Consider the following 69,536-nt stretch of genomic DNA (forward strand, 5'->3'; position numbering starts at 1 on the left):
GGTAGGGTGGGAGACAGAATACAGCTTCCATCTCCCATTCAGGCAGTCCAGGGAGCTCCTGCCCTCACCGGCCCAGCTTCCCCTCTCTTTTGCCTTTCTTTTACTGGCTCCAATCTCTCCAGTGCTGGCTCTGTAAACTGGCTGTTAAAGGGAAAGAGCTAGACCTGCTGGCAAGAAGAGGTCCTTGCTTCCCAGCTGTATGGCGCTGAGCTTGGGGATGAACAAAAGTCATAGGTATAGTAGAGGTAGTGTGAGGCCAGGGGCTCTGAACCAGATGATGTGAAGGTGTGACAGAGTTAGGAGAGCTAGGAGGCACAATGTATGGAGGGGAGGGATCTGTGTGGAAGCCAAGGAAGTACTACAAGGGAAAGCAATGGGCAGTTGACAGTGTAGAGGTCATGAGGACTATCCGTTGGTGCTATGGGTTGCAGTGAGAAGGGCTTAGGGGGGCACCCACCTCTGGTCCCGGTTCCGCGGAGGCGAGGGGGCTCGCAGCTGAGATTGCCCGCGCTGCTGCCGTTGAGGAGGGGGACACCCGGGGGGCACAAGGAGGACTCCGGCCCCGGCACGGGTCCTTGAATAGTGCGGTTCAGCTTGAGCAGCTCCATTGTCCCCGTGAAGACCCACTCAGCTCCTCCAAGTGGGCTACAGCCCCGGTTCCACCTGCTCCCGGAGCTCTGGTGGCTCAGGCTCCCGCCCACCACATCGCCCGCCCCTCTTGGTTCCCGCCCCCTGCCCTGTCTCCTACCCTTCCACTCCTCTACAAGCCTGGCCTTGGCTCCAGCCGGTCCCAGGCTCTAGCCGGCTTTTGTCCCACCAGGTGACACTTGGCGCGCCTCCCCCGCTTCAGAGTTCCGCGCGCGCTCCTGGGTGACTGCTCTCCAGGCTCGCCCCCGCGCTAGGTTCTCCCGTTTTCTCTTAGAGATGTCTTTCCTGCCTACCTCTCATACCACCGCCTCTAGTACTGAAAACGTGTGTGTGTGTGTGTGTGTGTGTGTGTGTGTGTGTGTGTGTGTGTGTGTGTGGTGAGTACCCAATGACGACAGGAGTGAGTAGCTGTTTCTGTGGGGTCCAGCGTCTTTCTTTGGTGGTTTAGAAGATGTTGAAGTGGCGGTGGTGATACGGTTTCTGTCCCCGGCTACCCCGGCTAAGTGCAAGTGCCTTAACCCTCCAGGAGCCGCAGTTACTTTGCTCTGCCGCAGTGGCCGCAGTGATCACCACAGTATCACCTCACTACCTTAGCTCTCTGCAGCTCTTTTATAAGGGCTGGGGTAGTCTTAGCTTCTGCCTCGGCACACCTCACCTCCTATTGGAACCCCAAACCTAGGCTTCTGCTCCAGGACCTCCAAGAGGATTCGAGAGGGCTGTAGTTGCTCACAACCGAGACTGTACACGGAAAAAGGCTGCCTCGCGTTAGCGTGGCGACCGGGAATGAATGTGAGAACCGCACTAAATGAACCGAATTGAGTTGTAGTAGGGTTCTAGCCCTGGTCCCGACCCAGGCGAAAGATGGGGAGCAGGCAGCTTGGTCATCTCCCTCGTCTCTAGGCAGCGTCCATCTCCACTCAAAACGCTGGCGCTCCCTGTTTGCCCTCAGCACAGGTGCAGCACCGGTGTAGGGTGCTGGGTTCCCACGAGAGGGGGCCGGAAAAGGACTGGGTCACTGGGGTGTAGTGGAGGGGACAAAGCAGAAGGAGCATGTGGAGTGCAAGACTGAAGTGGACTCCAGCCGTGTTTCTTTCATTCTCTTCCATTCCCAAGAAATCCCAGTATGAGATGTAATATCTTTTGGGCTCCCAATGTGGCTGTCAGAAGTCGGGGCGGGCATCAGTGGAAGAGGGAATTAGAGTTGGGTGAAGTCTGGGGTGAAGTGGGGGGTTGAGGGTTAGTATCCTTTGCCTGTTTTGGAAAGGACCTGATCAGGCAGTGCTGAGTTCCTAAGGGCTGAAGCACTGGGGGAAGACATAAGCCTGGGATGTCATCACCCACTCCATCCTGCTCCACTGTCCAGCTTGCTCTTCTGAGAGCCCAGCATCAGAGGAACTTGATGCACTGTTTGTTCAGCTCCAGCACAGGTGGTATCTCTGATAATCCGATGAACTTTTCCCACATTGGATGACGGTAGCATTGAGGAACAAAGGGACAAAGGAAGTGCAGGGGGAGAGAAAGATGGAAATAGACGTAGATTGCATTCACTTATCCAACAAAGGATGTATCTAGCTATCAGTTATGGGATTGTGCACCATTTTCCCACGCAGCCAATCAGTCCCTGAAGAGCTCCCACTATAGTGGGGATTTAACCAAATAAGCCAGAGATTGCAATATACAACCCTACGCACAAACATTAAGATGCAAAAAATTGAAAATTTAGGAATTAGGGCTAGAGAGCTGGTTCAGCTATTAAGAGCATTTGTTACTTTTACAGAGGACCTGGGCTTGGTTCCCAGCACACATTTGGTGATTCTCAACTCCAGTTCCAACAGATCCACTGTTCTCTTCTGGACTTTGTGGGCACCAGGCACTCGTGTGGCATACATAAATATGTGTAGACAAAACACACATACACATAAAATAAAAATAAAAGGAAAACCTACGACTCATTCTTACTCCTCTATGCTCTTCAACCCCTGAAATGGAACTTGTGACTCAAAGTACAGATTCCTCAAAAATAAAGGATTCATTGCCTAGAAGACAATGCTCAAGTATCCGTCTCCTGCAGAAGTTGTCACAGCAGCGTACCAACTCCTTCAGCATCACCAACTCTTCCTGGGGTGTCATGCATCCAGTGACTGATCAGCACAGAAGGAATGACCCTATTTTCCTCATGCCACTGAAGGTCAACCTCTTCACAGCACCCCAGCTCCCCTTTTGAGGCTGGCTACGGGTTCTGTCAGGTCTGGATTACTGCTCAGCCTCTCCCATTGCTCAGTCCTATTTTCAAGCTCTCTTGCACAGGTGTGGACTTCAAGAGTACTTCTTAGTAAACATCCTTCATAGTAATCTCTGTTTTACAGTCTGCTTCCTGGAGCATAGAGCTACATCGCACCCACATTCAGTCAGTCACAAAGTCCTGCTGATTTTAACTACTGAACAAATCTGCTTATTATCAACAGTCTCTTGTGCTACAATCCCAGGCTCCTAGGACAACTACCACACTTTTGTGGTGCCTCTTTTTATCCAATCCTCTACCTTATGACCAGAGTTCTATGTTCAGAATACCATTTGAGTTATGCCAACTTACTGATCTTTGCTTTTAAAAGAGAGGAAATCAGATCGATGAAGCCTGCCTGGCCTGGTTTCTGCTGTGGCTCAGTAGTTTTCACTCCCTCTGCTGAACATACAATGGCCTTCCTTAAGTGCCCCTCCACCTTTTTCTATGCATTTCCTAGTCATACGGATTTTGCGTATGCTTTCTGGAAGGTCCCATTTTCCATTTCTATCTGATATCATGTAGAGAAGCATTCTGAAAAGATGTTTTCCTGACTCTCTTGGAGAGTGATCTCTAATCATGTTCATCCTTGTGTAATTACCTCTAGAGTCTATTTGGAACAGTGAGTACAGTGAGGTATTAGCTACATGACTACATTATGTGAGAACAGAGATTTTGCAGGTGGAATCAATGTCACTAGTCAGTTGCTCTCAAACACAGAAATTATCCAGACAGTCCTACTCAAATCATACAGGTCCTTTAGCAGCCAAGAGTTTTCCATGGCTGGACACACAGCAGCAGAAATCAGATACTTGAAGAAGGAAGTGAACATTGAAATAGGGTCCCAGGTATCACTGGCTGTCCTGGAACTCACTGTGTAGCTGAGGATGACTTTGAACTCCTGATCTTCCTGCCTTCATTTCCTCAGTGTTGGAATTTCAGGACTGCACCACTGTCCTATTTTTTTTGGTTTTGTGTTTCATTTTGTTTTTGTTTTGTCAACTTAACCATAAGCTAGAGTTATCTGGGAAGAGGAACTTTATTGAGAATGTTCTTCCATCAGATTGCCTGTAGGCAAATCTATCAGGTATTTTCTTGCTTAATGATTAATATGGGAGGGCTCAGCCTACTATGTTACCACCCTTGGGGAGGTAGTCCATGGAAGTATAAGAAAGCAGGTTATGAAAACCATGGGGGATCAAGCCAGTAAGCAGCATTCTTCTATGGCTTCCACTTTAGTTCTGTGTCCAGATTCTTGCCTTGAGTTTCTGTCCTGACTTTCTTTGATGATGGACTGTGATGTGGAAGTGTAGGCCAAATAAACTCATTCCTCCCCGAGATGCTTTTTATCATGGTGTTTTAGCACAGCAATAGAAACCTAAGACATCTACCATTTTTAACTCAGTACATTACTAATTTTTTGTCTTTTTTAATTTAAATAAGAAACAAGCTTGCTTCACATGTCAATCTCAGCTCCCTCTCCCTCCTCTTATCCCTCATTCCCCCACAACCTCCCAATCCCCCATCCAATCCTCACTTGGCTCCCCAGGGAGGGTGAGGCCCTCCATGGGGGATCTCAGAGTCTGTCATTTCATCCATGGCAGGGCCTAGGCCCTCCCCGATGTGTCCCAGCTAAGAGATCATCCCTCAGTGTGGGATGGGCACCCAAAGTACATTTGCATGCCAGGGATAAATACTGATCTACTACCCAAGGCCCCATAGATTGCTAAGGCCGCTTCACTGACACACAAATTTAAGGGGTCTGGATCAGTCCGATGCTGGCCTCTCAGCCATCAGTTTGGGGTCCAAGAGCTCCCCCTTTTGAGGTCAGCTGTCTCTGTGGGTTTCACCAGCCTGGTCTTGACTTCTTTGCTCATCACTCCTCCCTCTCTGCCACTGGGTTCCAGGAGTTCAGTTCATTGTTTAGCTGTTGGTGTCTGCCTCTGTTTCCATCAGCCACTGGATAAAGGTTCTAGGATGGCATATAAGGTAGTTGTCAAATTCATTATCAGGGATGGGCATGTAAGGTAGCCTCTCCACTATTGTTTAGTTTGCCAGTTGGTGTCATCCTTGTAGATCTCTGGAAATCTCACTAGTGCCAGATCTCTCCTCAAACCTATAATGACTCACTCTATTATGGTATCTCTCATCCTGCTCTCCTCTATTCTTCCCCTGACTCAACCTTACTGTTTCCCCATGTCCTCCTCTCCCCTCCTTTTCTCCTCTCTCTTTTCCCCAGCTCCGACTCCCCTCTCCCCATGCTCCCAATACACTCAAGAGATCTTGCCCCATTCCCCTTCTCTGGGGTACCGTGCATATCTGTCTCTCTTAGGTTACTCCCTGTTTCCGAGACTCTCTGGCAGTGGGATTGTAGGCTGGCACTCCCCTGATCAATGTCTAATATCCATATATGAGTGAGTACATACAATGTTTCACTTTTTGTGACTGGGTTACCTCACTCAGGATGGTTTCTTCTGGTGCTGTTAAGTTGCCTGCAAATTTCAAGATTCCATTGTTTTTTCCCAGTGAGTAGTACTCCATTGTGTAAATGTACTATATTTTCTCTATTTACTCTTTAGTTGAGAGACATCTAGGTTGTTTCCTGGTTCTGGCTGTTACAAATAATGCTGCTATGAACATAGTGGAACAGACGTCCTTGTTGGATAAATGTGAATATTTGGGTATATGCCTAAGTATGGAATTGCTGGGGCTTCTGGTAGACTGATTCACATTTTCCTGAGGAATCTCCATACTGATTTCCAAAGCGGCTGTACAAGTTGGCACTCCCATCAGCAGTGTAGGAGTGTTCTCCTTTCTCCACATCCTCTCCAGCATAAACTGTCATTGGTGTTTTTGATTTTAGCCATTCTGACAGGAGTAAGATGGTATCTCAGAGTTGTTTTGATTTGCATTTCCCTGATGGCTAAGGATGTTGAGCACTTTCTTAAATGCCTCTCAGCCATTTTAGACTCCTCTTTTGAGAATTCTCTATTTAGTTCTGTAGCTCAAGTTTTAATGGGATCTTTGGTGTTTTGGAGACTTGCTTCTTGAGTTCTTTGTAAATTTTGGAGATCAGCCCTCTGTCAGATGTAGGGTTTGTGAATATCTTTTTCCATTCTGTGGGCTGCCTTTTTGTCTTGTTGACTGTGTCCTTTGCCTTACAGAAGCTTCTGAGTTTCAGGAGGTCCCATTTATTAATTGTCGATCTCAGTGTTTGGTGTTATGTTCAGGAAGTGGTCTCCTGTACCAATTCGTTCAAGGGTACCACCCACTTTCTCTTCTAAGAGGTTCAGTGTGGCTGGATTTATGTTGAGGTCTTTGATCCATTTGAACTTAAGTTTTGTGCATACTGATAGATATGGATCTATCTGCAGTCTTCTACATGCCAGCATCCAGTTATGCCAGCTTTCTTTTTTCCATTGTATAATTTTAGCTTCTTTGTCAAAGATCGGGTGTGCGTATGTGTGTGGGTTAATATTGGGTGTTCACATCTATTCCATTGGTCTACTTGTCTATTTTTGTGCCAATACCAAGATGTTTTCAGAACTATAGCTCTATAATAGAGCTTGAAGTCAGGGATGGTGATGCCTCTGGACGTTGCTTTGTTGAACAGGGTTGTTTTGGCTATTCTGGGTCTTTTGTTTTTCCATATACAGTTGAGAATTGTTCTTTCAAGGTCTGTGAAGAATTGGGATTTTGATGGGGATTGCATTGAATCTGTAGATTGCTTTTGGCAAGATTGGCATTTTTACTTCATTGATCCTACCTATCCATGAGCATGGGAGATCTTTCCATTTTCTGGTGTCTTCTTTAATTTCATTCTTTAGAGACTCAAAGTTCTTGTGATACAGGTCTTTCACTTGTTTGGTTAGAGTTACCCCAACATATTTTATGTTGTTTGTGGCAATTGTAAAGAGTGATGGTTCTCTGATTTCTTTCTCAGCCCTTTTATCTTCTGTATATAGTAGGGCTACTGATTTTTTTGAGTTAATCTTGTATCCTGCCACTTTGCTGAAGGTGTTTATAAGCTGTAGGAGTTCCCTGGTAGAGTTTTTTTGGGTCACTTATGTAAACTATCATATCATCCGCATAGTGAATGTTTGACCTCTTCCTTTCTAATTTGTATCCCCTTTATCTACTTTTGTTGTCTTATTGCTCCAGCTAGAACTTCAAGTACAATACTGAAGAGGTATGGAGAAAGGGGACAGCCTTGTCTTGTTCCTGATTTTAGAGGAATCTTGTTGAGTGTCTGTCCATTTAGTTTGATGTTGGCTGTTGGTTTGCTGTGTATATCTTTTATTTAAGGTAAGTTCCTGTTATCCCAGATCTCTCCAAGACCTTTATCGTAAATGGGTGTTGGATTTTGTCGAAGGCTTTTTCAGCATCTAGTGAGATGATCATGTGATTTTTGTTTCTCAGCTTGTTTATATGGTGGATTACATTGATGGATTTTTACACGTTGAACCATCCCTGCATCCCTGGGATGAAACCTATTTGAGCGTGGTGGATGATTTTTCTGATGTGTTATTGGATTTGATTTGCCAGCCTTTTATTGGGTACTTTTGCATCAATGTTCATGAGGGATAGTGGAAGTTCTCTTTCTTAGTTGTGTCTTTGTGTGGCTTGGTTATCAAGGTTATTGAAGCCTTGTAAAAAGAGTTTGGAAATGACCCTTCTGTTTTTGTTGCTTTGAATACTTTGAGGAGAATTGGTATAAGCTGTTATTTGAATTTCTGGTAGAATTCTGCATTGAGGCCATCTGGCCCTGGGCTTTTTTTTTGGTCTTTTCATGGCGTCCCATGTTTCCTGGATATTTTATGTTAGGGATTTGTTGGACTTAAGATTTTCTTTGGTTGGTGAATCTATTTGTCCTAGTGTATCTTCAACCCCTGAGATTCTCTCTTCCATCTCTTGTATTCTGTTGGTTATGCTTGTATCTGTAGTTCCTGACTGTTTGCCCAGCCTTTCTATTTTCAGCATTCCTTCAGACTGTGTTTTTTTTTTTTTTGTCTGTATTTCAGCTTTTAATCCTTGCACTGTTTGAATTGTTTCTTGCAATTTTTTTTTTTTTTTGGTTTTTACGAGACAGGGTTTCTCTGTATTGTTTTGGAGGCTATCGGTCCAGCCCGACCTCGAACTCACAGAGATCTGCCTGCCTCTGCCTCCCGAGTGCTGGGAATAAAGGCGCGTGCCACCACCGCCCGGCCGTTTCTTGCAATTTTTGCTTTATCTTTTTCTTCATTTCTTGCATTTTTGGTTTGTTTTTTCTTCTGCCTCTTTAAGGGATTTCTCATCTCTGCTTTGAGGGCCTCTATCATTTTCACGAAGTTGTTTTTAAGGTCATTCTCTTCTGCTTCATTTGCATTGGAATGTTTGAGTCTTACTGGTGTAGAGTCTCTAGACTCTGATGTTGTCATATTTATTTTTCTGTTGCTGAGTGTTTTTTTATATTGTCTCCTTTCCATCCTTTCTTCCTGTGGGTGCAGAAAGAGTCTCTTCCTCTCCTGGTGGGTATGGGACCAGGGTTCCCTTCTGGTGGGTGCAAGCAAGTCCAATATTCTGGTACCTCTCCTCTTCCTGGTCCCGTGGGTGGAGAGATGGACTAGGATGCTGGGGTGTATTGATTCCCACTCTGGGATGGGAACCTCAGTGGCAGTCCCCAGGCACAGGAACTACATTAATAATTTTAAATACATATTTTAAAATTTGTACTTATGTTCATTGTGTGTCTCTATGTGTATATGCCACATGTATGTGGATACCTGTGGAGGCTAGAAGAAGGTGTTGTGTTCCTGAGCTGGAGTTACAGGCAGATGTGAGTGTAGCTGCTGAGAAGTGAACTCTGGTGGTCTAGAAAAGCAACAAGCACTCTTAACCACTGAGCCATCTCTCCAACCCTTCAACAAACTATTGATAGCATAAAGAGAGGGAACCTTGGGAAGAAACAACAACCACTGTTAGAAACTAGAGAATGGAGGAGGACACAGAGCAAGGAACTGAAACCTATTTCTAGTTGAGTGCAGTTACCCTATGGCAGCCAGAAATACCAGAGACTTTAAATCCTTCCTGGAATCTCTGCAAGAGAATTCAATGCAAATGACAGTTTGTGACACCCTGGACAGAGAATTCAGCCACATTGGGAAGACTTCAGGCCAACAGCTCTGTGAGCTAATAAATGAATAGCTTTAAGCCTCTAAAGTCATTATAATCTGTTGCAGCTGGTGTAGAAAAGCGATACACCTTCCAGTTAAGGAGGTGGTAAGTGGAGATCCTTGTAAGCCAAACCTGAAAGATATGAGGCATTGGAAAGAATGCAGTGATGGCTAATGTCAAAGCAATTCGGGGGGTGAGACCAATTCAGATGGGACAGGATAATGACTTAAAATTATATCATAGAGGTAGGATATAAGATGGATCTAAAAATTGTCCATGAAATAGGGAGGCAGCATTTAGAGTGTTTGCAGGCAGAGGGTGTGAGAAGGGAATTAGAAAAAAGTCTCAAAGACTTCTAGTAACTGAATAAAAACTGATAAAAGAAACTGTGTTTCAGGACATGTTACTTTTGGTGAATTCTTTTCCTCTCACAAAGAACTATAAATTTAGGCAATATATAATTTTTAAATTTATAATTATTTTAGGATTTTAAATTAGCATACATAGTATCAGGTTTCATTTTGACATTTAAAAATTATTTTTGTTAATTTCCCTACCAGCCTCTTTTCTCCACATCCCCTGACCCTTCCCTCCCCTTCCAAACTTTTCATAACCGCCTTTATGATTTCATGTCATAGTGCCCTATTGCTCTCCACCGCTTCCTCAGCTCTTCTTCTTCTCCCGTCATGGCCTGTGTGCACACATATCCACTTAGATCCACACATATAATAAACATGGCATGCTAGGATCTGCATATGACAGTGATATATCTATATATCTATATGTATTTATCTATATTGTCTTTCTGAGCTACCTGGCTTAATGCAGTATTTTCCAACATTATTAACTTTAGTACAAATTTCATTTGTGTTTACCTCTAGCATTCCATTGTGTATAGGCACTACAATTTCATTATTCATCCACCTGTTGATGCATATATAGTAAGAATCCACTGTCTTGCACACTCAGTAAACATGAGTGTGCCAGAATCTTTGTGGTGGGGCATGGAATCACTTTGGTGTATGCTCTGGAGTAGTATAGCTGAGTTTCATGGCAGCTCCATTGTTTTTCTTTTAAACTGTATTTTATTAATCATAATTATTGTGCGTGCACATGTGTTTATGATGCGCATGTGCGGGGGAAGTGTTTATGGCATGGCACAAAGGTAGAAATCTGTGGACAACTTTGTAGATTAGGCTTCCTCCTTCTCACCTTTATGTGGGTTATCTGGGGATAGAATGCTAGATCATCAGGCTTGAGAGAGAGAGAGAGAGAGAGAGAGGGAGAGAGAGAGAAAGTGTGTGTGCACGCGCGCACGCGCACCCAGAGTTGATGTTGGAAATCCTCTTTGGTTGATCTTTAACCTTCTTTGAGCAGGGTCTCTCAGTCAAACCCAGAACTCACAGATATATCTAGTTTCAGTAGCCAGATTTCTGTGGAACTCACTTCATAGGCTGGAATTGCAGCCGGCTGCCATACCCAGTACCTGGCATTCAAGTGCCTCTAGGGATCTGAACTTTAGCCCTCTTGATTGCCAGTAATCACTGTAACTGCTGAGCCATCTCCCCAGCCCCAGTAATCTTTTATTTGAGATGCCTCCATACCCAATGTGGCTGAATTCCATAGTCTGTCATTTCATGCAGGGCAGGGCCTAGACCCTCCCCCAAGAGTCCAGGGTGAGAGTGCATCTCACATTGTTGGATGGGAGTCCAAAGTCCATTTGTATACCTGGGATAAATACTGATCTATCACCCAAGGCTCAATAGATTACCTAGGCCTCCTCACTGACACCCACATTCAGGGGGTCTTGATGAGTCCCATGCCGGATTCCCAGGCATCAGCCTGGGATTCAAGAGTTAACCGTTGTCAGGTCAGCTGTTTCTGGGGGTTAAACCAGCCCAGTCTTAATCCCATCCCGTTAAGTGTGGTTTTATGGCTAGTTTAGTAGCTATGCCTGAAGGACAGGCAAAGCAAGGCTTTCAGATGTGGGTGTTGAAGGGGAGGAGCAGACCCCTCCCTTCGTACAGGCTGATGGTAGCTGGAGGGCAAGCCACCAATGATGATGTGTGGAGGCTATGTGGGAGAGGTGTGAGGTGACAGAGAGGAAGAAGCCTGGATGTTCTTTACTCTGAAATGATTCTTTCCATCTTCAGTTCTGCATAAAAAAACCTCCACACTCTCAAGTTTCTTCAATTTTTCCCCCTATTGCCATAGCAACGTAATTGGAATCTTAACTAATACAGTAGATTTGTGGTTTTGGTGTTCTCTGGAGCTACTGATGCGAGTGCGTGCGAGTCTATGTGTGTGTGTGTGTGTGTGTGTGTGTGTGTGTGTGTGTGTTTTGGAGATGTGTGCACACATGCTACAGCTTGTGTGTGGAGGTAAGAGGAGAATTTCAGGTGTCTGCCCTTGTCTTCCAACTTGTCAGAGACAATGTCTCTTCCATGATGTTCTCCAGTGTGTATACCAGGCCAGCTGGCCCCAAAGTTTCTAAGGATTTTCCCTATATCCACCTTCCGTCTGGAGTAGGAACACTGGAATTGCAGACATGTGCTGTTGGACTCAGTTTTGTGTGAGGTCTTAGGATTTGAACTCAGGTCCTCATGTCTATATAGCAAATATTTTACCCACTGAGCCATCACCCTACCCAGAATAGGTAAAAAAGAAAACACAAAACCAACAAAACCTAAATGTAAAAGGAAGTGGAGAGCAGAGCGATGGAGTAAGTCTGTAGGACAGTAGGGAGGGCTCCCTGGAGATTAGAGTTGCTGTTGTTATTTTTCAGCAGTAGAGTTTAATTTTCTTCTGTGGTTTAGCTGAGGATGTTGATAGCTCAGTTCATCAATGGTAGGAATTTACCAGGTGAGTAGGACAGAGAAACACAGGGACAAGAGCAACATACTGGGACATGGAATCTAAGTTGGGTACAAGGAAGGAACTATGAGGGATATGACAAAGCCTAAAGCTCATGGCTCTCCTCAGTGATGAAGGGAGGTGGAGAGCACAGTTAAATGTGCAACTTCAAGGAGAGGGATGTCTATTGAAAGAGGAAACAGCATTGGTGAGTGTGGGCCCTAACCTGTGAAACATGGGCTGTAAGAGGGTGAGATGTGTTGGGGGGGGTAAGGAAGATTAAATATGATGCGTTGGGGGTAAGGAAGATTAAATATGACACATTCATAAGGAAGGAGATCAGATATCTGTCTATCTCCCTTACCTCCTCCTCCCTGTCTCTGCATTAACAGGAATGAGCAGTCATATGGGGACACAATGAGAAGGCAAATGTTTTCAGACCCAGAAATGACCATCAAAGAAAGCTGAATCTGTTGATACCTAGACCCAAGACTTGCAGCTTGAGAACTGTAAACAAGCTTATTTCTGTTATTAAGCAGCCCAGTCTTTAGTATTTTGTTATGGCATGCCCATTCTCTAATGGTTTCTCAGGCCTTTTCCCACACTTCTTTTTATAAATCATTGTGAGTCTCTCTCTCTCTCTCTCTCTCTCTCTCTCTCTCTCTCTCTCTCTCTCTCTCTCTCTCTCTCTCCTCTCTCTCCTCTCTCTCTCTCTCTCAATAAGGCAAATCAAAACAAACAACAAACAACAAACAAAAAAAAGAAAAGCCAAACCAAACCAACCAGACAAACAGAAGCACCCAAAAAAACCATGGAGTTCATTTTGTTGACTAAGGATTCCTGAGTATGATCACTCAGCATATTGACAGTACTTCCTGGCCTTGGAGTGTGGTTGATACACCCACTCCATTGAAGAAAATGGATTTTCTCTCTCCCAGCAGGTATCAATTGTCAACAGTTTCTTGGTTAGGATTGTGACTTTGTGTCCACTTCTCCTTGTCCTGGTCTTGTACATGCTGTCCCAGACTTGGTGTGTTCTAGTGTGCATCAGCTCTGTTGTGTTTGAAAGAGGCTGTTTCCTTTTGCTCATCTACCACCTCTGGCTTTTACAATCTTTCCATTTCCTCTTCTTTGTTGGTAACCTTTTATCCCCCCAAACATAATATTTTTATTGATTATTTGGGAATTTCATACATGTACCCTGACCATACTTGATTCCCATTCCCCACAAAAAGAAAAAAAATTACACCAAGTCCAATTTGTATTGTCCATATATACTCATTGGAGCATGGTCAAACTCTTTGACCCCACCCCCACCCCAGACCCCAGCAAAAAAAGAATTAGTAGAGAGAGGAAGCCATTGAAGAGAATCCTTAAGAATGGTAATAAAGATGCTGAAGTGTAGTTCCTCATAGTGGATGGTAGTTTCTTTAGCATAGCATGTTGGTCCTCTTCTCTGCACCATGCTTATCTCCTCTTCCATCTAGCTGCTGCTGGAAAATGGGAGGTGATGGCCAGGAAATACTGTGAATATGATGATATAGTGAAAGTTGTTTAGTTAATTAATTCAGCAGTGTTGAAGATTAAACCTAGGCCTTGCTTATGATGGACAAACACTCTACCACTGAGCTACATTCTCAGCCAATGAAGTGGTATAAAAAGGAAAGTAAAACTAATAGCTATGGTGGAGAAGAGGGATTTCCATGGGTGACAGAGCAAGAGAGTGAAAACATGCTAAGAGGAGAGATTTTCATTACTCTAAATGAGGAAATTTTATCTAGCCCAAGAGCCTTCCAGGGTTTGGAGAAAAGGTCATGCAGGGTCAGGAAACAAGGAGGGTTTAGATAAGAACAAAAAAGGAACTGCAAAGTCAGTATGAACATTCATAGACAAGAGACCTGGACCCTCATTCTAGAATCGGTCAGAAACCCACATGCTCAAGAAGCATGTGGAACCATGTGATGTTCTGAACAGATCCAGGTTCTGGATGAGAAAAGCTGTTGTAAGTCAAGTCTTTACCAGCCAAAGTTGTATTTGGCTTTTGTTGGGGGTCTTGGAGCTTCTAGGCCACTAAGTTTGACTCCTGTGGTTAGAACAATTCATATTTCCCAGGCATGCTCTGACCCAGTGATGCTGGTATGATCCTTCTTCAATACTCAGTATCACAACTGTGGTGGGTGAGGGGATACCCACTGAGTAAATGCTCAGAAAAGCAGCCAAAGAGAGAAGAACACCCAATGCCCAGCCAAATAATTTGTGCTACTGCAAGATACTTTCTGCTCTAAGCAGCTGACCGGTCCACAACATACTAGTAATCTATTTGGGAAGCCCACCATTCACACACACAGTAGTATTAGGGTCATGTAATAAGCCCTAACACGAGAGAGAGAGAGAGAGAGAGAGAGAGAGAGAGAGAGAGAGGGAGGGAGGGAGGGAGGGAGGGAGGGAGGGAGGGAGGGAGGGAGGGAGGGAGGGAGGGAGGGAGGGGGAGAGAGAGTGTGTTGGGGTCCACCTAGGAGATAATTGCATCTCAGTCCCTGGGCTTTCCAGTTTCCCCCTTTCCACAGTTCATAATCCTTTTCTCTGGGTCTGATCAGGTTGCCTTCTCTCTCGTCTACACCTTTCAAGGCTTTATCTGCCTTTCTATGATACTCGGATATGCTTCTGTGTTGAGCTCCTTCCTACGCACTCCCTGCCCACACAGGAGGCTCTTCTCTTGGCATAATTAAACAATGAGGAAAATGGCTGGGAAGGCAGCCAGCTGGAGTCAGAACAGGCAATAATGTTGGGCAGAGGAAAGAAATCATGGGCAGTCCTGGCCTTCTAGGTCCCCGAACTCATGCTGGGGGAGAGGAGAGCCACATGCTCAGGTGCCCTTGGCTTGATGATCACACTTGGTGTCAGACTAGGCCTTTAAAGCTGGTCAATGAAGGCCAGAGATCTACCAGGTCAAGGTCTCACTTGAGGGCTAATAGAGTCAAAGGAAAGCCACTCAGAGAGGTCCAAGAATGTCCCCAAATTAGTAGCTTCTGGCATTCCTGTGGAACCTGCTGGTGAAGGGAGAAGTCTGAGAGCCACAGGTTGAGATTCTGAAACTGGGAAGGTACTTGTTAATTTGTTAATCTTGTAGAGAATCTGGGTTCAGCCCCCAGCTCTCATAGGGCGGCTCACAGACACCTGTAATTCCATTTCTAGGGCATTTAAAGTTCTTGTCTCAATTCTAAGGGTACCAGGCACATACATACATACATACATACATACATACATACATACATACACACACACATACATATAAAATAAAATAACAAATCTAAAAAACTTTAAAAGTCTGAACAAGTGTTTCTACTGACCAGTCAAGACCACAGTTCCCTCCAATATTATCCTTGCCCCTCAAATTCCATTTCTCCCTAGCTGTTTCCCCTAGTTTTTGAAAGTAATGTAATTCTGAAGCCTGGAAGAGGGTTGTAAGGGGAGGAAGAACCTGGCACCCTCTGCTGTCTAGATCTGGTACTGCCAGAAGATCCCAGAGGTTACAGAAGCTAGACAGCTCAGAATAATCACAGGTTGGCAAAATCACAGGTAGAGGAACAAGAGTAATTGTGATAGATGATGTTCATTATGGGAAAAATCTTTATCTGCCAGGCACTGGTGGGAATTTTGCATTCATAAATTAATTCACATTTTATGTCTCTAGCATTTGCTTTCAATAGCTTGGAAAGATTTTGTAGAACAGGCTGAGGGGTTCCCATCTAGTAAGCGCTACTTCAGAAGCAAACCTCAAGTCTGACTGGCTACAATTATGTGCTCTGTCCTACCAGCTATATTTCAGTCCAGTTTAACAGGTTCCCTGACTTGAGCCATGATGTTGATCCCAGCTTGACAACCCATCTCTGATTCCAAACTCAAGCCAAACGCCCCTGAGTCCCAAGCAAGAATCCACCCACTTTGTCTCCTGTTCTTAGAGCTTGCATTAGCTCTTACCTAAGGGTGGATGGCTCGTCTCCATACGAATCTGATTCCTTCCAAGCTTGAGAAGTTATTTTCATATGTCTTTCAGGGCTAGCAGCCAAACACAAAGAAATAAAGAAAATAGAAAGAAAGAGGGCGGGAGAGAGAGAGAGGAGGGGTTAGCATGGGCTGATATTTTTCTGCAGGAGAATAGCTAACTGGAAAAACAGGAGGGGTGAACACCTTTGATTTCAGTCAGGCTAAGGTATCTTGCAGTCATGACTCTTGAAGAGAAGACGATGAGACCCCAGCAGGAAAGTCCTTGACATATTATGACACTTTGGTGCAAATCTAGCAGCACACATGATGTAGGTGTGTCGATGGTGGCCCTCTGTCTCACGACTCCAGTGTAGCAGGCAGCTTCTGCCTTTGTGACTGCATCCTTGAGATCATACTTCATCACCCTGGGCAGCCTTGTCCATGGCTCACGGCTTTGCTTTGCAGGAATGACTTGGTCTCCCCTGGTTACCACAGTCCTGATTAGAAGCACTGTTCTTTGCAAAGAAAGGAGCTTGGATTGCTTTAGTCCCAAGCTGAGGTTATCTCCTTCCTTTACAAACAAATAAAAAAGACAAACCTAGGTTTCCTTTCATCTGATTTGGGAGCTCAGTGATTTGGGGTGTGCTATTTAGCCCCATAGTCTCAGTTTCTTTATTTAAACATGGAGATAATAATGATATCCTTCTTGTATGGTTGGAAGGATGAACTGAGGCAATGCATGTGGCCCAGGACCTGTCATGAAGTAATCCTCAACAAATTAAATCTAGTATTTTCAGTTGCTTTATGGGCTCCAGTTTCCTGATCTGGAAAGAATGAGGATAACAATAAACTTCCTAGCATTGTTACAAGAACCAAAGAGTAAAACATATGTATAGCACTCACTAATGTCTCAAGAGTATGAAAAATACTGTACATTCCTTAGTTTTACAAATTTTATTAAGGTGTCTAATCATCTAACTTTTGGAGGATTTGACCTCAGTTGTATTTTATGGATTCCTGTCTGTTTTCTCGTCCCTAACTTAGGGTCTTGCAAATGTCTTTGGCCATCTGGGCAGAGTCTATCTACTTCTGGCAGAGCTGACTGGGATGTGCTTGGTTCAAGCTTACACACTTTTAGGGAGTGCACTCTGAGGTTCCAGTGCCTCATGACACTGTGGTCATGTTCTAGTTTCCAAAAGACTCAACTCTGAGTTCTTCCTGTTCTATGTCGTCTGTGAAAGTGGGATCCAAGGTGCTTCCTTCCAAGAGTGTAAAAATAGGCAGAAATTTGGCCATTATTACTTTTGTCTTCTGAATACGGCAAAGGGAGCTTTGCAGCTATAATTAAAATTAATAGTCGGCTAACCTTGAAACAGAGAAATTATTCTGTATTATTCAGGCTGACTTGGCCTAGTCTGGGGCCCCAGGACGAAGAGGCTGTTGTGGAATATTTAACTATGTAAAGATGTTTTACATTTGTTTATGCTGTGGAATATTACTTTAACTGTGTAAAGATGTGTTACAATTGTTTATGCTGCATTTGTTTAATTATGCAAAGATGTGTTACATTTGTTTACTTATATAAAGATGTATTGCTGTTTCACCTTGCCTGCCTAAGTGAGGTACCTGATTGGTTTAATAAAATGGTGAAAAGCCAATAGCTAAGCAAAACAGGGATAGGCTGGGCTGGTGGGCAGGAAGAATAAGTTAAGAGGAAACAATAAGGCTTGAGAAGAAGTGGGTAGAAGAGAATGAGGGAGAAAGAGAAAGACAGGCCCATGACCAGAAGCCAGGCAGCCTCCAGCCAGCCAGACATGGAATAGAGAGAAAGAAAGAAGGAAAGAAAGAAAGGTAAAAAGTCCTGAGGTAAAACATAGATAAAGAGAAACAGATTAAAATAAGAGCTAAGATAAGGCCAAGCATTCATAATTAATAACAAATCTCAGTGTTGTGATTTGGGAGCTGCTTGGTGGCTCAAAAGAAAAAGCCTGGTACCAGAGCCTTTTCTTTGTTTGGTCCTAGAAGTGGGATGTTTGGGGAAAAAAGGTGGGGAGAGGTGCTTAAAGGAGGCATGCATCAGAAAACCAAAGAGCTGAGTCCTACAGTCAAGAGGGACAAACCCTCCCACTAGCTGGGATGAATCTGGAAGCAGTCTTCCCTGCAGCTAAGAGCCCAGCCCAGCTGACAGTCGGGCAGAGCCTAGATCTGAGTCACACACTGCGAGGCAAGAAGTGGTGCTGTTTTAGGCCGTGAAGTTTATGGTAAGATGCTGCAGCAAGGGAAAAAAAAACTAACAGAATCTTGAATTCCTGTTCATTTAATTAGTCCTAAGGAATATTCCACCCTCAGGTCCAGAAGTTTTGCTTCTTCTGACGCCTAAGCCTGTGTAGACAGATAGGAACGTTTGCTTCCAGTTCCTAAGAGAGCCGGCTTTCATAAACAATATGGGGCAGAGGTTGCTGATGATTTCTGATTTGGACGCTACAATTAAAAGAGCTTTGCATTCAGTGGATGCAAACATATCAGTTATTTCCTATGATGGAGGGGAGGGATGAAACGTGCTGTACCCCAAAGACTATTTCAATAATATTTCTCGCCATATACAGAAATATCTTGCTTGCTCCTTTTTACACACTGAGGTTTTTCATACTAAAAGAAGCGACTTTTATTTTGTGTTATTACAAGAACTTAAATTTGTGTTCTCACCCACCTCTACCCAGCACAACCCCAAACTGTGAAAGCACTGGCTTCAACACAGTGATGGCAACTTCTCCACCACTTAAAGGACTCTTATGGTGACATCACACCCCTCAACCTAGAAGAATGGAGGCAGAAGAGGCTGCATATTTGGCCTTGAAACTTTACTGCCCTGCATCCAGCAGGTTGAAGCTGGTCCGTTATCACTGTGCTTGTGTTGCTACAGATGAGGATTCTATGGAGTGGTAAGAGTCACCCATTCTAACAGAGACTCCAATGGTGTCAAGTGTGTCCATCACACTGTACTAACAATAAGCTTATTTTCACTTCCCTAAGTTTCATCACGTATGTGATGAAACAATTTGCAACCTACTCACCCATTCTAATTCAATGTGATTGAGGGCAGAGAGGGTAGAGAAGGCCCCTGAGGAACTGGCACTTTTCTTCTTCCAGCATTGGGCTTCTATGTTTAGACTCTCCTCACTTTTTTTTTATCAAATGTATATGTGTGCATGTGCACCTACTATGTACCAGGCAGTTTGGGCTGTGGCAACATAAAGATGAATGAGATAAACCCAGTGCCAACCTTATGAACCTTACATTTTATTAATAAATCACAAAATAATTACACATCTTAAAATGTTTTAAAGTGCAATAGCCCTCTTAATCTCTCCTGATAATGACACTCACCATTCACTTATATCCCTAAGTTACACATCAGGTTCGTTTTACATCACTACCTGGCACAGCTCAGACCTGAATTCTGGCCATGGCCTGACACAGCTGAAGTGGTGACCTAGAGGGAATGTAGTTCAGACATTATATCTGACTTCTTTCCCTGTAGCGCCAACACTCTCCTTGTCCTAAACCAGCAAGCCTCCTTTAAATGTACCAAGGTCACCCCAACACTCCCGGTGCAATCAACATTCTCTGTGATTGTGGGTTAAGTGAGTGTTAAGTCATAGTTATGCTTATGAGAACGTGTGTGCAGAAGACAGAAACATTTTATGTGGAACTCAGTTTTGGGCCAGCGTGCATGCGTGCCTGGGTGCGTATGTTCTGATGAGTTTGGGGCAAATGTATGCTATAACCCACATCTCTACCTAGGCTTCTATAGACCAGTTTATCTAAGTTTCTGTGCCTAGCAAATAGGATGACAGTTCTGCAGGCAAACTTTCCTACCATTCTGAATTCACTTGGAGCTGGGAGTCCTGGGGTCAGGATGATGTCATTCTATGCTTGGGCCAGCCTTTCCCTCACCATCTTTGGAAGTTCCTTCCCCAGGCTCAGCCTCATCATCAGCCTCAGCTACGTCCTCTGGCTTTGGCCACTCTCGAGTCTGCCACTCCAGTCTTTCGATGCGGTAAGCGATCTTCAGTGCGCTGGACTCCAGCTCAGCTAGTAGGCGAGCAAACTTTGTCTGTAGATCATCCAGCTGCTGGTCGAGGCCTTTTAGCCTAGACTCTGTGGCCTCCTGGAGGGCGATCTCAGCCGCCTCAGCATTCACATCCAATTTATTCATTTTGAGCAGGATCTCACGGCCCTTCTCCTCCATGACCGCCTGAGCCTGTGGATACTCACTCAGCACCTCTCGCAGATCCTCCTTGCTGAGGCAGAACAGGTCCGAATAACCTAGGCTTTTGATGTTGGCTGTTCGTCGGTTTCCCGACATGTTCCCTGTGGTCCAAGGGCAGAGAGATGTGGGGAGGGAAGGGAAGGTGGCATTTCACTCCAGAACCAGGACATAAACTCCATACCAGTGGTTCTGACCCTCTTTTTCTGCTTTATTCTTTCACATAGTAATGTGCTGTGACCAAGCCCTGTGCTTATCATTAACCTGCCTTGATAGATATTTAATTGGCGAGTTGTATAACAACACAGCTAGCGCAGTAACTTTCAGCTGGTCTGTTGGCACTTCCTGCAGAGCCCAAGGAACACAACTGCTTTGTTTTCTGAGATTCCACCCCACCCACTGACCTTGGCTCAACTCCTCCTGAGGGAACAGATAATCCATATCCTGTTTCTCGCCTTAGTCCTGTAGCAACTCAGACAAAGGCCAGATCTTAATCTATGTGTTCCAAAGTACCATCTTGTCTTAGGGTTCTGCCATTCCCATTCCTCTGACCAGTCCTGTCGCTAGAACTTCCCCTTGGGGACTCACCTTTGATGTTGATGATACTGATCTCCCCAAAGTAGAGCCCTGCACCAAGCACAGCATACTGTGTGACACCGTCATCTGCCACCACAGCCAGCTGGCCCTCACGGATGATGTACATCTCTCGGCCAATGTCCCCTTTGCGGCATACATATTCTCCTGGTGAATAGGTCTGGGGCTGTAGCTTCAGCACCAGCTCTTCCAGCAGGCTGGCTTCACAGTTCTGGAAGATCTGGACTCGGCTCAGGGTAGACAGGTGTACCGACACAGCAACTTCTGCCCGCAGTCGCTCAGGCAAGTGCTGCAAGATGGCTACCTCATTGGTCATCTTCTTGTTGATCTGCAGATGCTGGTACCTGGGAGAAAGGCAGTAAGTACCATTTCCTTGCCAGAACCCCATGTGTCTGCCTCCACCCACTCCATCAGGACTCAGCTCAGCCAAGAACCCAACCACACTGAGCTCTCATACGAGCAGTGGGAGAACCTCACAGTTTTCTGGTCCCCCTTCTTGGTTACAGACATGATCTTTTCTACTTCTTCCAAGGTGTGGAGGCACCTACCAGTGCTTCACCTCCTGTCAGGCCCCACCCCAGCCGCAGTGTCTGATAGCACGTCTACATTGAGCTGCTTCAGTCAGCAAGCTCCCACCCTCTCAGGTAGGCTTTGTGGTGGCTCCCTGACATTGAGACATTTCCTTTTATTCAGAACATAGTTTGCATTATTGTGATATAGCCAACCATCTGTTGTCCATCTCCTGGCTGGATAGTTCCTTTCTCCACCCACTCCTTTCTGTCTCCCAAATCCTTCCAGGCAGGGGCAGCTCTGGTCTCTGTGTCACTCTTGTACACACCCGCTCTTTTCCCCAGTCCAGATTCCCACAGTGGAAGACACCACTTTCTAAGTCCTGTCCAGCAGACCTACCAGTGAATGCTGTCTTCTAAATGCCTGGTATAGTCAGTAGGTAATAAGAACAGAATCACTGGGCTCAGGTCCCAACATATACCTCCCCCTGGCTAGGTCAGCAACCAGCACTCTCACCAGTCAATAACTCTCCGCTCCAACCTCCGGTTGACATGCTGCAGCTTCATGTACTTCTTTACCAGAGCGTGGTCTGGGTAGAAGGCTGCATCTGCAGTGTTCATGTTGTAAATGACAGAGCTCATGCTACCCATGATGGTGGCAAAACCCATGACAGCCAGCAGGAAGTCACCCACCATGAAGAGGTACTCTTCCTCCCGGGCTGGCAGCGGTGTGTCGCCCACAGTGGTCAGGATCAGAGTGGAGAAATAGAAGCTGTAGAGATACTGGCGCCGCAAGCGCTCGAAGCCAGGCTGAGCGGGATCTGGGTATACCCATGCATCCCGTCCGAAGCCCAGGTATCTGGACAGGGCAAAGTATAAGCAGCTGTTCCAATGAATGACAACGAAGATGTAGAGCATCAGCTTGGCGATACGGAAGGCATTTGGGTAAGCTGTGCGGGTCTCTGTGCGGTCAAAGGCCTCAAAGAGGCGGGGTACCCGGAGAAAGCGGTTTAGCCTGAGTGTGGGCACGTGGGGACCCAGCCGCACATAGGCTGCATCTGTGGGGACCAGGGAAGCCAGGTCCAGCAGGAAGCTCCAGGTGCGGACGTAGCGGCTGGCGATCATGCCTTTGTCTACCACCAGGATGCCCTGCTCTAGGAATCCTAGAAAGAAAGGAGGTGGGCTAGGGTCAACTGTGGACAGGTCGGGACTGGCCAGGTATGTCAGGCCAGACAATGAGGACAAGATGGAGGCAGGCATAATAACCCTCTCCACGGTTTCTGGGGTGAGCACTGTGGCATTGCCAAGCACAGACACACATGACAGTGCAGTCCTAGAGGTAGCTGCTTTCTTTTCTTTTCTTCCTTTCCTTTTTAAAATAAATTTTATTTAAATTAGAAAGATCTTATTTTACATATCAATCCCAGTTCCCTCTCCCTCCCATCCTCCCATGCCCCCTACCGACCCCCATATCCCATCCCCCATTCACTCCCCAGGGAGGGTGAGGCCTCCCATAAAGGATCATGAAAATCTGTCAAGTCATTTGAGGCAGGGCCTAGGCCCTCCCTGTGTTTCTAGGCTAAGAGAATATCCTTCCATGGGAAATGGGCTCCAGTAATCTGTTCCTACATCCTGGTTCCACTGCCAGAGGCCCCACAGACTGCCCAGTGCTCCTAGCTGACACCCACATTCAGGGGGCCTGGTTTGTTCTTTGTTGGTTCCCCAGCTGTCAGGCTGGGGTCCGTGAGTTCCCACTTTCTCAGGTCAGCTGTTTCTGTCGGTTTTCCCAGCAGGGTCTTGACCCCTTTGTTGGTCACTCCTCTCTCTGAAGCTAGAGTCCAGGTGTTTGGCTCAGTGAGGTAGCTGCTTTTTTTTTAAACATGTCTTTAAAGAAATGTGAGGAAAAGGTGAGCCCCAGAAACTCACTGACCTGTGTGGAAGTGCACCCCGATGTCTAGTAGGTATAGCAGGTCACTGATGTAGTCCAGCACAAACCAGGCCACCAGGTAACTATGCTGCAAGTCAGGAAAGCAGGCTCTGCAGGGCAGGGACAGAAGGGACTGACTTGAAGCTACCAACTGTGTGTAAGGGGCCTGCTAGCACAGGTCCCTCAGTACTCTTCCTGGAGCCCTTCCAGTGACGATGCCTCTCCTTCAGGTCCTGTCCTCCCTGCCAACCCTTCTCCTCGGCTTAAGTCCCCTCTCATTTAGCACTACTGCCAAACCTGCATACAACGATGATGAGGTTATACATGACTGGGAAGACCATCGTGTTCAGCCACCAGTAGTAATAATCCCCAGATGGGTCTAGGACAGGCAGCCCCTTCCTGTAGGGAAGAAGAGACTCCTCTTATTTATCCATCGGACTTTCAATGCTCGGGTTGTGACCAGGGCACCAAGAAGGTGGAGGCCCCAGGGACAGGTGATTACATCCCCCACAAAGGACCAGCCTGCTCACCTGGCTTTGGATGAGGCTGGGGGGCTAGACTCTGTTGTCTTCACTTTGCTGTCCTGGCTCATGGTTCAGTGGCTTGGTCCTAAGCCTGTAGAATAGCCAGTGCTTCTCCAACTAGAGTGGCTTGAGAATGTGGGGCCTAGTGCCTGGCTTCCTAGAAGAGGCTGCCCCGGGGCTCCAGCTGCGTATTCTCTGGCTTTGAAGCTCTTAGCAACAGGCCTAGGGCTGGCAGGCATGGAGTGGGTGGAGGCAAGGTAGCTCCAGCACCCTCCCTGCCCTGTCTCCCAGGGCTGAGGCTGGTTTACACCTGCCCAGCTAAACACCTTTAATGAGGTCCCTGGGGATGGTTGGAGGGGGATGCTTTGGAAGGAAGCTTCGCTCTCATTGCCGTCTCTTTTCCCCTTCCCCTTAAGTCCATGGTATCAAGTTCAGGAGATTCGGCCAGCCCTCATTGTAGGTTTGAATTCTGTTTTATCTTACGCACAGTCACCATTTGGGCCTAGTTATTTATTTAACAACCATGTGCCAAGTGGCTTGTTTGTGTCAGGTGGTAGACTAGTCTGTAGGGACAAAGGGGTGCCTCTCACATCAGAGGTGGTTTCATTAGCTACATCTTTATCTACATACATATCATCTAATCTGGGGTCTGTGTGTGTCATCTTATGCTACTTTGTCCTCATTAATGCTGGGAAGAGACACCATGACCATGACAGCTCTTATAAAGGAAAGCATTTATTTAGGGCTTTCTCAGTTTCAGAGACTTGGCCCATTTATCATCATGGCGGGGAGCATGGGAGCAGACATGGCAGGCGTGGTGCTGGAGAAGCAGGTGAGAGCTATACTCTGATTCATAGGCAGAGGGGGAGGGTGGCATGGGCTGCTGAAACCTCAAAGCCCACCCCCAGTGACACACTTGCTTCAACAAGGCCACACCTCCTAATCTTTTTAATCTTTTCAAATAGCACCACTCCCTGGTGACTAAACATTCAAATATATGAACCTATGGGGGTCATTCTTATTCAAGCGGCCACAGTCACTTTCAGTCTCCCGTATCTGTACCCTTTTCTATATTAACACTTTTATTAATTTATTTTCTACATTTCAATCCCCGTTCCCCCTCCCTCCTCTCCTCCTACTCTCCCCAGTTCCCCCCGCCCCACCTCTCATCTGCTCCTCAGAGAGGGTAAGGCCTCCACTAGGAAGTCTACTAAGTCTGTCCCATCATCTGGTTGAGGCAGGACCAAGGCAGCTCCCCACCCCCACCCCGATGTGCCTAGGCTGAGTAAGATATCTCTCCATGTAGAATGGGCTCCGCTAAGTCAGTTTGTGCATTAGAGTTAGGTCTTGGACCCACTGCCAGTGGCCTCAAATTGTCCCAGTTACACCACTGTCAACTGATAAGAGTACAGGAAGAGTGATGTTATGTGACATCTGAGGCTAGACCATTAATAACTATATTGCTACTTTCTGGGTTTCTTGGGATGCTTGTTGTGTGATAACTCCCTCTTAGGATCCTTGCTCTTTCCGAGAAACTCTGGAAATCTGAACTGAGTTTAGCTTTTCAGTTTTCCCAACCCAGGCATAATACATATGACTGAAGAAGCCTTTAGATCAGTAGTTCTCAACTGGTGGGTCGAGACCTCTTTGGAGGTCATGTGTCAGATATCCTGCATATCAGATATTTGCATTACAGTAGAAAAACTTACAACTGGAGGTAATCCTTTAGATTGAATACTTTAAAAATTTGAACCAATTCTAGGCTTACAGAAAAGTCGCAAAAATAGTTTTAAACTCCTTCCCAGGTTCCTCTGTCATCCATCACTTTATGTTAACTATAGAATAATGATTACAATCAAGTAACGGCTGATATTAATACTTCCAACAGACTTTGTTGGAATCTATTTCTATATCTTAGTGTTCCTCACTCTTGCTTTAGCCAGCATCCCTCCGGGAAGCCATTCTCAGCTCCTTCATCCTCTAAGCGCAGAAATCATGCTAAGTTCTGATTCTAGATGCTTTTCCTTTTACAGCCCTAATACTATCTTGTAACTGTTTGGGACAGGTTCTAATGGATCAGGATTCCAGGCTGTCATGCAGGAACTTATTTCACATTCTACCGGGTCATGGCAGCTTTGGGAGAGCCAGGAAGAGGCGGTCCCCGCGGGTAGGAAGGTAGAATCCAAGCAGCATACACAAGTCAGTCTGGCAAAAATAAACTACCTTCGTGGCAGTCAGCCTAGTCTCAGATCGCTTTGACCTGCCCACAGACTGGCTCTTGGCGTAGCCTTCAGAGGAAGCCACGCCCACTTGACGCTAAAGTACCGCCCAGGACCCGTGGTCCCGCACCTTCGCCCTAGTTCCGGACCTCCAGCCGTGTGCCAGGTTGTCCGAGCCTCCCAGGCCTCTCCCTCTCCAGGAGCAGCCTTTTCTCCCCTATTTCGAATTTTCCTCTTCAGGCCCCGCCCCTGCCCGCAGGCCTCCGCCTCTTCTCAGGTCGGTCCCTATGAAACGCCGGAATCCTCAGAAGGGCGGAGTCTGAGGCGGGAAGGGGCGGGGCCTGGGGCGTGTAGAAGCGCTCCTTCCTTGGAATGCGGCCTGCGGCCCCGCCCCTGCGCTCGGCCGTTGCCGGGAAACGAGCGTCGACGCTCTAGCTGTGGCCTGTCCGGGCCAATGAGCTGGCACGCCGCTGCCCAGCCGTGCGTCGCTGGGCGGTTGCGTGAGGTGCGCGGGGGCGCGGGCTGCGTGTGGCGCGGGGCGGGGCGCGGCTGGTGCGCCTGAGGAGCGATGGCGGCGGCCTGAACTCACCTAGCCCGGCAGCCGACAGGCCCGGGCAGGGCGGCGTGGTGCAAGCGAAAGCGACGCGTAGGCCGCGGCGCGCGCAGAGGCGCAAGGTGCCGAGGGGATTCGGGATGACGGCAGCACCGGCTTTGGGAAATTGCTGGCGTGAGAGGACAGGATGAGGGGTTGGCAGGTGGTGAGGGGCAGCGAGCCTCTGAGGTCGGGGGGCACGGGGACAGCCTGGGTGCTGTGGACCAGGAAGAAGCCGGGTAGAGGATATCCTGCGATGCTTTCTCAAGGGCCAAGTTGAAGGAACTCATGACCACCGTTTGCAAAGGGTGTGGGTTCTCAGTGCTTCGAAAGGTGAGGGACGTCCTGGGACAAGAGTTGAGGGAGGGGGTTAGGCCTGTGCGAGGATGAGGAGCATTAAAGGCCAAGGCGGGAACTTGCGGGGGACGGCTGTGCCTTGATGAAGGAACTGAAGGCAGAGCAAAGGAGGAAAGAGGGGCTGAGGGCTGTGAAGCTTGGATGGGAGACGAGGTTGCTTGTGGGGCCTCCTTGAATGTCCTGTCCTGTCCAGAGACAGCAGTGGATTTAGAGCAAGCAAGGACAGTACCGGTGCATGTGTTATGCACTCGGCTGCCCTGCTCCCATGGATATTTTAGAAAGGAAAAAAAAATCGAAGCAACAACAGCAACAAAAACCCAGCATCAGGAGAAATAATAATAATGATAATGAAAATGCTTGAGGTTTAGTCGTTCACAGAATAATAACTGAACCACGGTTTCCTCTGGTTCTGCTTTTGTAAGGCAGACTTTAAGATGAGACCCTCATGAAGTTTTTTTTGGAGGGGTGGAGAGGTAGAGCTGCTTGTATTTTCTTCTCTGCCTGCTTCTGTTCACCCTTACTCCATTCCTCACCACCTGTGGTTGTCATCTGTATTGGACTATCAGTTGCTAATGCTGCTTTTCATGGAAGTCACATGGCTTGTCACATGCAGCACTGTATGTAGGTTTACTCTCCTCAGGAGTTTGAAAAGCAAAAACAAACTCATTGCTTTGTGGAGGTAAATCTTTGTACAGTAAAGTGCTCATACTTTTAAATTTACATGTTTTGGCATAAGTGCACATTTGTGAAACCGAGATGTCAAACACTTTTACCACTCTGAAAACTTTATTCTTTTACAGTGTATTCCTCCCTCTACACCCTATAATTGAGTTCATTTTATTTGCACTTTACAAGCCCATCTCCCTACCAACCCACAGACATGAATTTTGGAAAGCTGGACTCAATGATCACTGGCCATTTTCAACTAACTGAATCTTCTTCTCTACTGACAGTCTTGCTAGGTAGCTGAGGTAGCTTGAGCCTTCTTAATCATCCCAATGTTTGGTATTTTCTATGAAGTTCAGCCCTTGAGAATTAGAGGCAGCTTCAGTCCACACACTGTTCCAGAATATCAGCCTGAGAGGTAGTTACTTTATTCTGTGATGTAGATATATTTTCTTCTCCCTGGAGGCCAAAGAGGCCTCCTTCATAATGATAAAACCTTTGGCAGCCTGCCTAGATAATCAGGACTTTATAGGACCTACAAGTGTAACAGGCTGTAGAGTAGTAGTCCCTAAACACTGAACCATGGATCCAATCCATGGTAGTGTTCATGCATATAAGATAGGAAGAAAGAACTAAAGATAAAGTTATAGCCTGGGTGGTGTAGTTCAGTGGGAGAGTACCCTGCTGTGTTCAAGTCTCCCAACACTGCTAAAAAAGAGGGGGATGGGATTAACTTATTTCAAAATTATTGTTTTTACTCTTTTGCTGTTAAGGTACTCTTTGCTTTTTCACTGAAGAAACAAGTAATGGTAAAGTAGATGATAAGTTTAAAGAAAGTAAAAAAAAATAAAAAGTGACCACCCTATTTTTAATTACAAAATATATTACTGGTTCATGAAATCCTGACACTTGGAGTGATAGTGGTGTGTGTGTGTGTGTGTGTTGTTTTAGGTTGAAGAAGCATGTACTAATATAGTTATTTTATGTAACTTCAGATATCGGAATAGAATTTGTATTTTCATATTAAATAATAATTCACTATAAAATCAAAATTTCATGCTTTACATAGCAACTTCAAAATTTGCCGAAATTATATTGATACCTTGTGAAGTAGGTAAAGGAAGGAATTTTAGAGATGAGGAATCAGATTCAGAAGGTAGAGGTCACACAGGAATACAGTGACAAAACAACTCAAAATTTGGCATTTTCATAGTGCTAGTCTCTTGAGAAAGGAAGATTTGTAATAGAAAGTGAACGTGATGTGGGCAAAAGGCACATTATGTATTAGAAAAGTTGTGATGAAATAGAGGACCACGTACTGGCAAGAAATATGTCTTTATGATTTGTAATTGTTCTACTTGCAAAAGTGATTAAGGAGGCTGAGAGTGTCATAGGGATGAAGGCTTTAATATTATGTCAGTGACATGGGACAGGTATGAATGATATCTGGTGCATGTAATGAAAACCCCGCCCTCCCTCCCTTCCTTCCCTTTTTCTTTTTAGAGACAGGGTCTTACTGTGTAGCCTTGGCTGGCCTGAAACTCAGAGATCTGCCTACATCAGCCTTCCAAGTGCTGGGATAAAAGTGTTCACTACCGTGGCTGGCATATTAGAGCATTCTTAGGATTGTACTAGAGAAGGCACAGAATCCAGAAAGCTTTTTGTTCCCTATACCAAACTCTTTGTTGCCACAGTAACACATTAATTAAAATGGATTTTGACTTCTGACATAGAGGAATGGGAGGCCTGAGAGGATGAAACATGGATGAGGATGCTGTAGTGATAGAAACTTTTTATGGTATGTGTGTAATCATTTTCCTCATCTTTCATGTGTCAAGTACTCTAAAGGCTAGGAAAACAAATTCATTTAATAAATTCTTGTTGGGAATATAGTTCCATAAAGTAACAATAGGATAAGTTGTTGAAGTTGCGTAGAACTTGCATAGAGTTCTCATTCTGGTTAAGAGGGAAAAGACAGTTTTAGCTTACAGTGAGAATGTAAAAATATAAAAAAATACATCACAGTGATGTGATTACTTTTCTGTATCTGTCTCAGTCTCTTCCTGTGTTCTAATTATACATGTCTAGGTATGCATATATCTCCACAGGTATCTCTGAATTAACATGCCTGTAACAGAACTTTAGTGTTTTTGCCCTGACCTGTGTTTGCACTCATGTGCCTTGTATTGATCCAGAGGTTTACTTTGGTGTCATCATCTATTCTTTCTGTTCTGTCACCTCCTAAATTTAGTTAGTCACTAAGATCTCCTCTTTTATCTCTATTGCATCTTCACCAACTTTAGCCTGGTTCCCCAACTCCAGCTCCTTAGCTCTTACCTAATTTTTTTTTTAAAGCCAATTCCTTTAAAAGTTGATCTTTTCTTGCCCATTCCTAGAATGATCTTTCTAAAAATACAAATGTTAAGCATGGAACTACACTGCTTAAAAACTTTGGCTCTTTGCAGCATGTAGGACAACATCCAAATTTCTTAATACGGCCTCAGCTCACCTCCTCATGCCTTGTCTGTTGCCACTTCCTTCTTGTGTCTAGCTTGAATAAATTGCTCATAGTTCTCTAACAAACATGTTGCTTTTAGCCATGATATCTTTGTAAAAGTTGCTTCCTCTTCTAGGAACATCTTTTCTTCTCAGCTCAGTGAACCTTTTTACTCTTTAGGATCAATTTCACCCAGTCTTTGACATCCTCTTTGTCACTCTCAAACAACAGGGGTAGAGATAACCATGTGTGATATTGAGGAGTCACTGTTGTAAAAGCAGTTCCTGTGTGCTAGAAGTTCACTTCATGCTTTATGAGGATCCACTCAGATGAAGAGATGCTTGTAAGAGGCTGAGGTGATATGGGGGAGGTAGGCCATATCTTGTTGCCCATTTGTCTGGGACATGGAAAAGCAGGGGCGGTATGTGTGAGTTGAGCTCCAGAAAGATAGACTATTAGGTGCCCCCACCCCGCTGTATTTCTACAGGTTTAATCAGGTCTTTCTACTTCCAGTGCTTGGCCTTAATGCCAATAATCAATCTTGCTTAGGAAGAGGTTTGTTCTTGGAAGATCATTTGGTCTCCTTGCCTGGTAAAGTCCCTTCCTGCCTCTTATTCTTTGCCTCTCCCAGGGCAAAGGTTCTTAATGGAGGTTGAAGCTCTTCCTGTCCCTGATGTTTTGAGGTTGACACCTTTTGCTGTGTAGCCTATAGGCCTATAATACTGTGTTGTGTTTTGGACCCTGAGGTGAGTGGCTGACCCTGTGTGTAGATAGATTGGAGAAATCAACTGCTTCTTCCTTCTCACTTTGTGGTTGAGCCTGTAGATAAATCAGGAGAGAGAAAGAGAGAGAGAGAGAGAGAGAGAGAGAGAGAGAGAGAGAGAGAGAGAGAGAGAGAGACAGAGAGAGAGAGAGAGAGAGAGAGAGAGAGAGATACAGTCAGTTTTTGGACTTCACTGTGGGACAAATGGTATCATAACTATATGCCAATTCTGCCCTCTTTGTCTTGAATTTGTCTGGAGTTTAAGGAGGTGGCAAGAATACCAAGGAATAGCCTTTGGTAATTTTTCGATATTTGAACAAGCCTAGATTAAGTGTTCAGTTTTGCTTTCTGAGGTGCAGATTCCAAGTGGTTATTTTTCAGAGACCACAGGAGGTAGTGAGAAAAGGCCTGGGGGTCAGTCTTAACATCTGTAGGTGCTTTGTGGTAGTTAAGCAGGTGAGCAAGAGTGGGTGCCCCAGATATGTTGCAAGATAAGAGGGGATTGTTAGTCTTTCAGAACAGGGTTTTGTTTTGGGCACAGTAAAGGCTTATTTTCCTCAGCTTACTGAGGCTTGAGTGTGAGGGACACACATTAGAGCAGGTTAGATCTATCTCTCATCTCAGAGTTGTGAGCACCCTGGTCAAACAGGATCAGAAAGGAAAAGAGCAACGAAACAGTTTACAAAATATCTGCTTTATGCCCAGAGTGCTGTTCTCTAACTTAATTCTTAAAAAGAATACTTACTTTGCTAGGAATTTTTTGACAAGGAAATAGACTCAGATTTGTGATTTATTGAAGATCATATAACTGGAAGATGGTGCACTGAGATTTAGACTTGTTTGAGGAATTTTAGAGCTCATGTCTTACCTACTATTTGTGTTACTCTTTTCTGAGCATAAGGTTCTATTTGTTTTCAGTCCTCAAATGAGATATGTTGTAGAGAGTACTCTGTAAACAGTGATATTCTTGAATCAGTCAAGCTCCATTGGCAGGTGGCAGATGGCTCAGGCTGGGATTCACAAGAGTTTCATTAATAATGGGACTATATTTACAAAGGTATAGGCAGTGATTAAAGAAACCAATACAGGCTGATACAGTATTGAAAGGTTAATAGTAGTTAAGAGGGGAGACTTTTTATTGTTTATCTGTGGGCTCCACATGTTAGCCTATTTCCTCTTGGGACATCAAATCTTTGGGACTATGGGTAAGTACTTTTTCCAGTGTATCCTTTCTGGCCATAACCACTAGTGTGTGGGCTTGTTTGATGGTTTATAGGAAGCTGTCTTTGAAAGAGTGAACATCCTTTCTGTGGCCTTTCTACTTTCTCACTTCTCCTTTCCCCCTACTGTTAGTGTCCGGAATGAGGAGCAGGCTGGGGGATGAGGTAGCTGCTTCCCTCACTTCCTTGTTTTTGCTTTTGTATTACCTGAGGTGGCACTCATCCTGTACTATGGTTTTCCTTCCTTCCTTCCTTCTCAAAAAGATGGTATATCTCTTTCTTTCCCAGGTATCAACTATTTTTTTCAGGTGACCCCCCCAAAAAAGCCTTGATGCTTCTCACCTAAAACCCAAACAAAAGCAGCCCCCCATTTTTTTGACACAAGCTCTTATTCTGTACACAGGTTGGCCTGGAACTGTGATTTTCCTGCTTCAGCTTCTTAGGTACTGGAGTATAGGCCTGCCTGGGCCAGCATTCAGTTGAGAACCACATAAACTCTTGATTTCCACCTCCCCCAGTTTTTTAAACATAAGTTGCCCTATTTTTGTTCTTCTCTGTGTCACTGAAATTTGTTAAAATACATTTTATATTTTTCTGATTCTCAATCATTCTTTAACTATTTTTCTAAGATTATATTTAAAAAAAACCTCAGTAAAACCAGTGGACTGTTTTCTGTCTTATTCTACTTGTTCTTTTTATGGGATTATTGGCACTCTCCCTCCAATCTCTTGAAACAACCATTCTTGGTTTCTGTATCATTATATTTTCAACTTCTCCTTTAATTTCTGACTACTTCTATTGTTTTTATTGGGTGTGTGTGTTTGTGTGTGTGTGTCTGTGTGTTTAGGGGGGTGCACATTGTCTCTCTATGCACATCTAGCTGATCTGAACCTCTCCATGTAAGTCTGGCTTTGAACTCATATACTTCTGCCTCATGAGTGTTGGGATTAAAGGCATATATCACCATGCCTGGCATTTTGTCTTGTTTTTCTCTTTTCTGTTTTTGAGAAATTATCTTGTTCTATACCTCAGGTTGGTCTCAAACTAGCAATCTTCCTGCCTCAGCTTCTCAAGTGCTGGGATTATAGGTATGCACCATTACTTCTGACTAAATCTTTGTTACCAAATTCTCTTTGTGTCTTAGGGTTTCTGTTGCTGTGAAGAGACACCATGACACGGCAACCTATATAAAGGAAAACATGTAATTGGGGCTGACTTACAGGTTCAGAGGCATGACTTGTATAAAGGCATGGTACTGAAGAAGGAAGAGTTCTACATCTGGATCCGCCAGCAGCAGGGAGAGGGAGAGAGACAGAGAGAGAGAGAGAGACAGACAGAGAGAGAGACAGACAGACAGAGAGAGAGGGAGAGAGAGAGAGACAGAGAGAGAGAGAGAGAGACAGAGACAGAGACAGAGACAGAGAGAGAGAAAACGAACAAACTTGGCTTGAGCATTTGAAACCTCAAGACCCCCCCGCCCCCTTACCCACCATGACACACTTCTTCCATAAGTCCACACCTCATAGTAGTGCTGTTCCCTATGAACCCGTGGGAGCTATTTTCATTTGTACCACCACACTTTGCTTTCCTAAGTCCTGGTGTTCCTTAAGATTTAGCCCTTAGCTTTTTTAAAAATTATTATTCACAGCTTCCTTGATTCTCTGTAGACTGACAACTTCTAAATTTCTATCTGTAGTTTAATTTCACTATGTAGTAAGTGTTCATATATACATTGGCTAATATAATTATATTGAGACAACATTTAGTTTCACAAACATTTTTAAATGGTTTGTTGGCACTGGGATTTCAAAGAATGAATGATAGGGCTCCCTGCAGAAATAGAAGAAACACAGTATAAATAATTTGCAAAGACATTACAGATGTGAATACTTGTTGCACAGGACATGTTGAGATAGAGGTGAATCTAAGATTGAGCTTTTTATTGCATTTTTGCTACCTTAGTTTATGGTATTACTTTTTAAAAAGACATCATTGAAACAACTTCTTATGACTTGTCCATTGATAACTGTCCCTGTCTGCGCTATCATAATGCTATTGAGGTATTTTTAAAGGTAAATCTGGTCTTATCATGTCTTTGTTAAAACTTTTTGTCTCTGGGATGTCAATAGGTAAAACTCAAATTCCTACAGCATGACATTCAGTGGTGCTTGTAACCTTCACTCTTACTTTTCAACTCTGTACCATGCCTCTACTCCCTCAGTAGTGATTAAGCCACACCGAACCTGCAGTCTCTTTTTAGATTTATCATGCTTTTTTTCTCCCCCCAGGGCTGTACTTTTGGTTAGACTTTATTTTTTTGAGATTTGTTTTAACTTCTAGCTTAGGCTATCCTACAACTCATGATCTTCCTGTCTCAGCCTCCCAAGTGCTGGGATTATAAGTATGAGCCATTTTGCCTGACTTTACTGTTTTTGCTATGAAGAAAGCTCCTCATGTAATTAGCATCTCATCATTAAAGAGCTAAGTCAGATACTGTCTCTGTGTAGCACTCTTAGAGTACCCCAGGCAGAGTTAGTTGCTTTTCTTCACTCTTCTATTACATTTTTGTAAGTATTTCTATATATTTTACCCACCCCACCCTATTTTTTATGTTACCTGTATTTCCAGTGCTTACTTAGCACAGTGCCCAGTACTTTATCAGTACCGTTATACCTTGAGTTAATCAGCTGAGTATACTTTCCCTCATCTTTAGGACTGGCTTTCCCTTTATATAAGATCACATCTACAAAAGGTGTTTCTCTGTGGCTTTGGAGGTTGTCCTGGAACTAGCTCTTGTAGACCAGGCTAGTCTCGAACTCACAGAGATCCGCCTGCCTCTGCCTCCCGAGTGCTGGGATTAAAGGCGTGCACCACCAATGCCTGGCTGATTTCTGGGTTCTTTAAGCCCCAGATCTAAGTCTGAAGAGGAATCATGGCTCAACCACATAGTTCCTGTGTAGAGTTTTGCTTGTTAGAGACCGTACTGATGAGGAGGTGTTAGGTGCAATGGAAGAGGAGCTGTGAGCCAATAGATAGCACGTGTCGTTTATTTGTCCATAGATTGACCAGGTTTTTACTTAAGCATTCAACAGATAGATACTATTCTAGCCAATGGGGATAGAAAAGTAATTAAGATAGGTAGGTCCTGCCCTCAAAGAACTGATTTCTTCATGGAGAAGATAGGTGGATAGAGTAATCTATTAAGAAGGGATTAAGAAACTAGAAAGGGAAGGTAGGAAGATAAAATATTTAGATGAAATTGTTAAGTAGGGAGGGCTTCCCTGAGATGGCATTTAAATAGAACTGTGAGAGCAAGGGGAAGAGCTGGAGAACATTCTGGGCTCAGGTGATAGAAAATAAGACCTATGACTGAGTGAGGAAGAGACTGACTGAGAGTTTATAGAGATTACATTGTATAGGCTTCTGTAGGTTAAGGCAAATAATTAGGACTATTACTATCGTGATAGGAAGTCACTGGGGACTGTCCAACAGAGGAAAGATGTAATAAAATCTAGGTTTAAAAGTAACATGGTTGCTGAATGGAGAATAAACTCTCAGGAGGGCAGTTTGGGCTAGGCATAGTGGCTTTCCTCTACTCACAGCATTGGCAAAGGTGAGGCAGTGAGGCAAGAGGATGAGGAATTTGAGACCAGCCTGCTCAATGTATCGGTGCCTGTCCCAAAGCTAAATTAGAAGCTATTGTAATAGACATGCTTTTACTTTTGTACTTTTTTTATCCGTGTTTTTTCTTTTTGAGATAAAATCTTAACTATATAGCCTCAGCTTGTCTTGAACTTTATGTAGCCCATGCTGACTTTGAACTCAGAATCCTCTGAAATGATAAGATTTGCTGATGAATTATATATTGGAAGGAAAAGGATAAACAAGGACAATGCCCAGGCTTTTGATCTAAGCATATGGGTGAATGTTGTGAAATTTAATAATAAAAAAAATTGAGGAAGCTACAGGATTGTGGTAGAAATTATACATTCTATTTTGGGCATGTATGTTTCATGTGCTGACTGTATGAACCTGAATTCCTTTTGTTGTCTTTTGTTTGTTGTTCTGTTTGTTTTGAGACAGGGTTTCTCTGTGTAGCTCTTGCTGTTTTGGAACTTGTTCTGTAGACCAGGCTGGTCTCGTACTCACAGAGATCTGCCTGCTTCTGCTTTCCCATGTGCTGGAATTAAAGGTGTATGCCACCACCACCCAGTGCTGGCTATATGGAATATTTAGTGGAATGCTTAGTTATTGTTTCTGGGAAGTTGAGAGATGTGGACTTCTGTTTATCCTTTCACCTTCTCCCTTTGGATTAGATTTGCAACTCTGGACTGGGCAGTGAAATCTGGGCTTGCTACTCCAGTTTGGTGTAATCTGTGGCTCCATGGCCGGCTACTGGCTCCTACAGACCGGATGAAGCAGATTGGAGACAGAAGTGGAGAAAGCCTCCTGCTGGTACAGTCTCAAAGTGTAGTCCACTGGCTGCTGGCCCTGTCCAGCCTGCCTCATGGAGAAGATGAACTGGCTGAGCAGGCTGGCCTCCCGGGTCCCTGGGCACCGTGCACCTCAAGGGGCCAGTCTGCAGACCCCTGTCATGGCTGACCCTGAGACATGCCTCATGGTCTTCAAGAATCACTGGTCCCAGGTAGGAGACTCTATGACAAAATACCTAGTCTGTTACTCACCTAGAAGTCTTAACCTTCAGAGTTCTGTGTTCTTATCACCGTTTAGTTACCTTATCATCTTAGATTTTTCCTCTTCTGTCCTTTGCCTCAGGTGGTGAGAATCCTGGAGCGGCAAGGCCCTCGGGCAGCTGCTGGAGGTGCAGATGATCTCAGTGCTGTTCGAAACCACACGTACCAAATGCTAACATTGCTGGCAGAGGATCGAGCAGTCCCTTCGGCCCCTGCAGGCCCTGGGCCCCTGCTAGATTTTGCTCTGCGTGAGGATCTGCTGAGCCGAGTGTTGACATGGCAGCTGCAGTGGGATGAGTTTGGGGATGGGGTCGAGGAACGGCGGGCTGAGCAACTGAAACTATTTGAGATGTTGGTGAGCGAAGCTCGCCAGCCTTTATTGCGGCATGGACCAGTTCGTGAAGCTCTGCTTGCCCTGTTGGATGCCTGTGGTCGCCCTGTTCCCAGTAGCCCAGCACTGGATGAAGGCCTGGTGCTACTTCTCAGCCAACTGTGTGTGTGTGTTGCTCGGGAGCCTGCATTGCTTGAGTTCTTCTTGCAGCCACCTCCTGAGCCTGGAGCTGCTCCACGTCTTCTCCTCTTTTCTCGCCTTGTCCCTTTTGTCCATCGAGAAGGCACCCTGGGCCAGCAGGCTCGTGATGCTCTACTTCTGCTCATGGCCCTCTCAGATGGGAGCCCCACTGTGGGCCGCTACATCGCAGATCACTCTTACTTCTGCCCGGTTAGCAAACCCTAGGATGGGGAGTAGGGTGTGGCATGTAGACCTTGGATAGCATCTTCCTATCCAGGAGATGTGGAAAGGCCAGGTGTCAGGGAGGGCTCTTTACTTGAGACTCGAAAGCAACTCCTTGGGGTTGGAATTGGGGATGAAGCATGATAACTAGATAGGGCAGGTGTTGTAGGTGAGGGCCTGGTACATAGCAACTTAATACCAGCCTTGTAGTGTCTTTTACATGTATTTCCATCTAATCTTATGACTAGTTAGTTCCCAAAGCACTCTCATTATGTTATCTGAGCCTTTGGTAACCTTCTTTAGGTGCTGGCCACAGGGCTGAGTGCCCTGTACTCCTCACTGCCCCGAAAGATTGAGGTTCCAGGGGATGATTGGCACTGCTTGCGACGGGAAGACTGGATAGGAGTGCCAGCCCTTGCACTCTTCATGAGTTCCTTAGAGTTCTGCAATGCAGTCATTCAGGTAGGAATAGGATTCCTAAGGGGTGTGACACATGGTGCTTCTGGGACGTTGGGGTAAGCGGGTCCATTTCCTGGAGTTCTACTATAAAATTTGGGGTTAGGATGCCTATTTTTATTATATTACTTTGCTCCCTTCATAATCACTTTCTTCTCTCTTGTTCCATCTAGGTAGCTCACCCTCTGGTGCAGAAGCAGCTGGTTGATTATATCCATAATGGTTTCCTGGTGCCTGTCATGGGCCCTGCCCTGCACAAGGTAAGGATGATAGGTGGTAAGGCATAGGAGGACCTGCCCTGGGGTGTGATTGACCAGTGAAAGGACTAACATGGAAGGCAGTGGGTAGCGTTCTCCTCCTCTTTTCCCTTTCTGATACTTCTTGTTTCCTAGAACCCCGGGAATATGAATCATGTATGTGTAGGAAAACCCTAAGTCTCCAAACTTTGCCCCCCTCCCTTCATCCAGACCTCTGTGGAGGAGATGATTGCCAGTACCGCCTATTTGGAACTTTTCCTGCGGAGCATCTCAGAGCCTGCCTTGCTCCGTACCTTCCTGCGGTTCCTGTTATTACACCGGCATGACACCCACACCATCCTTGACACCCTTGTTGCCCGTATTGGCAGCAACTCCCGGGTATGGCTCTTAAACTCTGTCCTGGCTTACTACCTGGGTGAGCCATCTTTTTCTGACTTCTGTTGTCAAGGGGTGTACCTGCTCTTTTTTGGGTTTTGACTCTGGCAGTTACTTCAAGGTGACAGTTGTAGCACTAAACTTTTAGCCATTGAGTAAAGAATTCAATTTGCTTCCCTGCTTTTTTATACTATGTGCATCTGCAGCACAGTTATCCATCAGGGCTGTAGGCTTTGCCATTGTGCAGTGATTGTAATGTGTTGCTCCATAGTTTCCTTAAGCCGTTACCACTCTCTCAGTTACTGTGGGTGTTATAAGAGTGCTTTGGGTTTTATGTCTGTACTAATAAATGGTCCAGTGTTCCCTTGTAGGCTTGCCTTTTCTCCTCTTTGGATTGGCTGCATTTGAACTATAGTCAGGGCATATATCCACCCACCTGCACACTTAGATTCCCTCTACCTACACATGTGTATTGATAGTGACATGCTGTTGGGTCACTAGGTATTGGGGACATAATGGTAGTCATTGCTGCTGATGTCTTAGAGCTTATTTTATAGAGAGTATAGATAGCAAATTAAGTTACTAAAATAGTTTAAAATAGAGGTTACTGTTTGTGCAAAAAAAAGTTTTAGTAAAAAATGGATTGGTCAGTGAAGACATTTCAGAGGATGTAATGTTAATTTTATAAAGGTAAACTTTTATCCTTATTTTAAAGGTAGGACATGCCATGGCATTAGGTCTCTCTGACCTCATGGGTTGCTTTGACAGTTAATTTTCTTCTTGAGGTTTGCTCCCATCCTCCTTGTGTTTATCTGCTATTCTTTAATCCTAATCTTTTTGGTTTTCTTTCATTGTTTTTAGTCTCTAGCACTTATTTCTATTAATTTCCTAGGTTTTTATGAGCTTTACATGTTTTGGGGTTGTCGCTTCTTTTTTTCTGGTTCTTGGAGGAACCAGGTCTCTTCTGATTGCAGGATACCCATGCTAAATATGTAGATACTTTTATTTCTATTTTCTAGTTCTTTTAAGGTAGTTGGCTTGACTTTTGTGCTTTTAAATGAACCTCTCTGGCTAACTTGTTGTGAGCCTGATTATCTGTTAGTTTCTAATTGCTATCAAAACAAATTACCAGAAGCTTAGTGATTTAAAACATTATCTTTTAGTTTTGGAGCATGTATTTGGGCTGTTGTTCCTGATGTCTGTTGAACACCATCCCCAATTTGACCGCCTTCTTCCATCTTCAGAGCCAAAAATGATGGGTCACATCCCTCCTATATATTGAGCCCCCTTACCAATTTCTTTTTTTTTCTTTTTTTTTTTTTTTTTTTACAAATTTTTCTTATAAACAGTGCTGGGAGCCAAACCCAGGGCCTTCTGTGTGCTAAGGCAAGCAATCTACCACCGATCTATAATACCAACCTTTCTTTTTCTTTTTTCTTTGAGACAGTATTACTGTGTATTCTAGACTGTGATGCTGTATATCATACCCAGGTCATGCATACTAAATAAACACTCCTATCACTGAGCTACATTGTAAGCCCTCCAAGGTCTATAATTATATCTGTGAAGTCTCTTTTGGTCTGTAAAGTAAAATGTGTACAGATTCTGGCTGTCAGATCTTCTTTGAAGGACTACTTTCCTGCTCACCCTACCGTCTGAATTTTCATTGCTGGTTAAAGTGGTCATTTAGGATATCCATGTTACCTCAAATGTGAACTTTTCCCTACTATTGATTCACTTAATTCTCTCATAGCCACATAGCAAGCAATGCCAAAACTATACGAGACCAAGATGTCTGACATAACTTTCTATAAGGAAAGTACAAAATGCTGTAGGGATTCAGAGCAATGAAGTTAGCCTACTGCATGTCTTATTATTTTTGTCTATCTAGAAAAGAATAAGTCTTCTTGTTTCTAAAACAAAAGGTTTTCCTGCTCTTGACTTACCCATTTACTTTTTCCTTTTCCTGTCATTTGCCCTGAGCTCCTCTATCTTACATCCTGTGATACACTGGGGTTGGAGAGGTGACTCAGATTCCATACTTATGACTCCACCTACTTCCCAGTTGGGATTCTTCCAGGTTCCCTCTGATTCCTTATTGGTAGCCATTCAATTACTGTATGACTACAGTCCCTTCTGACAGGTGCTTACTTGGCTGTTATATTGCTGTATTTTCCTGTGAATCATTTGCTTTGTTATAGTCTTTCTTAGTGTCTGTTTTCTTGGAGTCTTGTTAGAGCATTGGTGGACTCAATATGTTGGCAGATAGTTCAGTTATGTATATATAGTCTATAGAATTCCAGTGGATCTGACACATGGTTGTTTTTCGTGAATAGTGAAGTCTTGTTCACAAAGAATATGTGTATCTAGTTAATGCATAATACACTGTTTATAAATGCTATCTATACCTTAGTGCATAGGCTATTTTTGGAGTGGTTGGTTAGGCTTGGGGTTGGGGGAATGGGAGTTCCCACTGGTGAATAGTTTGGAGGGTAGAGGGCTCTTATGGTGACTCCCTCCCTCCCCTTCCCCCTCAGCTCTGCATGGTCTCTCTGAGTCTCTTCAGGACCCTTCTGAACCTCAGCTGTGAGGATGTTCTGCTGCAGCTGGTTCTCAGGTACCTGTGGGGGCAGGGCTGAGGGATGGCTGACCCTCAGGGCCTAGTGTTTTGTCAGAGTGATGGGCTGTATTGGGATTGCTTATGAGTGTCCTCTTGGAGCCTAGTTTAGCAATTTAGTTCACTTGGCGTGCCTTCAGGTGCTTTTTTCCTGATCACTGTATATTCTCTTTCTGCTATCTCTCAGGTATCTTGTCCCATGTAACCATGTGATGCTGAGCCAGAAGCCAGCTGTGCGTGATGTGGATCTTTATGGACGAGCAGCTGACAAGTTTCTCTCCCTAATCCCTCGCTGCTGTCGGCACCATGCCCCCAGCCCACCTCGTCCAGAGCATGCCTCGTGGGCACGAGGTGGGCCTAGCAGAGAGGCAGGGAGAAGGGAGGACATTACGGGTATGGCCTGGGTTCTTTGGGGAGCCTAGAGAGAAAAAAGGGCTAGGGTGAGGGGAGGAAGGTGATAATGAGTGGAAATCCTTCTCTGGGGAGATTGATGAGTGGTCTTGTAGAGAGGATCTTTAACCTTCTCAGAGAAATTACTTCTGGGAAGAGCTAGTCCTTCTCTCTTCTTTATTTCAATCATGTGTTCTGTTTGCATGTTTTTTTTTTTATAACAGCCAATCCCGACAGCATAAGCCCTGTTCCTGATACTAACCTATTTGCATGTTTTTTTGTTTATTTATTTTGAGGCAGGGTTCCTCTGTATAACAGCTCTGGCTATCTTGGAACTCAGTCTGTAGATCAGGCTGGCCTCAAACGTGTAGAGATCCGCCAGCTTCTGCCTCCCAGGAATGCTGGAATTAAAGGCATGCTCCACCATTGCCTGGCTCTGTTTACATTTTTTTCATTGACGAGGTGGTAAGGGGGTGAAGAATTAGGATAAATTAGTCTGGAGATTGGAAATTAGCTATCTAAATAGTTCCATTTCTACTTTCTCTGTCTTCTCCTTTAGTCTCTACATCTCTCCTCTTGATCTTTTTCCTTGATTTTGCTTGTGTTTTCTTCCTTCTAAAGGCCCTGGAAGCCCAAGTGTTGATTCTTCTTCAGTGGTAACAATGCCTCGTCCCTCCACACCATCTCGTCTGGCTCTGTTTCTTCGGCAGCAGAGCCTAGGTGGCTCTGAGTCCCCAGGTCCAGCTCCTCGCTCTCCAGGGCTTACTGCATCCCCAACTTCCAGCCCTGGCCGACGGCCTAGCCCTGCAGAGGAGCCTGGTGAGCTAGAAGACAATTATCTGGAGTATCTTCGTGAGGCACGTCGTGGTGTAGACCGCTGTGTCCGAGCCTGCAGAACCTGGTCTGCTCCTTATGATGGCGAGCGGCCTCCTCCTGAGCCAAACCCTTTTGGCTCCCGGACTAAGAAACGTAGCCTACTGCCTGAGGAGGACAGGGACAATGTGGGAGAAGGGGAGGAAGAAAACCTAGGGAACCGGGGGCTAGCTGTGGGTGTAGGGGATACTCCTGGCCACCTACCCCCACCCCAGCTCAATGGGGTACCAGGGCCATGGCCAGAGGGAGCCAAGAAGGTTCGTCTGGTGCCACGATTGGTGCCACAGGAAGGAGTTAGAGAATTATTAGAGGGTACCTCTGAGGGCATGGCAGGACTAGAGAGCTTTGGGCAAGAGCTCCGGGAGCTGGAGGTGGCATTGAGCAATGGTGGAGCTGGCTCAGAGCCTCCCTTAGAGCCTCTACTACCTCCTGAGGAGGAGGAGGCCTACGAGAGCTTCACCTGCCCTCCTGAGCCCCCTGGCCCTTTCCTCAGCAGCCCTCTGCGGACTCTTCACCAGCTGCCAAGCCAGCCCTTCACTGGTAAGCTGTTTAACCTAAGCCTTCTCTTCTGTGTACTCTTGCATGTTCTCAACATGTTTGTGCAGATTTCTAAGACTTTGGCTATGTCATTTCTGTGTATTTGCCTAACCCTCATTTTGCTTGAGTCCCTTCTGCATACATACCATGCCATAATATGCTCTCATGTTTGTTGCTATGTCGTTCTATGCTTGTGCTGGTTTGGATATTGACTTATGTCTGAGCCTTGTATGTCCTTATATGCATGTTCCTCCTTTTCCCTTAGTCTGGCCATTTCCTGGGATTTGTAATAGGATGCTCTATGCTTGGTACATAATATATCTGAACCACATGCATGATGTTTGTACTGTTCTGTGTGAAAGACACATGTGCACCTCTGTTTTGTGCCATTCTCTCCAGTCTGTGTATTTGGGTTTTGAGTATTATGCTACGCCTTTGATGTTTCCCCTCCTGTTCAGTACCTTCCTTCCTGCCTCTTTAAAGGGCCTGCTTTTATTTCTCCCATCCACCCTCTTGTACCTTCTTGGTTGCCATGACTGTCCATTACACTTATCTTAAGGACTTATCATTAGTAAGGATTGGGGAGTGGGTGATACTCTTCTTTGAAGGCAAATGACAAAGCATGGTTTTAAGTGTACCTGATAGGCCCTTTTGGGTTGATGCCCCTGGAACTAGACCCAACCTGTGATTTTGGGCTGGCTTTTCTTTGTTTTGTTTATGAGCAAGACAAACCTTTATCAAGCTGTAATATACATCTCAGCTTGGGAAAAAAAACAAAACAAGACAAAAAATTATCTCTGGGAAGCAGTGTAGTGACTAGGAGTAAGACCACAGACTTTGCATTAGGCGACCCTTAAATTAGCATCCTGCCTACTATTAGTGCATGACAATCATTTATACAATATTGAAACATTGTGAAAACACAACAAATAATAGCTTTGCACTAGGATTATCATCAGTGGGTCATGGAAGATTTAAGTTGAGAAAGGTGCCACCTATCCTAGTTGTCAGTAGTCAAGTTTGTATGCTGTATTTCTTGGTAAGCCTGGGATTGACTATCTTGTTACAGCACCGGGGCTTCTGGCTGCAGTCGTATTCTTTCTTTTACAGATTATAGAAAACTAGTCTTCCTATTCATTTAGCCTCTGCTCCATTCCTTTCCTGCTCAGTACTTCTAGGTGGTATACTTTTACCAGTCTTATAGTAGTAATTGGTGCTTCTTTCCCTTTTGTTTGTAAAGTCATCTGTGCTCTTTGCATTAACCCTTACAAGATACTCCCAGGGAATGAACAGAAGGATAAAGTTAGGGATTTTGTTTGTACTCTTAAGCTAGTATTACTTTTTAACCAAGGCTAGTCACTACCTCTTGTTCATCATTCTTCTATCATAGTTGATAGCACAGTTTAAAAAATACTCTCTTTTCTCCAAAATTTTCATCAGAAATACTGTGATGGCTGTAGTGGTTCACTGTCATTTCTTAAGACATTTGTCTCAGGGTGGAATGCTAATCTTTTCTTGTCATCCTGAATCAGTCTCCCGTGCCCCCGAAATAAGCTATTTTCCTATAGAGCCTAGTCTACCTCCTTGATTCCCTGCTCCTGAAAGATGAGCTGATATAGTCTGTTCCTTTAAAGACTTACTACTTGCTTTGAAGTTCACAGTCACTTTCTTTACTGTTGTTACATCTTTTTCGCTGTCTGACCAGTTCTGTGTTACTCTGTCTTACATGGAACCTGATTTTATGTTTTGGTTCTCTGTGCATTCTTCTATTGTGTTCTTGAGTGAAGTGTCTTAAAAACAGCAGTGCAGTTTAGGATGTGGTTATAATCAAATGAGAAATTTGCTACATCTTGTATTTATTATTTGACATTGATATCTCGTTGGTCCTCTTTATTATCTTATGAGGTAGGTATATTTATTTTACCATAAAAAGGAAACTAAATGTTAGTGAGCTTTCAACTTATGCGGTCATAGGGCGCATCTGAAATCTGATGTAAGATCTATGACTATGGAACCAAAGATCTGACCCTTCAATTGTAATATCTATATTGCTGGTATCTGGATTACCTTAATTGTCCAGAGAAAGTGGTCACAGATCATTTGACACACTCAGATACTTACATATACTTTTCATCTAGTGGGGGTCTTGTTTGGGGGAGGAATGTGTGCGATGTGCTTTGTGTTCAGGCCTTGTATCCTTTTGCCCACCCCTTTCCCAGGCCCCTTCATGGCTGTGCTCTTTGCCAAACTCGAGAACATGCTGCAGAACTCCGTCTATGTCAACTTCCTGCTGACGGGGCTGGTGGCCCAGCTGGCCTGTCATCCCCAGCCCCTGCTCCGCTCTTTCCTGCTCAACACCAACATGGTCTTCCAGCCCAGTGTCAAGTCCCTGCTGCAGGTGTGCGATGCATGCATGCATGGGTGCGTCCAGGCTCAGTGGTGGGCCAGGCCCACAGCTAGAGTGACCTTGGGTGGATTGGGAGCAGGTTCAGTGGAATTATAGAAAGGCCTGTGTCAATGTGAAACCATCAGAAACGTGATAAAATTGTGCTTCATAGGTGCTGGGCTCTGTGAAGAATAAGATTGAGAGCTTTGCAGCCTCCCAGGAGGACTTCCCTGCTCTGTTATCCAAAGCCAAGAAGTACCTCATTGCCCGTGGCAAGCTGGACTGGGCTGAGGGTCCTACAGCAGGACCTGCGCCCCGCCGCTCTGATTCTCTAGGTGAGGAATAATTGTCTACCCTTCCTTATTCTCTCTAGATACCTCATTAGCACAAGGTAGTTAATATACAGAAACTGAAGAGCTGTTGAAAATGGAGTCTTTGTGTTGTCAGGTTTTGAGTCAGAGGATAGAGTTGTTTTATTAATTGAGAGCTTAATTGACAATATCAACAAAAAAACTGTGTAATGGTCTAGGGACAAGGAAGGAGAAAGAAGTTCTTGGGTTGAGATATTGTGAGAACTTGATGTGGCATTTGCCCTCAAGTGATGAGAATAGGGGGTTTATAAGGCTGTGCAACAGTTGGTGATATGGCTAGAAAGATTTGGCCAGAGTAAAAGGTTTTTAGAGTGGAAGTTAGACTGGGCAGAAGTTGTGATTTTTCTTTCAGACACTAAGATAGGAGAGATTTTTAAGATCTGAATGTGATGAGTAATTGCAGGTGAATTGGAGTTAAGAAAAGGGAGTCAGGAACAATCAGGACCAGGGAGGTTTGAATTTGAATAATGGAAAAGAAAAGAAGCACCTAATAGGGCAGAGATGGGAAGGAAGTTTTTGTAGAATTTGGTCAGTGGTTGAGGAGACAAAGAAGCATTAAATATGACAAAATTTGGTAGTGGTTTAGATAAGGAAACATTAAATGTGACAGTCTTAAGTTCTTGAGTTCATAGCTCAGTGTATGAGATAGAAATTACTGATGTTGAATTAATGATAGTAGAATAGGAAGTCACTACAGGGAAGATCACATAGTATTTTCAGGGTTCTCCCAGGTAGAGATAACTAAGCTAGAAAGGATAAAATAAGTAGGAGTGATAAGTTGTGGCTAAAGGAAGCTACAGATTAAGGTACCTATTGGAATCAGTTAAGATAGGTATTGGTATAGAAGCTTGTGGGCTTTAGAGAATTTGAGAAGAGTTGCTGAATGAGACCCTGGTTGTGAAGGGCTCTGAATGCAAGGTTAATAAGTTTGTATGCTGTCTCTAACTAATATTAGCGGTGGTAAATAGAAACATTTATCATGATGTAGGGGCTAGAGTCTAGAAAATTAGACAGAGGACAGTATTTTAGATAGCTCAGTTGCATCTAAGCAAATATGAAGTTGTCTGGGCATACCCAGTATGAGGGAGGTCTCGGTGAGTGTAGGGCAATTACTGATGAGTGATGAAATGATAGTGTAAGGAAATTGATCCTAGACAGACAGTAAAGTATCAAAAAATGGAGCAGTTTGTGAACTACAGTTGAAAGAGTAGAGGATGTAGGTTAGCTTTAGGTAGTTAAAGCAAAGTAGAAGTATTTAACTGTATATGGTCCTAGAGCAATGGTTCTCAACCTGTGGGTTGTGACCCCTTTGTGTGTGGGGTCGCATATCAGATATTTACATTACAATTTATAACAGTAGCAAAATTACAGTTATGAAGTAGTAATGAAATAGTTTTTTTTTTTTTTTGGTTTTTCGAGACAGGGTTTCTCTGTATTGTTTTGGAGGCTGTCGGTCCAGCCTGGCCTCGAACTCACAGAGATCCGCCTGCCTCTGCCTCCCGAGTGCTGGGATTAAAGGCGTGCGCCACCACCACCCGGCTAGTAATGAAATAGTTTTATGGTTGGGGTCACCACAACATGAGGAACTCTTAAAGGGTTGCAGCATTAGGAAGATTGAGATTACTGCTCTAGAGAGTGATAGGAAATACAAAGTTAGGGCATATTATGTATGAGAGCAATCTTGGTGGTGGTAGAACAGTGGTCAGAATGAATTCTTTAGGGTGAGGGGTCATGGAGAAGGAGGGAGTTGTAGCTGGTAATAAAGTAGCTGAGGAGACTGGGTAGAGGGGAAAGGCTGAGCAAGCAGTATTTTGGTGAGAGAATGAGGAAAAGCACCTCTCTCAAATCTTCAGTCATTTTTAGAGATGAGACAAGAAATGAACTTCAGATTCAGTTCCTGTCCATCTTGTCCTTCCATTTTTCCAGAACTCCAGGGGAGAAGTTCAAGAACCTAAGTGGGTTGGGGAATCTGTTCCCAAACTAGGGCAGGTTTCCTGATCCCAGCACCTTGATATCCCTGTTTATTCTCAGTGAGGAGCCGGAGACCATCCTTGGGAGAGTTACTCCTGCGACATGCACACAGTCCAACCAGGGCCCGGCAGGCAGCACAGGTTCTTCAACCTGGGCGAGAAGGAACAGGACTTGGACTAGGTGGGGGCTCTCCAGGGGCTTCAACTCCAGTTCTGCTCCCCCGGGGTGGGGCTTCTGAACGCCAAGGTGAGGCTCTGCGAGTCAAGAATGCTGTCTACTGTGCAGTTATTTTCCCTGAGTTTCTCAAGGAGTTGGCTGCCATCTCCCAGGCCCATGCCGTCACCTCGCCTTTCTTGTTGGATACTTCAGAGGAGGTATCTGTCCCTTCCATCTCAGGCTTTGGGCCCCTCAATCCTTAATTTTCTTCAATGGACAATCAGGGCCTTCTGTGGCCTGGGCTGAATTCCAGACACGGGCTCCTTTTTATGTTTGGAGGCAGTGACAAATGGACTTTTTAATTTATTTCAGATGAATGTTTTATGAGAACTTGTTGCAATATGTATAAAAGGGAAATCTCTATTCTGTGCTCATTCTTCTTTGCTACCCTTTTTATCTATGGGGCTGTGGCCCTGTGAAGGTTATATCTAAGTTGGGGAACCATCAGAGGGATTTTCTCTCTGGTGATAACACCGATAATAGGGTTTCACTTTACTCTTAGAAGGTGAGAGGACTTGATGCTCAGGGGAAAATGGAGACTCTTCATTTTTCTGAACCCTAGAAGGAAGAAGCACATAGGCCCAGGGTGGTTTGGGGGTGCAGCAGCTGATGTTTATTGGGGACCAGTATCCCTATGTCAGATCTTAGGGGCCTTGCCCCCTGCATCTCTTGCCTCAGCTTCATTCGTCGCTGTCGAACTCCGAGGACAGGCCCTGCAGCAGGGGCAGGGACATGGAGTGCCGGTCGGGGTCCCCGGGGCCCCCACCCTGGGCTCCTGGTGGAGGGTTGCGGGGACTGAAGAGCCAGTTCTCTGCTAGGGTTGGGGATAGTCACAGCTTGACTCATGCCCTGATCTTCCTCCATAGCCCCTCCCTCTGATTCTCTGTGCTACACCCCCCACCACAGACCCTTACCAGGGCCATGCTCCCATTTTACCCTCCCTGAACTCCTTCAAGTCTGTCCCTTCATTCTGGGCTCCTGACCCCATTCCTGGGCTATATTTCCATTATCCTCTCCCTCCAATGGTCTTTCCCATCCCTCATCTTCATTTCCCCTAGCAGTACCTGAAAGCATATAGGGGCCCCTCCGGAAGGGGTTTCGACCCTTATAGGCGAATCTGGTGGGTCTGCCTTCTGGCCCTTCTTGGGGAGGAGGTGTAGGTGGGGCTGGGACAGGTTGAGATACATCAGCAACTTCAAGGGTATCAGCAGGTACTGATGTGGGGGCCAGAGTTGATAAGATGCTAAGGCTAGGTCTAACCCAGTTAGCTCCTTGGGGTAGTGGGTCTTTGGCTAGAGACTTCTGTGGTCCCAGCACACCCTTGGGCTGCAGTGAAAACTTGAGGCAGGAGAAAGCAATAGGTAGTGACCGCTGTAACCGGAGTAGCTGGGGCTCATGGGCTGTAGGTAACAGCCCTAGCTGCAGCCAGGTACAGGAGAAGACCTGGTAGATGACGTAGATGCTGTGGGTGCTTCGGAGCCAGGGAAGATTCTGCTGTAGGCTCACCTGCCCTGGTGGTAGCAGCAGAAAGGCAACCTTCTTGCGCAAGCCTCCCATATGTAGGCGGATGCGGCAGGGCTGTCCATCCAACATTCTCATTTCTTCATAGGCTATCTCGGCTCGGCCATTTGGTGAGTATTCCCGAGTGCAGTGGGCAAAGACACCCTCAGACCCTGCCTGTTCTAGAAGATTTGGTAGCAGCCCTACTGATTTCAGTGCCCTTCTGCCCTGTCGGCCTGGCAAAGTTAGGCGGGTGTGGGCTGGACGGGACTGTTTCACTAGTACGCCCAGTAGATCATAGCAGGCTGCATCCGACAGGAAAGGAACTGCCACTACATTGGACCCAAAACGCTCCTCGATGACCTGCAGGTGGCCAGTTTATAAGTCAGGGGCTGAGTTAAGTTGAGAGGTTAACTTGTGTTGTCTAAATTGACCTTACCACCATTGTTCACTGTTTAAATGCATTTCTACAGTATACACAGACTTTTTAATCTCCTAGTTCCCTTCTGTAGCAAAACCTTGAGTGTCTTATTTTGTGCCAGATTGTGGTAGATATGTGGATACATGAAAGACTGAGACTTTGACCTTATCCTAATGGAACTTGGGCTAATGGATGGGGACAAACATGTGAACAGTTGTTAGCTAAGTAAAATAATAGCAAAATGTGACAAAGACAAGTGATTTAACAGCATTTGTCTTTGATAGAAAGATGGTCAAAGACGTTTGCTAGGTGGCAATATTTGAGCTTTGGAGGAATTCGTAGGTAGGGTGTCGTCATTCCTGGCAGAAGGGACAGCCAGGGAAAGCCCCTGAACCATCAAATCATGCACATTTAGGAACACAATTTCATACTGCTTGCATTTAAGGTAGGAAGAGGAAAGGCACAGAGGAATTAGGCTCTGGAAACGTGTGTGTATATGCCTTCGTAAGTGACTGTTGGATCCTGAGGCCAATGAGAAACCACTTATAGGCTCTGGGTAGAAGATGGAACTAGGAAGAAGGGAACTGACCTTTTAATAGGCATAAAGACTGTTGCAATAATGCAAACAAAACATGATTTTAGTTCCTGAACTAAAATAATGGTTAAGTTGAAGTAGAATTTAGTCTCTTCATGGATGTGGAAAAAAGGAATCTTCAAAGATCATGCCTAGGTGATGTGTTACATGGGTAATATTAGTGAGAAAGGCTTTTATAATGCCTGTCCTTCGTGGGGGTCAGTTACCTCTCATGTGTATTCTACCTTAGCTGCAACAGATAGTTGTTTGTATGTGAAGCCTAATCTCTGTATCGTTCTAATATCCATTTAGGGTTTGCAGTTCCTTAGCTCTGTCCTTTATTTCTTGTTTTTGTTTGGAGTATGTGTACTTGGTGTCCAGTTTATTGAGAGTGCCTGGGAACCCTGTAAAATCCTCTTTAGTAGTTAGTAACTTAGCTGTTAAAGATATCCATCCATTCAAAGTTTCATTGACTGAGCCTTCTGACTCTCTTATACTAGAGAGCCAGGGCACAAGAAAGTTCTAAGTGATCTACTTTTTAATCCACCAGATCCCACATATCTGTGCTCCTACACTGAATTTACCCAAGCCCCTGAGGCTGCCCTGCTCTTACTTTGTAACATAAAGTGCTGGCCTGCAGTATTGAAAGAAGGAAATCAAGGTGCTCTGTTCTGCTTGAAGTTGTTGAATTTATCCTGTTCATCTTTGCCCTGATGTCTTCACTGAGATAATATAAAGGAGGGTTTTCTCTTTTCTTTCCTAGTGGAAGACCTCATTTATGTTCACTGTAATTTTAGCAGGTCTAGTGTTGATTGAGATTGACACTATTGAAACCAATTACTCTTAATCTTGGGAAAAACCCTTTGCTCTCTTGCTTCTGCCTCCCTTGCCCCTGTGGTGAGCATATTCCCAAACAGAGGCGAGCATATTCCCAAACAATGGGCGTTAAAATGCCATTAAGGCTGCTTCAAGTCTGATGGATTCTATTCTAAGATGCTAATTTAAATTTGGGAATATACATTTTTATCTTTTTCCTCTCATGGATTTTGATGTTTGCCTTAATTAATTGTTCATTCACCCATCATTCATTCATTCATTCATTCTGGTGTCTATTTTGTGGCTTTTATATGTCAGTTGCTACTGCTACTTTTGTCTTAGATATGCCACCTCTTCCTACACAGAAACCACCTAAGAATCAGCCTGGTCACAGTTTGCCACTTCCTCTTTAGCCTTTTCACTTTACCTACCTTATCCTTGATGAGGGCCCAAGTAGCATCTGCTTCATCCAGTGTTAGTAGGTGGGGGTTACTGACCAACATGGTGGGGAGTGGGAGGGGTTGGGTAAGGTAGTGGCTGCTGCAGTAACCCCCAAGCTGCCTAGGGAGGTAAGCCCCCCCTTACCTTGGGCTGTGTCCTACTCCGGCATGAGGTCATAGAGGTCTGGCTATGTGATGGGGCCTTGGATACAGAGAAGACAGTAACTGTATTAGCCTCCTTACAGCCTGTGGGTCATAATATTTACAAATTTTTATTTCCTTTTCCCTTTTCTTTCTTTCCATTACCCTTTGCCATTTCATTTTTCCTTTCTGTTCTTGTCCAAACCTTTGAACAGCACAAAGATCATCTCCTCTTCTCTTTTTACCGCCCCCCCTTTTTTTAAAATCTTATGTCATCTTGCTTCATGGAGTGGCCGTTCTCTTGCTTTGGGGGAGGAAAATGCAACATACTTTTTCTGTCTCAGTCTCTCCTTATCTGTAGTTCTTGGTTTGAGTTCTTTAAGGAAATGGGATAGAACCAAACCATTCCTCTTTTTAACTGCCATCTGGTTAGTTGTAGATTACTTTGAAGTTGCATTGGGGTCCTGAAATATATGGAAGTAGACATGAAGACTTACACTGAAAAAGAAGCATATGAACAATAACAATAAAAACCCCAGTGATTCTCAACCTATACATTACCTGGAGATTTAAAAATTACCGATACTTGTCTCCTATTCTCAGAGATTCTGATTTAATTTGTCTGGGTATGCCTGGAAATCCTAACTTCTAAAAGCTACTAGGTTGAAACCAGTTATTAATGAGTGGGTTATAAAAGCTGTAGAAACCAGGTTTATGTAGGAAGGTGTTGGGTTGAACAATGGCAACGTGGAGAGTAAGTCTAAATGGGATTTTTGTTCCCTTAGTGACCGGCAAGAATTTTCAGGAAGCCAGAGTTACCCAGGTAAACATGAAGATTTTCTTCATGCTCCATTCCTGCCCTAGACCAATTTGTGTGTAGTAGTTTCCTCTCTCACTTCTTATTACTCTTCTTTCTTGTGTTTTTGTCCAGAGATCTCACCCAGTATTTTGCTGGAGAAGAATCACTTCAAAAGAAATCACTTCCGAACTTTTAATAATCATTTTCCCCTTCCATACCTTGTCTGCCCCATAGTCCTGCTTCTGAGGTCCCCTGGAGGTCTCATGTCTAGGGTGTGTTCTGTTGCAGCATGATCTAGAGGAAAATTCTGTCTTGCAAAGCTGGCTATCATCTGAGCCAGCTGAATTGATAACATGTCTTACTACACAGAAGGATATTGCAGTGATGGGAAAGTGTTATCAAGGAAACTTTCCAAAAGGACGTATAGTTGGACTCAAGGGAAGGCACATCTCTTCACATAGAACTAAATGTAGAGCTGCAGATCTTTTAGCAAATGAGTGATAGTAGGCTTAGTCCTGTTTTCAGGAAAGAAATTGTCAGATATTTGTTGAACTCTTCTGTGCTAGGGCCCATGTCAGATACTATGTTATCTTAGAGGATCCTTTTAGGAATCTCTTGTTTTACTTTTTGTTTGTTTTTTGAGACAGGACCTCACTGTGTAATCCATAATGGCTCTGAACTCATTATGTAGCTGCAAGCTGGCCAGAACTCAAAGCAGTCCTCCTGCCTCAGACTCCTGAATGCTGGGATTACAGGTGTGCACCTCTGTGCCCAGCTTCTTTTCTGGAGTAGGTATTATTGTTTCATTTTATACTAAAGAAAAGGATCAGAAAAATTAATTAGCTAGCACACAGTGAGTAGTTAGTAACAGAAGTTGAGTTCCAGCTCTTACTATTGAATAATAGCTCCTTTTGTGTGTAATGAGAGAAATATATGTGGCTTAGTGAGAAGGAAGTGGGCAGGATGCTAGAGAAGCCATAACAGTCCAAGTGAGAAACCTTGGGTTTCTTAAGAGAACTAAAACCCAAGTTCCTTCTTTTTTTGTGTCGATTTAAGAAGCTCTTCATACAATGCCATCTTTGATATTTAAGGGTCTAATTTTTAGTGTTTTGATGTTTTGCCTACATGTATATATGTGCATCATGTGTATGCCTGGTACCAGTGGGGTCCAGAAGATGACATCAGATTCCTTGAACTGGAATTAGAGACATTTGTGAGCTTCCATGTGGGTACTGGGAATTGAACCCTCTGGAAGAGCAGCCAGTGCATTTAACTGCTGAGCCACTGTTTGCATTCCCTGAGCCAGCATGTCACTGTGTCACTGAAGCTGGTCTCTTACTTGTAGTACTTCTGTCTTACATGCTACAATTGAAGAGATACAGCATCACACCTGGTTAAGCACATCTTTTCATTTTGGATGACAAGGAAAGGATATATAGTGTAGTGTAGTTGGCAGTTCTGTTCCTTCCTAAAAGAAATTTGATAAGGAACATTGAAGTGGAACAAGAGGCAGATAGAGACCAGTAGAGGGGACAGAGCATGTACTTCTGTACCTCTGCAGTATAGAAGAAGAGCTGACTGAGAGGCAAAGAGAACTGCGTGTGCAGATGACAAGGGGTGTCCAGAATGCGAAGAGATGCATGAGATCAATGTAGGAATGGTGACTTATTGGCCAAATAGGAGGCAGAAGATTTGGGAATTTTTGTTTATGGATATGGATTCAGGGAGGAAATTGGGTCTGATAAACTACTTAGCTGGAAGCCCACACTTTCTGCCTTTTTCTTGCTTTTTGATTCCCATGAATCACTAGACTCCCTAAATTCTAACATTGAGTAAGTCTTTCCTTTTTGCTCAGTCTGAGACTGAGAGACACTGAAGGGAAACAGATGGCAACAGAGTTCTGATGAGTTGGTGAGCCCAAGAGTTGGGCTGTTGGGTCATATCTTGCTGGGATTTGCTTCCCATGTAGCATCATTCTGTAGTGTCTTTGGAAAGAGGCATTGATCACCTTGAGGATATCAGAGTGATCTGAATGGAGACTGGGGGTAAATAGAATGGCTTATGTAGAGAACGTGAGATTATCTGCATGAATAACATTGGCAGTAAAGACTTTAAGGTGATAAAGATCCTTAATATTCTCTTGTTTCAGGCTATAGGAGGGATAATTGTATAAACACTTTTTTTCCCGAGACAGGATTTCTCTGTGGCTTTGGAGCTGTCCTGGAACTAGCTCATGTAGACCAGGCTGGTCTCGAACTCAGAGAGATCCACTTGCCTCTGTCTCTCGAGTGCTGGGATTAAAGGTGTGTGCCATGTATAAACTCTATCTTCAACTTTTTTGGGATAAATATGTACTAGAGCTGAGAAATTTTCTTTTTACGGAGGGAATAATATTTCCTATGTTAAGGAATATCCCAGTTGAGATTCCGGGTGGTGTCCTGGTATCCTATAATCAAACATTCTTTTCGGTTAAATATGTGAATATTTACACTAAGTGAAATAAAGGCTAAAAATAAGATCATAATGGTTGGGGGCTAGGGTTTTGGCCAAAGCTATAGAAAAAAATGTTTCTACAGAGATTATTTATTTTGAAAGTATAGGTGATGGGCTATGGGTATATAGTTAATTCTCAGGTTATTATGAAGAATGAGAATGTGCAGGTAAAGCTTGCTGAACATATCACATGGTAGGTATGTATGCAATGTCAACAAAACACAAATGTGTTAGATTTTTGACTTGAAAGAAAAACATTCTCTGCACACAGCTTTGGAAGAAGCAACCTTGTAGGGAGAGACCTAGGCCCCTGTGCCGCTGACCACGCCCGTTTCTTCCACAACCTTGGGAGAACTGCACAGCTAGAAGCTGAAGGTGCCTTAGAGCAGTCTCTGGTGAGGTGATGGTGATATACTCATTGCTGTCCCCATGGTGGGATGGTGACAGACTCATTGCTCATGAACATTCCCTTCCCATGTATCAGAGGGAAAATGGTATGTGTGTGTATGTATGTGTGACATGGGAATTCCTTTTTATTTCCTTATAATAATGTAATAAATATCCTACTGCCATACATGTTTGTTCACATCTCAGTCATTTTCTCAATATATTTATCAAAGAGAAATGTCATCTCCACCTTATCTTTTGGGACAGTCTCTCTGAACCTGGAGTTCACTGAGTGGCCAGGGAGCTCCAGGGATCTGCCTGTCTCTTCTCTGCTCCTCCTCAGTGCTGGAATTATAGACTTGTACCTAGATTTTATGTGGGTGCTAGGAATCTGAATGAAGTCATGCTTGCAGACTAGGATTTTTCCCACTGAGCCATCACTTCCAGCTCTAGGACTGGTATTTCATTAGTTTTCTACCAAATCATTTCGTGGAGGACTTTTAAACTTTGAAGTTCATGATAAAGATAAGCTTTGGGAATAACTAAACTCATACATGATTGACTAGAACAAATGGTTCTTGACCTGTGGGTTGTGACCCCCTCGACAAGCCACTATCTCCAAAAATATTTAGATTTTGATCCATAACAGTAAAGTTACAATTATGAAGTAGCAATGGAATTAGTTTTATGGTTAATAGTCCTCCCAGCATGAGGAGCTGTTTTAAAGGATTGCAGCATTAGGAAGGTTGAGAACCACTGGACTAGATACTCTCTTAAAAGCCATTCAGAGTCAGTGCAATTTATTTGAAATCATGCAGACATTTTGAGGTACCTCTTGAGGTTTATAGGGGTCTAATGAGACCCCATTTAGCCCTAGAAATGACAAATGTCCTTACAGGATCTGCCTGGGTGGTGTCCCATGGTGCTTGATCCAGCTCTCTGAGCTAACTCTGCTGGCTTGTTCTTGCCTCGGTTCTCCATGACTAACACCAAGACTTGACGACTGCAGTTTTCTCTGACCTAAAAGCTGTGACTCCCTGCCTGTTATATATTATTCCTTCCATTATCCAGCCTTAGCTAAAAATGAATTTCCCCCATTGGGCAACATGATGCCACTTCCTGTTTATTACCTCTGGGCAGTGGCAGCAGCATGAGACATTTCCATTTCATCATATTACACCAGTGTCACATGCTGCTAGTGACAATGAGCAGAACAGATAGGGGTTCTGATGGGGATTTTATTTGGAAATTGTACATTTCTGGCTGAGGGTACACAAATGGGTAGACTGACATGTGATTATAATGACTCGATCCTTTAGATACCAGCTTTTTTTTTTTTAAGTTGGATACTTGATTCCCAAAGAAGGTATAGGTATTGCTTTGGGGTCTTTGATGGAATTCATGGAAGAGGAAGTAGTGGTTATATACAAGAGTAAGAGAATTATTTGACTGGGAGTGTCTTAAATCCCATATTCTGACTAAATTGGCACTAGAGGTACATTTTTCATATTCTTAAAATGTGGACTCTAAGTTTGTATAATTCCTTGAGAACAGGATGAAAATAGAGTCAGGCTCCAGGTACAGAGAGGGTTGTAACTCCAGACAAACCCTCATACATTTAAGAAGCATAGTGAGATGGGTTGAAATGATGGGGTGGAGATATGAAAGGGAGATTCACAAATAGACTAGATCTTAGGATCTCAACTAGTTCCTTCATCTCCTTATTTTCCTTGCCATTGCCTCTTTTCAAGCAAGACATGGCTGGCTAGGCCAAAGTCTACAGGTGCCAGTGGTATACACATCAAGGGCTTTGCAGCAAATACCTTTTGGGTCATCACAGTTCTATGCATATGTAGGACAAAGACAACATAACCCATTCACCCAGACTCCAGGTTTTGCTCCAAGCAAGTTCCCTTATTCTGCTTACCCCAAGGTCCTACTGTCCATTAAAACTGCTTTTTTCTGAATTTGAACATTTCTAAGAATCGGTCCCTGATCTGCTTGGTGCGGACCCCATAGATGAGGGGGTTGAGGGCAGGTGGCAGCAGCAAATAGATGTTAGACAAAAGGATATGTACCGACTTTGGGACAGTATGACGACCAAACCGGTGTGTGAGGTAGGAGAAGAGACCAGGCACATAGAAGGCTAGGATGACACAGATGTGAGAGCTACATGTACCAAAAGCCTTTGCACGGGCCTCCCAGGTAGGTAGCCGAAGCACAGCATGGGCAATGAGCCCATAAGATCCAGCAATGCCAAGAATATCTATACCAGACACAGCCAATGAAAGTGCCAGCCCATACAAGTTGTTGACCTGTGTGTTACCTACCACTAGTTCTACGACTGCCATGTGTGCACAATAAGCATGGTGTATGATCTTCGCGTGGAAATACTCAAATCGGGCCACCAGCAGAGGGAAGGGTACCACGATAGCCACAGCTTTCAGTGTCAGTGCCAAGACTGCATAGCCCACCCGGGCTTTAGTAACCAAGATAGGGTAGTGTAGTGGACGCCCTACTGCCACAGCACGATCACAGGCCATGGCCAAAAGCACACCAGATTCCACAGCAGTCAGTGCATGTACAAAGAACATCTGGATGAGGCAAACAGCATATTGTACAGGTCGGGGCCCAAGCCACAGCACAGCCAGTAACCCAGGGGCTATAGATGTGGCTAAGCCCAGGTCAGTAGCTGCCAGTGTAGCCAGGAGTAGAAACATGGGCTGGTGCAGTGTAGAATCTATCTGGATCACTGTCAGAAGTGTTGTATTGCCCAGTAGGGCCAGCAGATACATGGGCCCAAATACCAGTGTCATCCAGGCCTGGCCATCTCTCAACCCTGGAATGCCAGTCAATATGAAGAAATCCGGGCATTGGAAGGTGGAGTTGGACTGTAGAGTTGGACTGTGTGCCATCCTATAAAGATGAAGTTTGAGTTTCATAGGGGTATTGCTTCTGATAGGAGAAGGGCAGGAAGAGATACTCGAAGGATGTCACAGTGGCACAAACCCATCCATGGACTGGTAAAGGGCCTGGAGTATTACAAGAGTATAATCTTTGTTTGGGATGGGTTGGATGGATAATTATGGTCATGGCACTAGCAAGGATGGGAGAATCCTTTGTTCCTAGTAATCCACGAGTATTGTAGGGAGAGCAGAGGCAGGGGTAGAAAGGAAGGGTTAAGGAAGTGGGTGACTGATGTGGTGGCTGGTACAGTCAGAGTCATCCAGTGTGAGGTCACCTGAAGAGAGAGCTGAGATAACTGCTTTCTCCCTCAGAGTCCAAGAACAGTCAGTCTTGGTCTATGTATTTTGGGAGAAAAATTGTGTGGAGTGACCAGGTTATCTCATCTTGATTATACTTTTGGGTGGGACTTTGAGCCTCAATGATTTTGATTCTGTAATGGGGTAGATATAGTGATCTTAATCATTTTCTTGAATTAATATTTGGGGTACCAACACCCTAGGAAGTAAGGAGGAGGCAGAATAGGAAGACAGTGAGGAACTACATGGGGGCATAAGTAGGAACTGGACTGAAGCTGGGAGCCTGGAATGACAGGAAGAAATTTGGTGCTTACGTTATTCCGGATTTGGTGCTGAAGTTGTAATCTTGAAAGTTAAGTTGGGAGTAGGGAGCAATAGAGAGAGAGATGATGATGACAGCAAAAAAGAATCTTTCCTTGGTATCCTCTCATTCTGAGTCCAGAAGGGGGTTCCACTAGAGTCTTACTTCTGAAATGCCTCAGAGGTAAGGCAACTGAAGGAGGAAATGGTAGAAATTCCAGAGTACTAAATGTGTGAAGAAACACCTCTGATGGAGGAGGCAGGATGAATAGATGGAGTTCCTGCAAGCATCCAACTCCCAGCAAAAGCTTCAGTATTGAGTGAAGACAAAACCACCAACAGAAGACTTGACTAGGGAGTTGCTTTGAGCCCTGCGTGCTGGAAGTCTGTCTTTATCTTGACCAATGCCTCTTGGGGCCTTTTATGAGACTGTTCTACCTGCATCCCTTAGGGCCCTTATCCATTCCACCTGTGCCATATTAACTCTTCTCTGTACTGTATTCTTGCCCAGTGCTCACAGACTAAGCATGTTCAGTTAGGTGGCAGGAAAGGGGACAAGCAAGGAAAGCCTTTGAAATATTTGGGAAAGAGGAACACTTCCTCTGGGAGGTCTTTGTAGTTGGAGAAGACTTGTGTAATTCTATAATGGCATCTACCCACTCTATTGTGATAACTATTCTGCCTCTCCTCACTAGTGTGGAAGCATAGTACAAGCATTGCTTCTCATTAGCCACATTGTCTTCACAACTTCACATTGTCTAACATGCAGTTGGCTATGGATGAACACTTATTACTTTCAACTGTAGCAGATCTGCTAGCCCCAAAGCCTTGTTACTACAGTTTTAGGAGTTAGGTGTCCATGGAGAAAAGAAAGTGTTATTCACCGTCAACCAGAAGACTACTGGGTCCAGTTCTTTCTGCTGTAAAGAGGCATCCTTAAAATTACCTCACTATACAAAAATCATAGTGAAAACCAGTGGCAAAAAATGGAAGTAAGGATGTAGCACCCTGAAATATCAGTGACGCAGATGAAAATTGTAGAAATGGAGATCAGGGAGATAGCTCATGGGATGAAGTACTTGCCACATAAGCATGAAGACTAGAGCTTGACTCCTTAGCACCCACATAAAAGTCAAGTGGGTGTGGTGGTCTACCAGTAATTCCAGCAATTAGGAAACAGAGATAGGAGCTCCCTTGAATAAGTTAGCTAGCCCGGAGTAGCTGTAGGCTTAGCAACAGACCCTGACTCCATAAACAAATGGAAAACAATTGTGGAAGTCAACCTTTGGCCTCCACATGTACACACACACACACACACACACACACACACACACACACACACACACACACACAGTGACAGAACTGTTTTAGGCCTTATATGGTTAGAAAGCATGCAGATACTACAATAAATACAGTACTTTATCTTGGGAAAACAACTTGGGTTTTGTAGAAAGACTTGTCAGAATTCACTTGAAAGCTATAGTGGTAAGATGAAGTAGCTGACAGATACTTGAAGAAGGGTACATACTGAGTTTTCCTGCTTAGCCAGGATCATCTGTGTGAAGTTCTTTGTGTTTAGTTTCTAAAATTGCAGAATCACTTCTAAGCATGAAACTCACTGTTCAGTTTTTTGTGTCAGCTGTGTTTCAATAAATTTGCATTTCAAAACCAGCACCATAGCAGAACTGACTGAAACTCTTGTTCCCGGTCCTGTGCCATATGGGGGAAGATGCAGTGGATATAAGGAGACCTTCTGCCCTCCAGGAGTTTATAATCTCATGCACTCATTGATATACACAGTTGGAGAGGTGCTAAGGTAGTTACACTAACGGAGGTCAGTACTTGATACAATGGCAACACAGAAAAAGAAGCTTCTTAATCTGAAAATCTCTACATCGGTGGTGATGGTCCCATTGTGTTTCCCACATGCATATATTGAGCCAAGCCCTCACCACCAAAAAGATTTTAAAGTATGTGTGAATCCCCCCCTTTTTTTTAAACAAAACAAAACAACCAAGCCAAAAGAAAAATAAAAGAAAGAAAAAAGAAAAACCCATGGCACAAGATAAAATAACCTGCTAACAAATAAAGTTAATACACAAACTCAAATAGCTTGGCTTTAGTGTACTTGCTCTTAGTCACCACTAAGGATTTCAGCTGAAATTTAGCACATGTGTAGAAGTATAATAGCATAGCTATGGACGACAGGCACAATTATTCAGGAGACTTTGGTTTTGGTGGGTGGTCCCAGTTTGGTGTAATTATTAGGTAGTGGATGATGATTGCTTGAGGTAGGAACTGTAGATGGACAGCTATGGAGAGAGTTGGAGAAAAATGCTTTTGGCTTCAAGAGATAATCCACAGAGTTTTGGCTATATATCAGAAATGACCCAAAAGATCAATCTTAGACCTCTTAGATTCAACAAATCTAAAATTGAAGTGACTGAGTTCTTGGAAGCCTGCTATATTTTGAGTTTACAAGATGCACCTGTAGATTTGTTTTTTAGAAAGTTCCTTTGCTGGTATCCCAGACCCTAGATCATATTAATAGAAGTTCTCTGAGTGCATGTTTCAGACCTCCCAGGTTTGTGGGTGGTAGCATGGGAAGAGAAATGTTGGGGGCACAAAGGTCCTCGTGCTCACAGAAAGCATTAGGGAAACAAGGAATGTTAAATATACTGGGTTGTCATCTCAAAGGAAAAGATACATCTGTTTTCTGCCCGGAAGGCTGGGAATGAAAGTACTAATAGGCTAGGTAATCCATGCACTATCTGTAGGGCTAGGCTCTACCTGGGTCCTCTCAAGCTCCCCATAACCAGGACCAGATGTGGTTAATAGTTTAGATACCTCTGTGCTAACTATATGGCCAGGGCCTCCCCCAGGCTCCTACAAGCAGATCAAAGGAAGTTAATAACCTAGGTAACTTCTGTGCTATCTCTATGACTGAGATCACACCAGATCCTCCCCTAGACCCTTAAGATAACACATGTGGCCTGTCTTCAGAACCCATCTTCATGGAAGAAGTGACATGTAGTTTGAGAAGGGTTTCTAGGTAATCATGCCTCATGTGCACATGGGATTGTGTTATACCAGAAAACTTTTTTTCCAAATTGTACTGGACTTAATATGCCTACAACAAACTGCCTGGTGTCAGGTTCTAGAAGTTTTAACCAATATTGGCTACTGAGTTGAGCTAAACTGGATTTCCTTCTTGCCTGACACAGATTGTTGCTCTGATAGCCCCGGTGTTTGCAGAGACCCTCATAGAGAAGAAGACCCTATAGAGAAGAGGACATTGAACCTCTCAGTTGCTTTGAGACTGGCATAGAAAAATAGGATAAGGGAAGCTCTGTTTGGAAATCTGACTGTTACTTTGAGCCATCTTCCATAGAGCAGGTTTGTCAGATATCAGCATGTTTCCAGATGGGCCTCATTTTTTTTAACTTTACATGGTCTGTGAACACTAACACATATTACCCATCTATACTGTAGAGTACAGATCAGAAAACATTGGGTTTGGTGGTGCCACTCAACACTGAATCCTCTTTCAGAATCCCAAATAACTCTGAAATACCAAACCACGATTACCAGGTCAGTATGAGATTCCCCTTTGGAACTAGCAGCATCACAGTAGTTGAGGATTTATCTTCACTTAAATCCAGAGAACAGAGAGAACTTGTAAGGTCAGGTGGTACTATCATATGGAAATGTGGAAAGATCATGGAATCACCACACCCAGCCTGTCTCCTAGTCTCAATCATCCCAGCCATCTTGGGCCTTCCAGCTCTTAAATGTGGAGATCCTTAATAGTCTATAAACCACTGGACACTGTCAGTATCTACTCCATGGGGGTAGTGGATGTATGTGCAATGAGGCCACCGATTTGAAAAGGAACTATTCTCCATCTTCTCTCTCTCTCTCTCTCTCTCTCTCTCTCTCTCTCTCTCTCTCTCTCTCTCTCTCTCTCTCTCTCTCTCTCTCTCTCTCTGTGTATTGAATCTAGAGCTTACACATGCTCTAGGCAAGCTATCACTGAGTTATATTCCTAGTCCTTAATTTTTGTTCTCCAGGTATGATCTCACTAACTTGCCCAACTTATAGTACTGGAACTCACTACATAACCTGTGTTGTCCTCCTGCCTCAGCTTCTTCAATATATGAGATTACTAGTGTGTACTACCATACCCTGCCATGTCTAGTTTTGCTAACCTTGTGTGTGTTATCCACTTCTTCCTCTGCAACAAAATTGCCCTCTCTAACCATAGAATTATGGGATCAACACCATCTTTGCCCATATTTAACCGGTGACTAACACTATCCTGTATACTGGTGTCACAGTCTCCTAGTACTATACCTGTGAGACTGGGTTAGGATGCTGAGGAACCCCTTAAACATACAGAATGTTTTGTTTCTTTCCAGGAAAGGCATGGAAGAGGTATTATTAATATTAATAATACTAATATTGTCTGAAGACACAGACCTGTATGGGGTGTTTCTCCAAAAGCTTTCCTTGTAGAAGACATGGATTCTTGCAAAGATTCCCCAGCTTTTAGAAGAAGGCTCTTGGCGTGATTGCCTTTATTGGAATTTGGCTGAGGTCATCAAGAAACTACTTCCCATCCACACATAGTGGATCATACCTGTAATCCTAGCATTTGCAAGGCCGAAGCAGGGGGATTGCTTTAAGGCTAGCCTGGGCTGCAGAGTGAGACTGTTTCAAAACAACAAACAATAAGATTTCTCTGAGGTATAGATGGTACTTTTATTGTTCTTCCCAGTTTCTCTTTTCCTCTGAACTCACACTGCCTGGGTGACTTATAAGCGGGAAAAATACTAATGTTAGACACAGAATTCAGCAAACATTATTAAGAATTCATTATATGCCAAGCACAATACAGTAAATGGATTAATGTCTTATTACGCTCTGTTGGGGAATGTACATCTGTGCCCCCAATTCATATGCTGCACCATCTCCTCCTGTGATGTTTGGAGATGGGACTTTGGGAAATAATTAGGCTTAGCTGAAACCCAAAGACCCTCTCTCCCTCGGCCTCTCCCTATGTCTTCATGTCTTATGTGGGATCCATTGAAAAGGCAACCAGCTGACTCTAAATCAGGAACAGAGTCCCTCTCCCACACACTGGGGAGCCTCCTCAGCAGGCTCCTTGATTTTGGACTTCTTAGCCCCCCAGAACTGTGAGACAGAAATGCTGTTGTTAAAGCCACACTGTCTGTAACACCATATCATAGGAATAAAATAGCCGACAAGGTCTTCTCGTTAAGACTCTGTGTCCACTGGAGTGTGTCCTTTTTGATGTCTCATGCCTTATTCTAGAATATTGCAGCACTCTCATTACTGGTCCTCTTCTCTCTAGTATGTTTTTTTTTTCGTATTTTACTGAAAAAATCATATTTTTATCTTAGAAGTGGCCAACATATAAAAGTACAAAGAATAAGAATGTGCACAAGTATCAGGAGGCCTTGTCAGTTGTTAATATTTTATCCCACGTGCTTTGAGCTATTTTAATATAGATAATAAAAATTACAGATACTGAAGTCTCTTTTATCCCTTATGATGTTCTGTTCTCTCATGTTAGAATAATTACTATGAATTTTTAATGCTTTTTCTTAGTTGCTACTTTTATATACCTAATGTGAAGTAATACCTATTATACACAGAAATTATGTTTTTAAATTCTGCTTATACAGGTAAGCAGATTTTTATCATTCTGTTTAATCATCATATACTTTAATAGCCTATGATTATACCAAATATGTATTTTAAAATAATTTAAAATTGCTTCTGTCTATTTTGCTATATATACTAGTATTGACAACTTTGTACACATCTTCTATATGAATGGAGATGTGAAAACTTCATGTCTTTCTCTAGAGCATATTTCTATGTGGAATTGTGGATTATAAGATAAACACATTTCTTCTTTAGTAGAGTGTTGTAAAATTGTTCTCAAAATTGTTCTAATTTAGCTTCTTAGCAACTTTATGCAGAATCTTATTTTTTAAAACACTATATGCAACTTTACATTATCATACTGATACTTTTATGACTATAATTAATTATCTTATTTTAATATACATTTCCCATGCATTTATTGGTTATTTAGGATTTCTTGACTGGAAATTTCCCAGTCCTTTCTGTTGTCTGTTTTTCTAGCCAGCCGCTTTCTTTCTTGCATAAGTATGTAGATGATGGTAAGTATTCTAGACAGCAAACCTTCCTTCCACACTAGAAATATAACCTTCCAGGCTGATGCCTTCTAATTTTGTTTGTGGTCTCATTTATCTTGTAGGAAGTTTGAATTTTAATAAGCCATATCTGGAACATATCCTTTTTGTATTTGGTTTATTATGTCTTTTCCTCTGTGGTGTTGTATAGAGCATGCTCTTCACTGATGCATACAGACCTAACAACTCTCAATCCTGAGTTATCAAATATCCTTACAAGTCAGGTGTAGTGTATCATCTCAGTGTGGAGCTAGATTCTGTTATTGTATATGATATAGTTGATGAATGGGCAGCTTACTTATGACCACCAAATAAATGTTTAATGAATCTGAATCTGAATTCAGGTCAGTGTGAGTCCAGAATGGATTCATTTAATGACAGCATGTTTCAGGGTTATGTGGACATAAATAAACAAAATCAGCTTGAGCCTCATCATGTGTTCCTGGAGTAATTTCATTTCTCCTCAGCTTGCACTTCCTTCCTCAGAACAACCCTGTTTGAGGCTGAAGGAGCAGCCCCGGTGCTTTGCTTGAAATCAGACAAATAAATGGCCTTTCTTCTGTCCTCCATACTTACTTGACCTTCACACCCACTCAAATTATCTTTTACATTTTAAAATTTAATTAACATTTTTCATTTATTTTGCATACTGACTACAGTTTCCCTTCCTTCCTCTCTTGACATCCCCTGGCCCCTCCCGTCTACCCACCTCTCCATCCCTTCCTTCTCCTCCTCTTCCATTCGAAAGGGGCAGGCCTCCCATGGGCTTGAACATAGCATGGCACATTAAGTTGAGGCAGGACCGAGCTCCTCCCTTGCATCAAGGCTGGGAAAGGTTATCTAGCTTTGTTATCCAGATATTCAAGATCAGGTTCCCAAAAGCCAGTTAAGCACCAGGGACAGATCCTGATCTCACTGCTAGGAGCCTTACAAACAGAACAAGCTATACTGTCACCCATGTGCAGAGAGCCTAGGTCGATCCCTTGCAGGTTCCCTAACCATTGGTCCAGAGTCCATGAGCTCCAAGGAGTTTGAGTCAGCTGTCACTGTGGGCTCCCCTATCATGACTTTGACCCCCTTACTTATTCAATCCCTCCCCCTTTCTTCAGCAGAACTTCCAGAACTCAGCCCAGTGCTTGGCTGTGGATCTCTGCATCTGTGTTCATCAGTTACTGGACAGAGTACCTCTGAAGACAAATATGGTAGTCACCAATCTGATTATAGGAGATAGCCAGCTCAGATGCTGTCACTACTATTGCTGGGAGTCTTAGCCGGGGTCATCCTTGTGCATTCCTGGGGGTTTCCTTGACACCAGGTTTCTCCCTAACCCTGAAATGCCGCCCCCCACAAGACATCTCTCTTAAAGAATCTTCATTATGGCCCCTGTCTAGGGTGCACCCACACTTTCTGCCTGCACTCTGGAGTTGATCTTTTGAGTTTTCTGTCACACAATTGTCCCTGCTGAAGGCACACAAGTGTTTCTTCTAGATTTTCTAAAATCCATTCGGAGGGCCCCATCCCCCAGCTCCTTGGCCAGCACCGCTTAGCCCGTCCTCTCCTTGAGAACTGAACAGTGTTAGATACTCCACAGACCTGGCTGTCCTGAAAGCATGGCTGCCGGTGCTGGGTAAGAGTCATTGAAGGGGTCAGTTTCCTCCATCTTCACATTGCTCAAATACACACCGTTTCCAGTTTGCTTCTTCCACTCTGCATTGGCCAGTCTGTCCCACGTGTACAGAGCTGTCCTCCCCCGTTTCTGTGTGCTGAGTGCGGAGCTATGTGGTCGCTTGTGGAGCCTGAGAACAGACAGTCCTTGAATCCCTCGGAGTTGCCGTCCTCAGTCTGTTGATTGCTTTGGTGTTTAGTCTTTTGTCACAAACCTTTCCACTTCCTTTTCTTTTGAAGCCTTCACTACAAGGTCCAAGAAAATAAGGAGTGGATTTGCCTCATTTAAAAATATTTTATTATCTGGTCATAACTGCATTCAGGTTGTACTCAGTTGCTTTCGTGCGACTCATCTTTTTTTTTTTTTTTTTTTTTTTGTCTTTCCGAGACAGGGTTTCTCTGTATTGTTTTGGGGGCTGTCCTGGAACTTGCTCTTTATACCAGGCTGGCCTCAAACTCACAGAGATCTGCCTGCCTCCTGAGTGCTGGGATTAAAGGCATGTGCCACCAACACCTGGCTTGTTTGCTTTTTATAAATCATCCAAATATATTTTAAATGTTGTTTATTGTCTCTTCTTAAAACAAATTTCACAAGTATTTATTAAATAGAATAAAGGCATATTAAGTCCAAATTAATAATAATCTCTTTCTATCTTGTCCTTGCTTCAACACATCTTCTATGCCTAAGATACTTGTTAATATTTCCCACACCTTCTTCTTACTCATTCAGTGACTGTTAATGACTGCTGTCTTTATACCAGGCACTACACTTATGCACCCAACAAGAACACATCCCAAACTTTCTTCAGATCCATAGATCTGAAGCTTTTATACTTTATTTCAAAGAGAAGAAGCCTTTATATGATCTTTTTTTTCCCTGTGAAACACTGCTACTCAAACATCGGGAGTGAATTGTCTCAGTTTACATCTTCAAGTCTAACCACACTCACTTGGCTATGGATGGCTGCTGAAATTCTGGCCTGTTAGTGCACAGCGCAACAAAGTCCCCTTATCAACAGCTACAGAACGTCTCATTTTCATATATTCCATCCTTGAACACCTCTAAAAGTAAGGTAGAGTAGGACAAACATTTTCCCAAGTACATGTACATATAATACAGACCTTTATTCTTGTGTTTTTCAAAAATTTTAAAATGTACACATTTATTACAAAATTGTGATGAAGACTGGACAGTGTTTTGCTCATTCTGGAAATATGAAGCTCAGTAACAGTACAGCCCCGGAAACCATCAGAGAGTGTGGCAATCTGTTCTGCCCGTTGCCATATTCTTGCAGTCATCCTGGTGAAACTGCCTTTCAATAACAAGGGGAAGTAAAATGAGAGAAGCAGACCTTGCTCATCTTTGCAAATGAAATACAATGAGGATCTTCACATAAAAGCACACAAATGTCGGTTATTTCATTATTTTTAAAGGTTTGTTGTTATTTTTAAAATTTATGTTTGCCTGAACTTCTACATGCAGAATCCAGAAGAGGGCATTGGATCCCCTGGAACTGGAGTAACAGATTACTGTGAACCTCAGTGTGGGTGCTATGTATATTTAAAAAATACATTGTAAACCATTTAGAGGGTTTTTCCCCCCTCTGAATCTATCTTTACTGTATATCTCTATGTTTTTCTGAGCACACATGTCTTTATTTTGCTAAGGCAAGGCTAGGATTAAATCTTCAGCTTTGTCTGCTGGCTTTGCCCCATTCCTTGGCTTCCTGAGAGCGTATCTTCATGGCAGAGGTGCCGGCAGGAGCCATGCTTATTGCCACAACTCTGGAGTTTTTAGGTCCATGTCACCACCAAGAAGCATCTTCCTGGCTGCTCATAAGCACCATTTAATTATTTGGTATTAGGTCCTCTTAAAAGAGTCATGCAGGTTTTGCCACTAATGCTGAGTCAGGAAGCCTCTCTTAAAGTTTGCCTCTAGCAAACAGAGTCCCTCCAAGAAAATGCTGCTACCAAGAAGCCATGCTTGCCTCTGAGTACTGCCTGTATGCTTTGAGACAGCCAGCCTATGTTTAGCCAACTTCGGCTCTGTTTCTGTGTGTTCAGAACCTTTTTTGAGGTTTTGTTAGGCTTTACATGGAAATTCTTGCCAAACATTTGGGTGCCACGTGTAGAAGGATTTTTCTGTTTCATCCAATCCCACAGCTGTTTAATCCCAAATAAATACACAGAGGCTTATATTAATTATAAACTGTTTGGCTGATGGTGCAGGCTTGCACTCTCTAATTATTTTTTTATGTATCATTTTTTATTTTAATTTTAAATAGATTGTTTTACATGTCAATCCCAGTTCCCTCTCCCACCCCTCCTCCCGCACTCCCCTTCCCCCCCACCCTCCCACCCTATTGCCAAATCCTTCCACATAGGGGATATCTAGAGCCTGTCATTTCACTCTGGGTAGGGTCCAGGCACTCCCCTAAGAGTCCAGGCTGAGAGAGCATCTCTCTTTGTGCTATAGGCACATGAAGACAGTTTGTATACCAGGGATAGACACTGATCCACAGCTCAGGGCCCCATAGGTTGCCCAGGCCTTCTAGC

The 69,536-nt window shown here is 44.1% G+C and overlaps 5 protein-coding genes across 12 annotated transcripts in view; 1 reads left to right on the forward strand and 4 right to left on the reverse strand.

Annotated features, from left to right (window-relative positions):
* Positions 1–974, reverse strand: part of Cckbr (cholecystokinin B receptor) — an 11,590-nt gene extending 10,616 nt beyond the window's left edge. Inside the window, exon 1 of one of the 4 annotated variants that reach the window (XM_040757108.1) lies at positions 749–974. Coding sequence is in view for 1 of the 4 variants with exons in the window: in XM_013126260.3 (XP_012981714.1) it covers positions 458–608 (151 nt within the window). In the remaining 3 variants the exon portion in view is untranslated. Of the gene's footprint in view, positions 1–457; positions 711–748 lie in introns of those variants that run through there. The other 3 variants (XM_040757102.1, XM_013126260.3, XM_040757104.1) reach the window with 3 other exon arrangements.
* Positions 975–19,206: 18,232 nt separating this feature from the next.
* Cnga4 (cyclic nucleotide gated channel subunit alpha 4) lies at positions 19,207–23,916 on the reverse strand. Its single transcript, XM_005087452.4, has 6 exons — positions 23,753–23,916; positions 23,520–23,621; positions 23,226–23,332; positions 21,813–22,458; positions 20,781–21,130; positions 19,207–20,296 (listed from the first exon to the last, which is right to left on the reverse strand). The coding sequence occupies exons 1-6, from the start codon at positions 23,812–23,814 to the stop codon at positions 19,848–19,850; spliced, it is 1,716 nt and encodes a 571-aa protein (XP_005087509.1). The 5' UTR covers positions 23,815–23,916; the 3' UTR covers positions 19,207–19,847.
* A 2,573-nt stretch (positions 23,917–26,489) lies between these two features.
* Fhip1b (FHF complex subunit HOOK interacting protein 1B) lies at positions 26,490–48,299 on the forward strand. 5 transcript variants are annotated; one of them, XM_005087454.4, is made up of 12 exons: positions 26,490–26,640; positions 36,377–36,705; positions 36,837–37,475; positions 37,791–37,949; positions 38,117–38,203; positions 38,411–38,578; positions 41,113–41,192; positions 41,380–41,585; positions 42,204–42,995; positions 45,212–45,390; positions 45,551–45,713; positions 47,781–48,299. In XM_005087454.4, exons 2-12 carry the CDS (start codon positions 36,568–36,570, stop codon positions 48,137–48,139), a joined length of 2,970 nt encoding a protein of 989 aa, XP_005087511.1. In that variant the 5' UTR covers positions 26,490–26,640; positions 36,377–36,567; the 3' UTR covers positions 48,140–48,299. The 5 variants fall into 5 exon arrangements, with proteins under 5 accessions (XP_005087511.1, XP_040613072.1, XP_005087512.1 ...); XM_040757138.1 differs by having other exon boundaries at positions 42,204–42,401; XM_005087455.4 differs by having other exon boundaries at positions 41,380–41,543.
* A 224-nt stretch (positions 48,300–48,523) lies between these two features.
* On the reverse strand, positions 48,524–51,838 carry CUNH11orf42 (chromosome unknown C11orf42 homolog). The gene is made up of 3 exons (XM_040757145.1): positions 51,679–51,838; positions 49,001–49,799; positions 48,524–48,750 (listed from the first exon to the last, which is right to left on the reverse strand). Exons 1-3 carry the CDS (start codon positions 51,748–51,750, stop codon positions 48,617–48,619), a joined length of 1,005 nt encoding a protein of 334 aa, XP_040613079.1. The 5' UTR covers positions 51,751–51,838; the 3' UTR covers positions 48,524–48,616.
* A 5,615-nt stretch (positions 51,839–57,453) lies between these two features.
* LOC101828617 (olfactory receptor 52W1) lies at positions 57,454–58,449 on the reverse strand. The gene has a single exon (XM_040757151.1). The coding sequence runs from the start codon at positions 58,447–58,449 to the stop codon at positions 57,454–57,456; it is 996 nt and encodes a 331-aa protein (XP_040613085.1).
* Positions 58,450–69,536: the final 11,087 nt, after the last annotated feature.

This window comes from Mesocricetus auratus, unplaced genomic scaffold (assembly GCF_017639785.1).
Source record: "Mesocricetus auratus isolate SY011 unplaced genomic scaffold, BCM_Maur_2.0 Super-Scaffold_4256, whole genome shotgun sequence".
NCBI classification, from domain to species: domain Eukaryota; kingdom Metazoa; phylum Chordata; class Mammalia; order Rodentia; family Cricetidae; genus Mesocricetus; species Mesocricetus auratus.

What these genes read in the sequence shown, in the direction of transcription:
- Cnga4 (XM_005087452.4), bottom strand. Translation starts at nt 23,814, where the DNA reads ATGAGCCAGGACAGCAAAGTGAAGACAACAGAGTCTAGCCCCCCAGCC. An exon ending in CCAGCCTCATCCAAAGCCAG is followed by an intron (nt 23,622 to 23,752) that starts GTGAGCAGGCTG and finishes TCTTCCCTACAG; the next exon opens with GAAGGGGCTGCCTGTCCTAG. An exon ending in GAGCGGAGAGTTATTGACTG is followed by an intron (nt 21,131 to 21,812) that starts GTGAGAGTGCTG and finishes CCTTTCTCCCAG; the next exon opens with GTACCAGCATCTGCAGATCA.
- Fhip1b (XM_005087454.4), top strand. Translation starts at nt 36,568, where the DNA reads ATGGAGAAGATGAACTGGCTGAGCAGGCTGGCCTCCCGGGTCCCTGGG. An exon ending in TCAAGAATCACTGGTCCCAG is followed by an intron (nt 36,706 to 36,836) that starts GTAGGAGACTCT and finishes CCTTTGCCTCAG; the next exon opens with GTGGTGAGAATCCTGGAGCG. An exon ending in CCGCCGCTCTGATTCTCTAG is followed by an intron (nt 45,714 to 47,780) that starts GTGAGGAATAAT and finishes GTTTATTCTCAG; the next exon opens with TGAGGAGCCGGAGACCATCC.
- CUNH11orf42 (XM_040757145.1), bottom strand. Translation starts at nt 51,750, where the DNA reads ATGTTGGTCAGTAACCCCCACCTACTAACACTGGATGAAGCAGATGCT. An exon ending in GGGCCCTCATCAAGGATAAG is followed by an intron (nt 49,800 to 51,678) that starts GTAGGTAAAGTG and finishes GGCCACCTGCAG; the next exon opens with GTCATCGAGGAGCGTTTTGG. An exon ending in GGGCCCCTATATGCTTTCAG is followed by an intron (nt 48,751 to 49,000) that starts GTACTGCTAGGG and finishes CCCCAACCCTAG; the next exon opens with CAGAGAACTGGCTCTTCAGT.
- LOC101828617 (XM_040757151.1), bottom strand. Translation starts at nt 58,449, where the DNA reads ATGAAACTCAAACTTCATCTTTATAGGATGGCACACAGTCCAACTCTA.